Consider the following 60,948-nt stretch of genomic DNA (forward strand, 5'->3'; position numbering starts at 1 on the left):
GCTCGGGGCGTGAGCAAGAGAGTCTGGGGGCTGGATGTGTTTTCACCAGCACTGGATTTAAACCCTGGGGGAGGCGGGGGGGGGTCACTGCTATCCTGTGCCAAGGGAACATGGTGGTTCTGAGATGCATAGTCCTGCTTGGGTAGGATATGATGGGGGGGGGGCGGCTGGTGGGGTGAGGGGAGGTGGGGGTGGGGGGGCTGGTGAGGGTAGGTGGGGGGGGGGGGTTGGTGGTCATTGCTATCCTGTGCCAAGGGAACATTGTGGTTCTGAGATTCATAGTCTTGCTATGAATCTCAGAGAGGCATTGTGTCATTGAGATGGAGCAAAAAAATCTTTGGCGTACCATTTCCTGTTGCCCTTGGATTTACGTATTGAAATTCTCTGCGTATATCGAGCATATCAAGGTGGTGGATTAAGAGCAGGGAAAGCCCACTTTGGGGGGGGGGGGGGGGGGGGGGGGTGGGGGGGCGGGGATTAGCGCGTTTACTCGGGAGAACGCAGAGCGAAGCCGTGACGATCTTCACGGCTGCCAACCCTAACGAGCGCTGTCACCTCTCAGAGCCACGCTGTCACCCCTCAGAGCCGCACGCTGTCACCCCTCAGAGCCGCCCGAGCGCTGTCACCCCTCAGAGCCGCGCGCTGTCACCCCTCAGAGCCGCCCGAGCGCTGTCACCCCTCAGAGCCGAGCGCTGTCACCCCTCAGAGCCGCCCGCTGTCACCTCTCAGAGCCGCGCGCTGTCACCCCTCAGAGCCGCCCGAGCGCTGTCACCCCTCAGAGCCGAGCGCTGTCACCCCTCAGAGCCGCCCGCTGTCACCCCTCAGAGCCGAGCGCTGTCACCCCTCAGAGCCGCCCGCGCGCTGTCACCCCTCAGAGCCGCCCGCGCGCTGTCACCCCTCAGAGCCGCGCGCTGTCACCCCTCACAGCCGCCCGCTGTCACCCCTCAGAGCCGCCCGCGCGCTGTCACCCCTCAGAGCCGCCCGCTGTCACCCCTCAGAGCCGTGCGCTGTCACCCCTCAGAGCCGAGCGCTGTCACCCCTCAGAGCCGAGCGCTGTCACCCCTCAGAGCCGTGCGCTGTCACCCCTCAGAGCCGCGCGCTGTCACCCCTCAGAGCCGCGCGCTGTCACCCCTCACAGCCGCGCGCTGTCACCCCTCAGAGCCGCCCGAGCGCTGTCACCCCTCAGAGCCGCCCGTACGCTGTCACCCCTCAGAGCCGCCCGCTGTCACCCCTCAGACCCGCCCGCTGTCACCCCTCAGAGCCGCGCGCTGTCACCCCTCAGAGCCGAGCGCTGTCCAACTGTCACCCCCCTCCAACTGCAAAGCCTCCCTTTCCGGGGGCTGTCGAGCGGTGAGTCCTCGCTTAGGGGTCTCGTTTTCAGTTCAGTGCCTAGCAGTCTGATATATATATACAGTATATCGCCCATTTCATTGCACAACAGTGACTCCTCTGGTCTGCCCAGCGCCTGCAGTCTGTACATAAAGAGGGAAGCTGGCCGTATGTGCTTTGGAGGAGAGGACCTGCCTCACTGCTCTTTCCTGATTGGTTGAGGACTTCGAAGTAATGACACTGGCCTACGAATACAACTGGGCATTCTAAAATGGGGGAAAAAAGTAACTGCTGAAGAAAACTACCTTAGTGCCATGAAGGTTCATTATTTCAACGGATGCACATACCTTTATTAGATTGAATAAATTCCACAAGGAGCAAGTTAACGTGATGCAACATCCTGGATCCTGGATGACACACACTGTTGAGACTGTCACAGAAAAAGCACCCCTAGCCTGTCTCCTGCTCTGGGAAGGTGTCGTGTTCTTATACAGTAGGTGCCCACAGCTGTGACCAGGGGGGAGAATGCGTCGAACGCGAGCTTTGAGTCCGGCACTTAAGCCGCGAGCTGGACGGAGACAGAGCGCTCTTGCACATCACGTTAATAACAAGGCCAGTTGCTCTGCAAAGCCGCTTAGCAGCGAGCATTGCCAGATGGTGTGATGCGATGTGTGAACGCTGTAATCTCTCTTCAGCTGTCGCCGCACTTCTAAAGATATCGCCCATTAACGAGGAGCGGGCCTCCGCTCTTCACTTCCAAACGCTTCCAGCCCCAAATCTAGCTTGACCATTTTGGAGTCGGTACCTTTCAAATACTATGTTTGTGCAGTTTCTCTCGCCCTCTTGGGTAAATCTATACACTCTGGTTCTTATTGTTTGCTTGCATCTTTTGAGGGAGGGTAAGAAGGCACAGTACAGCTCCATTCAATAATAACTGACAAACATAACGGCTTGCATTTCATTTCAGGGATCTCTAAGCACCTTTCAGTGAAATGGGGGAGCTCATCTCAAACAACACCGGTCTCGTGCCCCCACAGGGGTGGGATGCTCGGCGGCCATTTTGGCAGCTGATCTCTCGCCACATATTAGTTGGGGTGGTGCCCCAATCCCACGTCTCTCCCATGAGCACCAGCCAGTAACCAGCAGCTCTGCACAATAGAAGCCTGGGTATGACATCACACAGCAGTGGTGAGGCTGTCAGGGCAGGTTTGGTTGGGGCGGGAGGGAGGAGGGGGGGGGGGGGGGGCGGCGGGTGGAGTTGGGAGTTGGGGGTGTGTGGGCTTGACAGAGGAGAGAGGCAACCATGAAAAGGGTGCGGGGTGCGTTTGTGGCGTGTACCAGGACAGGTGTACTGCTCTGGGGATCCAGTGGTTCCACCGTGCCCTTCTTCCACCGTGCTGCAGTAATAATTGGGGGGTGAGTCTGCAGGGGGGAAAACCCCCACCCCTGACAAGGGCTCAGTGAGAGCCCGCACAGGACCACCCACACCCAGTGTGAGGGTAAGGTTGGGCTTTTGTCATTATAAAGGATTCTGTAAAGTGTACATTGTGGTCGGGCCTATAACAGAAAAAACAGCAATGCCAACAGAAATCATCTTTTAGTGTTGTCGAAGTAGTATCACGCACTGCCTTTGGCAGGCTGCCCTCTCTATATTAACCCAAAAAATAAGACCCTCCGGGCAAAACCACAACCCGACCTGCGGTTTGAGAGTGTAAAAGTCACCAGGTGATAAGACTGCGTGGAAAGTGCAGGGTTTTATGTCCACATAAAGGACACGGCAGTAAGAGCTTCAGCTCATATTTATGTTTCACTCAAAAGCAATAAAACCAACACAGGAGGTCTAAGTTGTGGAAGAAACTGCCTTTTACATGAATTGTGAAAAGAAAAAAGGTTGGACTCAGTTCGGTTCAACAGTATTGAACAGGCTTTCAAAAAGCTCTTGGAAAGGTGCAATGTTGGCCATACAATACAAGAATGAACAACAGACACAAATAGCTAGCTAATAAAAAAAGTTGATTTCATAGCACATTCACAAACAAAATGGTTGTTTCTCTTATTTGTCGCAGTTGTGTTTACAACTCTTGTCACCTCCGAGCGCACGTAAGAGTTCTGTTTTATTAATAACACGCGCGATGCCTCAGGGCCTTGCCGCTTTCATCCAATGGCTGGACCACCGCACAAGACTGATAAATATTTCACAAGTCAAAGAGATCTCCTCCTCGCTGTACAGACAGCGCATAGATAGAGCATCAATAATGAATCGAGCATTATCTGCATGTCGTTCGTCAGACGCGCGTGCGATATCACAGGCTTATGAAGGGGGGCTTACTCAGCCTCAGCAGGAGTCTGGCTCAGGAGCAGCTGGGATTGCGAACTGATTGCAGATAGCTTCAATCATTCAGGGCACGTCATCGACAGTCTCAGGCCTGCTGACGCGCGTTCAAGATGACGAACGTTCGCGCCGATCTAAGTTCGCGGCGAACGGTTAATGTTGAACGATTTTAAATGAACATTCCATTTCGTTCGCCACCAATGCATTTAAAAAAAAATAAAAATAGAATGCGTCTTAACGGAGGGTCATTTTCGCAGTGGTTTCCACGATATTAGAGTAGACTACTTCACTGATAGCGGTCCTGACATGACAGATATTGCACGAGTATGCTCCGTATTGTCGTGTAGCGCAACTAATGAACAGGTCTGCAGAACTGAGCGATATGCCGAGGAAGTCATCCCTCGATATGATGATTTTACTTTTCGCTCACTTTTCAGGATGAAATGGGCCATCTCTCTGTTTTTCTTGTCAGCAGCAGTCATTGTCTTTTCGCGGGACTGTTCGGTAACATTAGCGAAAAGTTTGAATATGTTTGAGTATGTTTGCGAACGTTAGTCTTGAACGCACTTCTGGACTCAATCAACACCTGTCCTCAGCTCTGGCCTGCAATTAAATAACCGCTTTCCGTCTCTTTCCTTCGCAAGTGCAGTTTGCCACGTTCCGCGTGGACCCATACTACGCCGACAAAAAAAGTCTGCGCTGAAGAAAAAAGTAGCAAGTTCAAAACTGCCAATTAAATGCTGAGTGAATCCAAGACTCGGTCTCTCTGATAGTGTGATGGTCGGGATGTTATGCAAATTTGTGCGTATGAATGCCCTGCCGTGAAAGACAGCTACCCTCGAGCGTGGTTCTGGGTGTTGCCTCTTTTGTGAATTCACAAAGTGATGATGATAATATTAATAATGGATTTCATCTTTGTAGTGCCTCAAAACACATTACAGTGAAGGGGGAAGTTCACCTCAACCACCACAGGTATATAACACCTATCTGGACATAATGCACGGCATGCGTTTTGCACAATTCTCACAATACATTAGCTGGGGTAAAGAGGGAAGAAAATATCCAGCCAATTAAACCCATTTTTGTATTCAGTGTCCATATTGAAGCTGGGTTAGGAATTCAGCCACTGGATTGGGGAACTACTCCTTGCGACACATGCCATGGGATCCATAACAACCACAGTCGGTCACTAAACCTTGGTTTAGTGGTTTCATCTGAAAACGGGAATTGTCCAAGGGGCTGAGAGGTCCCCCACGGCGCCATCTCAGGGTCGATCTCAAAGTTCCACGCACGTCCCACCGGAACGGGAGCGCTGCATAGCGAAGAGGAAACGCAGTCGGGCGTGACGCTGGCTCAGCGTCACGCGCTGTGCCTCAGCAAACCGCCAAACACCCGTCTCCCCCCCGATTTACGGTTGCGCCAGCAGCCACCGCTGGCAACACAATAAATTAGCATCGGTGCTTAAACTGCTCTCACCCATATTACATGCTACCGTACAGTAAAGAAGAGCCATAATTACGACGAGCAGTCTTAGAGGCATTGCCTCTCCTGGCACCTGTCCACCCATCCCGTGTACTGTGAGCGGGCATGCACTTTATGTGGTCAGCAAAACTGTCTCACTCGCATAATTACCAAAGATGCACGTGCTACCCCATTAGCTTAATTGGCCTTAATTACGCTCTGTGTGCACTGTGCGTTTGTGTGTGTTGGGAAGGATGTGCACGTGTGTGTGTATGTGTGTGCGGTTAGGGGGAGGGGTGTGTTTGTGTGTGTGTGTGTGTGTGTGTGCACGCGCGCGATGGGCTTCCTTAAATACCAGGGAACAATGCGTCCCTCTCTCAAAAATTTTAAGCGGATTGTGAGTTATACCCAACCACCCCGAGCTTACGGCACCGAGCAGAGCTCCCTCTGATTTAAACTTCTCAGGTTTAATTTAGACGCTCTCTCCCTCTGTCAGCCCAGGGAAACGGGAACAATCAATATGAGCTGCAGATGCACATGGGGATCGTGCTCCAGCACATTTCAATTCAGGACGGAGGGACAGCCTGAGGGAGGGGGGGGGGGGAGACGGAAATCAGGATGGGGTGTGTATGTTGTTCTCCCAATGGATGCCTCGCGGGTGGGGGGCGGGGGGTGGGGGGGGGGGTTCGGGGGAATGGGGCATGCAAATGCTTTTAGGCACCTGCACTGATGACTAATTTAAAAATTCAGCTATGACTTATATAAAAGGGGGGAGGGGGGAGGGGGGGGGGGCTGGGCTCCAGCACCTGTTACCCATCCACCAACACAAAGACTTCCAACACCACCTCCACATCCTGTAGGTGCTTCACTGTGACTAATTACACTGAACACTCACACACACACACACACACACGCAATGCACGCACACACACACACACACACACACTGAGTCTCCCTGTCTGCCTCCAATAAACTAGAGCCTAGGATTCCTAGTGTCTTCTGCATTGCCTGACGCACACTGCTGTAGCCACCCTTGCAGGGTCAGGTGTTCAGGTGTCAGCAAAGACAGGACAACCCTGCCCGCTGTGTCTGTTTTTTTTTTTTCTCCCAAAGGAGCTAGATTAATGAGTGCAGTGTGAAACAGAGGACGCTCGCCTTGTCTCGAAGTGAAGGTCCTGTCTGCAGCCTTTCCTCAAATAGTCTTTGTTTATCTAAGAACGGGGAGCAACTGAGGCACACCGCTTGCCTGGATTCGCCAATGATGTGTACACCATTGCAATGCCATTTGGTCCACTTCCTACAATGATGGCGTCCCTGCCTTGTTAAAGAGAAGCCTTACTAAGCTCAAGGTTTCCGTGTTACCGGAATTAATTTTGAATTATTAGTTTTTGCGATTCAATCCAACATGTATTTTTTTAAAAATGTTTCTCTATTAGAAAAAGAAGAAGAATAAATAAAGGGCATGGTTACTCAAGGCCAATGGAAGAGTGGGGATTGCTTTTGTGCAGATTGAAAACCCAAGGGCTCTCGCTGTCCTATGCGGGGAACAACATGATCCTCTTTTGCGCTGTACTTTTTAGCTCCAAATCAAGGGCTGCTAATGTAATGGCAGGGCTATATTCATCTACATGATGATTCATCTCTCTTTCTGTCACACACGCACACACGCACACACAGGCACATGCACATACACACACTCACACACAAGCACATACACACACAACACACACACACGCACACACACACACACACAAAACTCACACACACGCACATACACACACATACACACACGCACGCACTCACACACACGCACACACACACGCACACACACACACACACACACACACTCACACACACGCACACACACACACACACATGCATGCACATGCATGCACACGCACACACACGGACACACACGCACACACACACACACACACACACACACATATACACACACGCACACACACGCACGCACACACACTCATACACACAAATGAGCAGGTGTGCTTAGGCTCTTGACTTGATGAGCAGGGAGATTACAGAGGCTCTTCAGTGGCCCAACATGCACTGGGCTTATGACTCAGCTCCCTTGTCTGCACACACAGGAGATGAGATCATTGAGGGTGACCAGCATGCATGTTTTCCCGCCCTCTTCCTGTTTCACCTCACTGAGAGCCATTCAAAAGCAAGCAACACCAAAGCGGTACCTGCATTCATCCTTCCTGTCGGCCATTTTGACTGAGAATGGACAGCCCTGTATGCCAAGGAGCTTGACTAATGTTGCTGCTGAGACAAATCAATTATTCATTTGAGTTTTCTTCATTTGATTCCTTTTTTTTTTTTAACCAAAATTATTTTCACTGTATAACTTACAACATTACTCCACACCATTAGCATTGTAGCCTCCACAACCCCTTATAATTGCAAGTAATGTACATGTCGCCTACACTGCAAAGGGAAAACGGTATATTAACTGCGCTGTTAAACAACTTATTTTTTCCATATAAGTCACATTGTAGTAGAAGAAGTAGTAGTAGTTTATTTAAACAAAAAAAATTTGAGACAAAGTCCCTTTGGGGATAAAATCACAGAAAGGTCACTTTCCACTGTGGAAATATCCCCAATATGCACCCCATAGGTTTAAATTCATGAGGCATATATACCAAGACAGCAGTCTATATATAAATAAATGCATTTATTTTCTTTCTGCGTTACCTGGCTAACCCTGCACTCTCTGTGCCTGATATTCATGAAGGCCTTTGCTGGTGTTTTCCTTATCAATGGCGAGACACAGAGGGGCGAGAACTCCCGCTCTTATGGGAGTTTCCGTCACAATAAAAAAAAAACAAAGGACAGAATGTACGTCTTTATCCGTTTTGATTGTTGTTTTTTATTGCAGAGCCAGAGAACGCGTCTGAAGAAGCAACCTTTAGACCTGAAGCAATAACACAGACTTTTCTGGGAATTGAACATCCGCGTTGGCAGAGAAGGTCACCGCCCGTTTTTTTTAAATCTGTTTTTGTTTTGGTTTTTTGGACCCGAGCGACTCCCATGACCCAACACGCGTTTAATTCAACTTGAAAACTCGGAGGGAAATCGTCTCGCCAGCCGAAATTAAATAGCCTTATAAGCGGAAAGATGGTGTTTCCCCTTTTCTCCCCCCCACAAAACAGCGCTGGCCTCCACGCATTTGCTACCGCCGATCTCCCTTATTGGGGTGACACGGGCCACAACACAAACCTGCTGTTTGTTTGTTTTTGTTTTTTTTTTTTGTTTTTTGCACTGTCGGTTCCAGGGTGAAGAAACTTTTGCATTTCAAGACTCCAGAGCTCTTTGGTTGATATGAATCAGCATCTAAAAATGGTTTTATTTCTCTTATAGATTTCAGCAGTTATGGGGTGGGGGGGGGGGGGGGTTGCCACAGTTCCTTGCTCAAATATGAGACCTATGTGTAAGCAGGGAAGGTTGGGGGATGGGATTTTATTTATTTTTTATTTATTGTAGCAGTGCATGATAACCACATAGTAACCAGAATATTATCCAGAAGGAACACTCGGTTGTATTATTCTGTTTGCCAGGGTAATCATTTGATGACAAGGAAAAAATGGGCAAACCCACGATTTTGCTAGAACACGAGCTGTCTAAGCTCAGGTGGTACCGTTGACAACCATGGAACCAGGACTTCTGCAGACTCTTATCTCAGACCTTAATATCACGAATGCAGTCGAATTAGAGAACAGAAATTCAATAAAGCACACGCCTCCGTGTTCCAACAGGAACGAGAAAATAATGCGAGTACAAAATGGCATACCCAATACTTTCTGTAGAGGTGTACCTATTAGGAAAGGCATTGCCAAAAAAAAAAAAAGGAAAAAAAAAGGAATCCCTCAGTATTTGTGAGATAATTAAATCTGCACTGGGGGAACACAACACGAAAACAAGACTGGAGCCTATTAAAGGAGTCACAGATTCCACAAATTTCCCGCATTCTGTTTCTCCTCCCTCCTTTCCCCTGGGCGGACTGTCAAGCAGGCGATCTCCCATGTTCTCGACGAAAGTAGCGCTAAAATATGCAGCTTGAAGTATGGAGCGAGATCTGCAGCCTAGCTAGATACAGCCAGCGAGAACGGGAACGAGAACGGGGAGCGCTCTCTGGCTCCCCCGGCTGTGGCGGGGGTGGGTACGGAGGCACAGATGGGGCGTTGGGGCAGCCTCGGTTCACCCCCGCGCTGCGTTCGCGTTGTCACCGGCCGGCCGAGCCACAGAACGCGACCGGCGCGGTCGTCCAGATGACGCCGAACAGCTGCCCTGCGTAAGGCCGGCGCTGGGAGGAGCCCGCGAAGGCAGAGGAACAAAAAAAAAAAAACACCCCCCTAGGGGACGTTACAAGATGACACCAGAGAATGAAGAGACATTATTCTCACGTACCGTTTTAAATGCTTCTGGGAATCGGAGAATAAAAACGGGGTATATGCAGAGTTCATATAAATCTTCTCCAATTTTCTAATCCTTTGTTGCAGGCGTTGCCCTACTCCATCTTTAACAGTTTCTTTTTTTTTTTTTTTTTTACTGCTGCATGCTGGGGTTTTTTTCTTGGTTCCAAGGAATTGTACAGAAAATATAATTTTGGCTCATCCCACTGATTCTGACAGAGCTGTTGATTTGAGCTCAAATCAGCCTGAAGATCAGCTTAAGCACCAGAGCCTGAGCAGACCAGATTGGCTGGAATGAGGGGAACGGGTCTGATACACAGATCACTGTAGATCTTGGGACTTGCGGCCTGCAGGCAAACTCTCTCCAAATGTACATGCCTGCCTCCCTCCTCACAGTCAGGCTAAAATCTCTGGCGTCTTTCTTATTTCTTTACCCAGTCGACGCATTTGATGCAAGGGAGCAGAACAGCGGCGAGGTCTGCAGCTTCCTTCTGTCTGAGCGCTCACCGCACTTTCACCGCACGTACAGATCCAGCGAGACCGGGGCACCCTGGCGGGACGGCGGGGGATTGGCTGCTGCTTTCTGGCAGCTCCCCTGACACAGCTCACTACGCCCACCCCGCCACAGCCCCCCCTCCACCCCCCCCACACCAATTCAGAGCCAGTAACGGCTGAGCAAGCTGCACAGTCCGGGAGAGATCCCCCCCCCAGTCTCACTCGTGAGCAGCGTACCGCTCAGACCAGCTGAGGACACGTGCAACAAGCACTCCTCGCCCGCACAGGGGCGGAGGTGGGATTTTGGGGGCGGGAACGAGACGCGACAGGGATGACTCTGCTCACAGCAGATGTGTAAGGGAGCCTAATTATCTTTCTGCTCAAGGCAGTGAGCCCCAACCTCAGCACTTCCAACCCCCCCCCCCCCCCCACCTCCTCCCTTCGGGGCTGCTGGAGAGGTACACAAACGCAGTCAGACGGGAATGCCTTCCTCCGGTCCTAGGTGAACTGCTGACTGGGGCACAAATGCGGGAATACCCTCTGCAGTGGACCCTGGTCACCAGACCCCCCGCCCACCCGCCTGCCTCCCCCATATATAATACATCACATGACCAGAAAGGCCCACTTTCTCACTTCCACAATTGGTGCAATCCCACCCCCCCCCCCCCCGCCCCCCCGACTCCATCTTAAAAACACGGCATGCCATTCTTCCCCGCCATCTATCTCATCACTTAAACGCACAGCTAAACCGCACATTTCAGCACCGTGAGTTGAAGTCCAGTTTACCCAATTTGCCTTTCTTTTACTTAAAAAACAAAAAAAATCTTGTCAATTAAACATCAGTGCATGTACCTTTGAGGATATGCCTGGCCTGAGTCACTGCACAAGCCAGAATTGTGCTATTTTCATTGCCATTGGTGCAACAGCATTTGCATGTGTGGAGAAGGGTGAGAATGTGGGGGTAGGCTGTAAAGACTGTTTAACCCATTGCCGACCAACGTTGTATTGTGAATCTCAAAGAGAGATACATCCTCACTGCGAGAAAGCATTGTTGCTTTTAGATTATTTAGACTGAGCATACCTCAAACTGTATTTGAAACCGATGCAGAATGATGTAAACGCTTGCAATACTATGGCAAAATGTCTTCGAGAGAAACGAGCAGATACAACAGACCTTCTAGTCAATCAAATACATTTCCTTGATACAGTTTCATATAAATTAAAGACTACAAGGAGCAGTGCTTTGCCAGAAGCAAAATGCTAAATTAGAACCATTGCAAAATACAATAATATTAAGAAAGAAGATGAATTATACAATGATGAGGAGAAAGAAATGCTTGCTTGATTTTGCTTGATTTGTTTAAGGGTATTCTTGTAGCACATGACAATCTAATTAAATAATATTTCGGCACCTTTGTTTTAATGCCACAAATGAATAATTATTATCTCATAATTCTGATATTATTGAACCCCTGATAATTTTTGTCAAACTTAAGCCAATGTTGATAATTACCCGATGAAGAGCAGTCTCTATGTGGATCAACCACAGTCAAATGCTCTAGACATATCTACACAACACTAAGTATTTAAAATATCCAGTAGAGAAACCCACAACATTTGAGGAGGCAGCATTCAGCTTCACCAGGCAATTCACAAAGACAATCTATTATTTCTCAAAGTTAGTCATTCACTGAAACTTGATGTCATTTCAAAGGCATCTCTAAATCCTCTGAACTGTGGATATTAAGCATCTATAATCTGGTTCAATCTGCACGGATCTACATGGATATACGTCACATCATAGATACCACATGGGTTATCCTATACAAGCTGATACTCTCTTGTTTTAAATATATAAAATAACAGAAGCATTCGGGAATTGTGATTCCATAACTGTGTGGGCTTTGAGCGAGTTATTTCAAATTCCCTTGGCTCATATGACCGCAATAATAATAATTAAAAAATTATATTATTCTTTTGAAAAATAAAATAATAAATAAATAATCGCATGTGTTATCCGTAATGGAGAACAAATCATTTCAGCACGGAGTAGGAGTGGGCAGGCGAGTAAGAGTGAAACTGTAACGAGCGCGTAAGAGGCAAACCGCGCGTTGGTATGTGTTATCGGGCCAGAAAACCCTCTCCAATCGCCTCCGCCGCTGAATTATGCCAAATTCGTCACGTGAGTCAAAATACGTTTTAACATCACTACGCTGTCGGGCCAGCTGATCACATAGCCTACTACAGACAGTCCTACTTGTACCATATATGGCAGTCAAAAGAACTTTTCACTGGCCTCATAAAAATTAATAGGCTAACTGCAGTAGTTTCTATGGAAACTACAACTCTCGGTGAAGGAGTTTTTCACCTCTTAAGGTTAGTGTCATATTAAGACTGCATTGCCCCGGGGTAGTCATTCAGATTTTTAATAATTCATATTAATTATTAGGTATAATAACATAATTAAATTATAATTTATTCGTGAATTTGTGTTTGGCCGAATCGTTTAGCGTGTAGGTCATTAAATGAACAAAATAAAACAAAAAATATATATTATTACGGGCTACAAAAATGCCTTTAAAATTAATCTTATAGATTCACCCCCAACAGATGTCGATTTTTTTTCCACCTCCAACGGGGGCGAGCTGTGCCGATGGAGGAGGTAGGCTTGAGCAGTTGGACAGGCAGACGAAATAGCTATGAGGTTATCGACTGAAAGCCGTATGCCTAACTCCATGATCTTATGCCTATTCATGTATATTTTTAATAAAACAACGGTAGGCTACTGAATTCGAACACATACTGTACTTGTTACATGTTGGCTACGATAGCCTGTGGATGACTTAATATGGGAAACAATTACACTCACGAGGTTCTAAAAAGGCGCAAATGTTTTAGTGAGGATAATTTTACATCTATTAGGTCACTACCTTATACGTTGAGTGGAAGTGATTTTTTTTTCTTTTTTTTCTCTCGAGTGAACTGGTCTTACCCGAGACAACCTCTACGTTTAGGCTACCGTGCTACAGTGATATAACAGTGCTTGTGATTCACTTACAGAAATCAATGCGGGTTTATATGTAAACGCAAATAACCGACGTTTTTAAATAAACAGGATTATTGTAACAGCTACAGAAATTACAATGCCAATCATCATCACCATCATCCCTTTTAGGAGTATGATAGACTCTTTGATCATAAATTCGAAGCTGTTTCATGACTTAACAGTAGGCTATATTCGTTTACAGTAGAAGCACATGATCCACGGGAAGACTTTGTCCTTTATTGAGACACACGATACAGAGGCTTCATATTATCAAGTCTAAGAGAAACGTTCTGTGTATTTGCTCAAAGCACTTATTTACCTCCGTTGAATCAGATATATGAATAACAGGCTCCTTTTCACAATGCTCTGCACAGTATGCCGTGGTATTGTTATCTATTGCCATCAACTTTGCTCTCAGTAAAAAACATGCGATCCACCTGGTACAATGAAATAAATGGTTCGCATATGTTCCACTCCACACTTGAGTAAATACAAATTCTACTTGAGAAGCTATGAGAGCAAAATCACCTGTTTCCCTCTCACCCAACGCGAAACCCGCGTGTATATATAACCTACATCGCGGTCTTACCTGCCACAGTATATCGGTCCATGTAATTCAGAACGTTTCCAAAACTGAGTATCCCTGCAGCGGCCGCGGGAGACCTGCATCTCAGAAGAGAAGCGCGGAATTTCTGCCCGGGTTTGCACGGGTGGAGATCGGCGGTCGGTTTCAGACCGGGGCTCATTGTGCCAGAGAGCGTGTGGACCAAGTCCGACTTGCCGCAGCTGTCCAGCTCGCATCCATCACCCTCCACACACATCTTCTGGCACGATAGATCCAGCGCAACGAGAATTAACCGCAGAGCCTTGGAACTGCAGTGATCCAGAAAGAGAAAATAACTGTAGAAAACGTAATCGGAACTGAAATGCCGTTCTCTTATGGGTTCGTAGACGCGGAGTTATCCTGGTTCATGTTTTACCAGCAGTGTGGTGACCGTAGCTACCGTTCCGTTACTATCGCCTCGCAATAGAATAGGCTATAACTGGGTGTGGCGGGCGATACAAACTCCTCCCTTACATCGCCAGTGGTACCTGATGTTTCGGGAATGCGGGGGATTGCTACTTCATAAACAACATAGCTTAGTATCGGAGCAAGGAAAGGCAGCAAGTGTCAATTGCTCAGCCATGCCAAACGAATAACAGCGTACTTTGTTTTAAAGCGTTAACTCCACGGAAAATAGGAAAGAGAAGCGGTAGGCTACGCGTTGACACATTGGTATGTTTTACAGGACAGTCCTGCAAAAAAAAAAAAAAAAACCGCTTCACTGAGAAAAATAACATGATTCTGCAATAAATTATAGATATTCCAAATCCCGTCATTGGGCGATATGGCCAGTCTGCCCCCCTCCCCCCCTCCCAAGTTTCTCCCCAAGTTGCACAATTGAACACAACAGCAGTGCGCAGAAACGGTTTTGTTCCCGTATACATGCACGCGAGTCAAAAATGGATCAGGTTGCATCTTAAAAGAAACAACTCCGAAGCATTGTCTAGAATGACGCGGAACGAATGAAATAGTGCTGAAGTAGCCTGTCTATCGCAATTGCACTTATATGGCGCAGTAATATTGATTGGTCTAATGGGTTTTTATCTAACTGCGAGCTATTTTATGTCCATTATTTTGCAACAGCACAATACGCTTTCAGCCGTCCACCATTCAATTAGTCATGTTTTTGGCTGTTGAAGGTCATGTTTTGCTGCGATTGCATCACGACACAATAACCACTATAGCACCGCTGAACAAAACAGGCGATTCTGTTTTATACATAAAAGCAGGAGAAAGTCAGTGGGCTATAGGTATCAGCCCTTCTGGACATTCGAAAAAGCAGGAATGCGATCTTTTGTTCTCCAACATATGTTCAGTGGGGCAACCACGTGGGCCAGTGTGGAGATTATATGCGTGATGCCAAAAAGATACATTCGTTCTCCTAAAATTTCATTTGTAATTCTGTGATACTCTCATCCCTGGATCTTTCATATACCGCACATTACTACTGGTGCACTAACGTTTAATGCGAAATCTTCGGAGTTTATTTTCAAAGTTAAATAACTCTGATAGTTCTGTCCTTGACTATTTAAAATTTTTTTAAAACATATTCACAGGCGGCCAGATGTAACTTACAAACTGGAAGATGGTGTTTCCATTTATCCTGGCAACCCTTTGGCAGACCCACTCTGTCTGTTTCTGCATCATTAACTTGGCAATGAATTAAACACTTCAACTTAAACAGTTCACTTTAGTTTCAACAATAGAGTTAGTTTAACGAAGAAAACTTGTTAGATCCAGCATTGAATGGCGACAGTTTATGTAATACTACAGGTTATTTAAAAATGATCCGAAATGAAATAAGCGGTATTTATAAGCCCGTAAGTACTTACCATCAGTATGAACGAAACATTGACCTATACAGGCCTTGAAGCACCAGACACCAGAGGGAATTTGAATTCGACATTCAGCATCAACGTCTGTATGACGATCGAACGGTTTAGACAGCGTTACACCCACGGAGGTTTCTGATATGTCTATTCAAAAAGATCAACACCATGGTCACTCGACGAAGATCATGTTGGCGAAGACATTGTCCGGAAACCAAAAACAGGAATAGTATGCCACCCACCATACCATTTGTTGATCAATCTGGGTCAAACGGTAAGTTCTTAAGACTAGTACCACACACTATGATCTGTTTTCATCGGCAATCTATCCAACTTTAATACTTCCTGGAACTGTACTCGCCTCACTGCCGTCTTGTCAATTGCATTTCGCGTTTGCAATGTTGGAATAAATATTCAGAACCACGGACAGCTCTCGCGGTGTGAAAAGCGACGGAGGTCGATGCTGGTACAAGATGGGAGGCAAAAAAATAGGTCCTAATTGCCTAATTGTTTGTCGCACTCTGTTGCCCCTGTCACTTGTGGCTGTATGAATGAAAATGATCGGTTAACGATAACCTGCCCAGGCGCATATTGACATACCGTAGTACGTCTCTGGACCGATGTGGACTGTGATTGATCAACAGCCGTCAGCCAAACTGGAGGCATCGCTAGTCCTAGTGCATGAGTGTTATTATAAAACAAAACAAAAAAGACTCACCTTTTACCAAAGAAAGGGAAATGGTAAGTGAGACCAGACAAACGGAGGTCACAGCATTGTTGTGACACACTGTTTCTGTTTTTTGCATCCATGGTGTCTGTTTGGATTAGAAAAATAGTGGGGGTTCTTTTATATAAAAGGAAGAAAAAGTCAGACCTGTGTGAGGCAATGCACTGATCTGATTTAAAGCTCGAATATGTCAGAGAGCTACTTGTTCTACTGCCACTGTATGGCTGCTTGAATTTCTAAACTGTATCTCAAAAAATGTTCTGCAGAAAAAAAACTCCTCTGTTTATGTGAGCATAGCCACATTTTGTGAAGCAGTGTTTGCTGCTCATGTTATTGAATGCTTTAAAAGGCTTAGCTTGCCTTAAACAATGCTGTCCAATAAATTATTAATCAAAACACCTACTATCTGCGGTATACACATTCACTACCAACTGATAAGAATAATACAAGACCTAGGTCACAGAAGGGTTTGTCATTGCCTGAGGAAAAAACTAGATAAATCAGTTGAGTTTAGACTTAATTAGACATTCATATTGTAACTATGCTCACTGCCGTTTCTTTTTGAAGGAAGCTTTGGATGAAAAATCACACTTCTGGTTGGAACCAAAGGAGAAAACAGAGCATGTTCTGGTAAATGATTCACAAAGACAACATGCATGGGATTTCTTTGGAACCCCCTGATGCCAACACCAATCTGGTGCCAAAGGCAGTTATGTACTGTACATGCTAAGGAGTTCCTTCCAGTCCTGTTCTATGATGCAGGCAGAGTTTATAGCAGTCACTCAAATACTTTCATTCTGTGGTCTGTTAGGAGGATCAAATCAAATTGAGGAATTGGGGGTTGGGTGGGGGGGGGGGGGGGGGGGGGGGGGTGTATGATATGATGGCTTTGAGGCATGCAGCTAGGAAAAAGATTCAGATTTTTTCACACTAGGTGAACTCCAGGTACCTGTTTCATATATTTTTTTAAATAAATCTCAATTGGCTCGGCACCCTGCTCTTCTATTGTATATTATTACCAACCGCACAAGGGAAGGATAGTTTACAATGGAAGCATCCAATCTCCTAGAATGGCCTTGGCATGAGGTGGGAGGCCTCGAAAACCCAAAATTAGGTGCCTGAAATATTATATTTATGACACAAGCAGACAGTACATGAAGTATCAGTGTGCCTTTCCCCTGTGAAGGGGACGGTGACTTTGAACAGAATGTTCAGCGCTGACTGGAATTTTGTCACGTCTGGCCCAGCGCCTAGGCTCAACCGAGGGGGGGTGGGGGGGAGGTGGGGGTGTGCGCGGCGAGACAGGTTCAAGTTCACCCCACATGAGCTGAACACATCACAGGGAGTGACATTAACTGGTCCAGGGGACAATGTCCACAGGTAAAATAAAGGTAACCTGGAAACCAAAATAAGCAAAACACAAACCATCTCATCTTAACGTGCAGGTAAGTGACTGCTTTTGGTCTGAATCTTGAGAGAGAACATTTGTGCTTTTCCAATTCACCCTTGCATGCGTGCTGTTTGCGGCTATCCATTGCTATTTAGACCGATGGTATTCTGTTCTGTTTATACAATTCCATTGCTGTCACCTCACAGAAGCACCAAAACTAAAAGTGACTCTGATACTTCTTTACTATCATAAAAATAAAGCTGGAGAGACTTTCTGCACTGCCATTTGCCTGAGCATGCCGTCATATTTTTCACTATGAGCATAATAACCGACTGTAGAGGTATGTAACGGACACCACACGCAAAGGAATTGTTAAATGACAAAATAACAAGTGTATGAATTGTTGCAGCTCATGGAGTTGCCTCTTGTGAGATTTTTCAAACCATGACAAGATATCGATTGCAGTATTTTTCAGTCCCATGCATGTAGAGTTGGAAATGCACGTGCCCAAAGACTCCGTGTCTCAAACCCACAGTTAAACTGGCGAAATTCCAAAGCAATGATCACTGGCACAGTTTCAGAGCCGAGCCAAGGAGCTAAAACAGATAGACTGAACCCATGAAGCAGTTCTGCTTGATTACTTTTAAGTTAATTTCTCCAATGAACACTGCCACCTAGTGGCAGGCTTTATTCCACCCTGCATATTTATTTCATACGTACAAGGCATCCACTGGTACCCATCATGCGGTGAATCTGTTTTCCCTCAAACTTTAAAAAGGATCCCGTACACGTTGCACAAGCAGAGTCGGTAGGTTTTCATAAATATTACCGCCATTCATTAAAAACAAATATATATATACCAGAATGGAAAATAATGAGAGTAAAAGCCATTGGTTTCCAATCAGGTCCAGTGATTGGAAATTCAGTTTAAAGCTTGTACCATAAGTCCCATAAATTATTCATCAGAAATAGGCATCAGTGGGTGTTCTGGGGAAATACAAATTCAATGCGGTTACAAAACTGCTGTTTTGACCTGGATTGAAACATGGATGTGTGGCTCTGCCGTGGTATCTTTAGAAATGGTCATATAGCCTCAGTTGATGGAATATAAATCAAGTGGAATAAAGATTCAACAGAATGTGAAAATTACTTAATAAAAACGTCTGCAGTGAGTGGCTGAGAATTGATGGGGGTTGGGTGGAAAGGATTCGGCTTCAATTTTCAGAAAGCAAAAAGCAACAGAGAGAGCTTTCATGAAACACATGAATTTTTAAACAGGTTTGTTTGAACTAATGAAGGGCTGGTTTTAAAACTCACAAACACCAACTTGAACTGAATATTTTCACACTCATCACAATGGAACAACACTGGATCCATATGATTAGACTAATTGCTAAGCATTTACATTTTAATAAGAAAAACATATGTCCCACTGATTTGTTAACCCTTTCATAGATCTGTGCTACGACTGAGAATACAGCATTTGAAGTGGGTTTGTGTGTTGCAGCTAACAGGCTTTCACAGTTCTACAAGGCTATGGAATTGTTCCGGAAGTCATTTCTGGATCTGGTATCACAGACTGTGACATCACCAGCTGCCATAACTGTCAGATGTAGAATGTGTTGATGTAGCACAGCACCAACTGACACTTGAAAGTGTTCCGCAGATGCAATCACATCAGACGCTTGCAGTGAAAGATGTTACAAGCTGCTTGGTGATAGATTGCTTTGGGTTGGAAAAAGAGGAACACAATATAGCAGCCACTCACGATTCTGAGCAAACCTGGTGTTATGTGAAGGAGAAAATAATCATCTGTAAATAAAGTTCAGTCTATAAGTATTTGGACAGTGACAAAATTGTGTTGTTTTTGGTGCAGTACTCCAGCAAACTGGATTTCAAATAAAACAATGAATATGAGGTTAAAATGCACTGTCAGATTTAATTTGAGGGTATTTACGACCAGATCGGGTGGTCCAGAATTACAGCCCTTTTTTTTACACAGTTCTCCCATTGTAGGGGACCAAAAGTAATTGGGAAAATTAACAAAAAATATTAAATACAGCCGTCATATTTAGAACTTGGCTGCAAATCCTTCGTATTCGATGACTGCAACCCGTCGACATCACCAGATTGCCGTGTGTCTTCCCTGTAGATTCTCTGCCAGGCCTGTACTGCAGTCATCTTCAGCTCCTGTTGGTTTCTGGGGACTATGCTCCTCCATTCTTGCCTTCAGGATGTACAGCTTATTGCCCCGAAAAAAAGAATTGGTTACTTTAGCGGTATATGTGGGGTCATTGTTCCGCTGCAAGGTGGACTGCCGTCCAGTGGGTCAGGGCCGCAGTGTGTCTTGCTCGTGCCCGGGACAAGATGATCTCAAACCCCCCCCCCCCCCAAATGTATTTATTTATTTATATAGCACTTGTCAAGCGTGTCGCATAGTTTCCAAAACAAAGACATAAATTAACGGCCAGGTGACTTACACAAAACCAAACATCAAAAACTCACAGGACTCCAAAAGCAATATGCTCAGTATCAGATCAGAACGTATATAAAATAAAATAGGTATGAAATAAACATAGTACATGCACTCAAAATTGGGACACTTTCAGTTAGATACAACAAACCTTCTTGCCATATATAACAGTCTTCTATAAGCTAATAAACTCATCCACACACTGGTCTAGTTTATTACACCACGTTCCTGACATTAATAGTCATAACGGCACATCCTGTCAATATTTGCGCTGTTTACTTCTGTTTTGTCGCGACATCCGACAGTTTCTGCGCAGCCACGCGCAGTTTTGCACCTTGAATGCCACTGTGCTTCTGGCTGCCCCGTGGGCCATTGTGCGCATGCTCGAATTGACTCAATGTACTAAGCGAAACTGAGGGAAAGAACACCGTGGACTCTGCGGCTCGCTGTTTACTTAACTAGCTAGCAGTAGCTAACGTGTTTCTTACATGCATTGCCGGCCTAGCTGAACAAGACAGTTATTGTTTTTAGACCGAAAAGTAGTCAGCTGTTAAACCATGACGGAGCCACAGTCTGCACTGTTACTTAGGAGACAGCTAGCAGGTAACGTTCATTTCACAACACAAATAACGTTTGCTAACGTTAGCTTTTTTGCGCGGTTCAAAAATGTTTTTAGCTATACTGACTTTACTGCTTGGTGGTTTCGTGGGCAGCTAGTGTAACCGGTCTCTGCGTTGTGTTAGCGTACAAGCAAGTTAGCTTGCTACATGGCCAGAGTGCACTTCTGGTTAGACAGCTTGCTAATCAACAAGGTAGCTAACTATTAAAACGCACTGTTGTTATTTAACTTTAGTTGACGTTTTTGCCACACTGAAAAGCTTGCTGACCCAGTCTAACTTCAGGAGCTCCTTGCAAAGTAGCTCGCCGGCTAACCTTATTGCCGACATTATTTTCACGGGGTATCGTGGCCTGTTTAGTTTGGTTTGCAAACTAGTTATTTGCACTTGGTTAAACTAATTTACACTGTAGTTTAACAAGTAGTTTATTTATATAGCAACAGCACTTGACTGTTTTCTTGTTAGCTTTTACCATGATCCACTGTGTGAGCTGCTTCAGCTATTGTAGCTATTTGACTTGACAGGCTAGTCCTACGTACCTTGCTAGAATGGCTAGAGTTACGTTATGATACCTAGCTAGTTAGTTGGCTCGCTAGCTTCGTTGAGTTACCTGTCTAATTTTGATTAAAATAATAATTTAAAAAATAATAAAAAATATATAACCACGTGAGCCAGCCGGAGCTCGCTTGCAAGTTGTGCAGTGATTGCATTACTCAATTCATGCTGTTTGCTAACATTATTTATGCGATTCCTCACTGTTATTGTTTTATCGTACTTAATGACACATTCAGTCTGTCAAGTTAGACTAGCAACCTAACGTTAAAGTAGGCGAGCTACTGACTTGGTTCTGTTTTGTCTAGCCTAGCTCGCTACGATTGCAGCTGGAAAATCAACCTGCCTTGCATGAGAATGGGAAGGGGGGTTAAGGCGCAAATTCTGTCCCCTGTCATTGCTGTACGTACATTTTACCAGAAACAGAACGTGGGGTCTTTGGGTCCGCAAGACCCTTTTGTTTTGCGCCCCGTTCTTTATGCGACTCGATGCTTTACGACCCAGCTCAGTTCATGTCTGAGACCGCCTGTCCTAACTGCGCATGCGAACACTGACTGCAACCTCGTGTGCTGTGCGGCTTGTACTAATCGATATCCGAGCAACATTTTGTAAACAAGCAACCCAGACGTCTACCAGAGACTGCATAATGTTCAGTCCAAAAATTTTAAGCGAGATGAAATCCATCGGGAAAAGGTAACCTATGGTTGTGGCATTTGTTTCGAGTTTTTTTTGTAGTATTCAAATAATTATACACGCCACATAATTTTGATGATAAAATGGCGAAGAAACTGTAGTTATAGCTTGAAAGGTCCTTTTGTGCTTGGCCACAGTAAGGTACCAATAAAATAGCCAAATGTTGTCCAAGTATTCAATGTATTTTTCAGTTGAGTGTCTTGCAAAAACAGAGCAAATTTCCATATATATATATATATATATATATATATATATCAGTCATTACTTAAACCCTAATGTAATAATATATCAACAATGCTCTGAGATTCTGTCGATACTAGTTTGAGATTGCACTTTAGGCATCATCACTCTATCAGGCAAAATGCATAAATCATTATTTGGGGAATATTTAGGGCAAACATTTGGCCTAGATCTTTGTAGATGTCTTAGAAAGCATTTCAGGTGAAACTAGCAACATGGAAATACGCACAATGCATCTTGTAAAAAGCTAGTAAATAAAAGTGACTAGCAAACAGTTGTTAGACATGTTATCATTTACTGGTATTAATTCCTGTACAGTTGCCACATCACCCTAAAAGTAATCTACCTCAGGTATAGCATTGCCTGTGAATCAGGGCAACCTGCCCCCGAATGACACATTGAGTTAAAACATAAATGTGATTGTGGCAGTTAATGAAAAAACAGCCGTGTCTGAATTGTGGCTTCGAAAGTGGTGGGTGTTTGTGTTTTTTGTCTCACCCTCCCCTTCTTCGGGGGCAGTAAGGAACACCCACAACACCCGTTTCAGGCAGAGACAGGGAGTCCTGCTCTTTCTGATTTTACAGTATTACGCAACTTTGTCAGATTATTCCCCCCACCCCCCACCCCCCACCCCCGCTGGTCCTTGCCAGGTCACGGGTAGCAGAGTGCATTTCACTTTCCGCCGAAGGTCCTACTGCCCTGGTAACATTCCGCTTTGACCCACATTTCAGTTTTCCTCGGTCAGTTTAATGTTGTTGTTTTTGTGTGTGTGTGTGTGTGTGAATAACAGCCTAGGCACAGCTGTGTAGTGTAGCCTTGCTGTGGGGTGGAGTTTGCCTGAACACGCAGAAAGCTGCAGTGTTGTGCTGGTGCTCCTCTCGTGTGGAAGACCGGCCAATTTCTCACAGCTGAGCAGAAGTGCAGCTCCACTCTGTGACCGGGCTGGCCCGCATTCAGACGTCCTCCCTGACTCATGCTTTCTGAGAAGCTAGGATTCCTGGCATTTGTGCTGTGAATCTTGCCTGTTTTTATTTTGGGTCAGACACCTGTGTTGGGGAAAATAGCTATTCGTGTAAAAAAAAAAAAAAAAAAAACAAGTAATAAAAAATAAAAATTTTGCCAACTCTGCAGGTTTAGCTGTCTTTCACCCCCCCTGTGGTGGTGTTGTCTCAAGATTTCTCTGGATTGCAGCTGACCTCTGATCTTACGTTAAGCAAGACTTATCCTACCCGTCTGGATTACAGTTTGTTGGCAATGTGCTATTAATAACTTCTTGTACCGCTTGAGTTTTACGTTCATGGGAGACATGCCTACTTAACCCAAATATTGCTAAAGGCCACTGGGCTTGTTTTAATGTTTTCTGGATTCAGGGGTCAGAGACACACGCGTGTGCGTGCACACTCCCGTACACACACACGTACACACACACACACACACACAAATACACACACACACACAGTATGTGTGTACAGTGCCCTCCAAAACTGTGTTAACGATAGAGTGAAATTTGTTATTTTTGCTATATAGCATTTGGATTTGAGATCAAAAAATGAACATGCAGAGGTCCATGCAGTCTGCTTTTATTTCATGATATTTACATGCATATATGTTTCACCATTTTACAGAAACTTTTTTTTTTTTTAAACATTTTTTACATTTTATGTTTAAGGCAACACGTATAGCATTTAAGGGCTATGCATCCAAATATTAGACTTTGCTTTGGTTTATTTGTAAGTTCATGTGGTAACTTCATTTTGCACAGCTGAAAATGGGACGATTCAACTCAAAAACAGCTGTTTCTGTAAAATGGTAAAACATCTACGCATGTAAATACCATGAAATGAAAGCTGATTGTCTGTACTTTAATATCATTCATCTTTTGATCTCAAATCCAAATGCCTTAAGTAGGTATATAGCAAAAATAACAAGTTTCAGTCCACTGTTAACACTATTTTGGAGTGCACTGCTAATATATACAATGATGTATTGCCACTAGCCTATATCTTGCTAATGGCCATTAAAATAAATGTAAATTTTGAAAATCCTTTGAAGTTTTACATACCCTCTTGGAGCTATGTATTGTTAAAAAAAAACTCAGTACCTTTTAAATTACGTTGTATAACTTTATGTATTTTTGTGCATGAAACTTGAACCATTCATTTTATGTATGCTAAAAGAAGGGTGTTGTGTCTGATTGCAGTATTTTGTTGGAGTATGCATTTGTTTACTTCTAAGATTTGTCTGCATATAGGCTATGCTTTATAAATGTTTCACACGGTGTCAGAATAATGTAGGCCTATTTGAGAACTTACAAAGAAACAGTGGCAAAATGGTGTACAGACATCATCTTAAAATAATTTCCACAGCTAAACTTTCAATAACAGGCTTTTACAAGTAGGATTACAAATTCAAACTGATGCCTTTGTCGAAATCTCGATTGGCTTATTTGTCCCTTCGCCGCGTGCGTGAATGCGGGCAGTAATTTTAACGGAGTCTCAAACCTCTGTCGGGACTCTGTAAGTGGCCTGACCCCTTCTTGTGATGATGATGCGGAGGCTGCATTTGAAATGCAGCTGCGCGGCGTAGTGTCGGGTGAGGACGGGCGCAGGCACGGGCTGACACATTTTTTGTGCGAGTCGTGCGAAGCGCGCTTGTCGGACCTCTTTGAACCCCGGCGTTATTCCAGTCGGTTGCCAGAATAGGGTGCAACTCCGCTGCTTTTCATTTTTTAGCTACCTGGGACATAACGTTCAGTCTCTGATTCAGAAACCTGTTTTTTTTCTTCCCCCCCCCAGAACTGTGCTGTGTGGGCGTATTGGCGAATGCACGCAGGCTTTCAGCTGCTTTTTTTATTTGTCTTGCCCTGCAGCAGTTTCCCTCACAGCTGAAGCCTCGCGGCTGTGCATTATGTGTGTGTTCATTCTTCTTTTCAGAACTGAATAAAAACCCCGTGGAAGGTTTCTCGGCCGGTTTAATAGATGACAATGACCTTTACCGATGGGAAGTACTAATAATTGGTCCTCCTGATACGCTTTAGTAAGTATGGTATTTTTTTCTGCTTTGCTGAGAGCAAAAGGCATTTATCACATTTTGCCTGTGCTGGCTTATGATTCATATTCTAAGGAGAGAGAGAAAAAAAGCTATTTTACCCCCTCTTTCTCTACTAGCATTTGCATAAAGACATTATGATGAAAAATGCCGTTCTGTTTCTGAAGAACTTTATAAATCCAGGAGCCGGTCTGAGGAATTACCTAGTGTCTTTTCTGTCATTTAGTTTGCTTGCTTAATAATAACAGCATTTCTAAGTTGAATAAGATTTATATGTTTAATAAATCTTGATGGCTTTTGTTGTGGGCTGCTCATTTTTCCTGGTGTCGTTGTGTCATTGTTCACAGTGAGGGAGGAGTGTTTAAAGCACATCTCACATTCCCAAAAGATTATCCACTCCGACCCCCAAAAATGAAGTTTATTACGGAAATTTGGCACCCTAATGGTAAGTTTACTCTTCCCCCCCCCCCCCCCCGCCCCCCCCAGACACACGTTGCATTTCTCCCTTTGTGTTAAATTGCAAGTCTTCACCCCCCCGTTTATGTTTTTTTGTCGTTTCAGTTGACAAGAGTGGTGACGTATGTATTTCTATTTTGCACGAGCCCGGAGAGGATAAGTATGGCTATGAGAAGCCCGAGGAACGCTGGCTCCCTATCCATACGGTGGAAACCATCATGATTAGCGTCATTTCCATGTTAGCCGATCCTAACGGAGACTCCCCTGCTAACGTGGATGCAGCAGTAAGCCTCTATTTCTTTTATACTAAAAAATTAAGTATAGTTTTATACTGACATATAATTAATTAATGTTTATGTGCACATAAAAATGTTGTGAGCTACTGTATAGCCTAAATTTTTGGCTGGACCGCAGCAGCGGGGCCAGCCCTATAAATGTGAATGTCTGTGACTGAGTGATGAAGTTTAGTTTAGTTTATTTGACAATTGTTAAAATACATGTTACAGCAAGTCGTGCATCCTAAAATTATCAAGGATAGCACAAAAAAATCACAGACTTATTTCCATTGTGGTCCTTGGTCTCAGCACATAATATATACACCATTGGTCGGACAGTCCAGCCATATACTAGGTTTTGACCTGGTCTTGTTTCATAATTAGTGGCTGGAAGTATAAGCAGAATATGTTATGATTTAACTCCCTCTTTAACAGGAACAGGATGAGTTTTAATGTCATACAGGATGTGTTCAAATTAACATTTAACTTCTGCATGTATTGCTTGTCTTTTGTTATTCGGCAACTGCATAAATAGCTAATTCATATTCTCCTCCTTTGCGGAACAGAAAGAGTGGAGGGAAGACCGAAATGGAGAATTCAAAAGGAAAGTTGCTCGTTGTGTAAGAAGGAGCCAAGAGACTGCGTTTGAGTGACGTTCGTCCAGCGGCTTGTAGCTTCACCTCACTTTTCAGGGTGAGCGATCCTCTGTGTCAGTGATCTGGGCACGGAGCCTGCATCTCTGAGGGTCTGTCGTGGAAATACTTTAAAAGTTTGTTTCGCCCAGTGTTTATGAACAAAGTGCCTTTAATTTTTTTTTTTCCCCCCAGTGGATCTGTTAGTTACAACAAGATCTTGCTGTCAAAACAGTTTTGTGTTTATAGGCGTCTTATTTATGCAAGTGGTTGGCTTATGCTCATTTAGCATAGGCCTACTAGTTATACTGTATTCCTGTGGCAATAACTAGGCTTGGCTAATTTGCAGTGATTCATTTTCATTATTTTTTTTTTGGGAAATGCACCCCTGAGTGGCAGGACCCCTGTCCTGAACCTATTACTTCTGTCCATCCTCGAACTCTACCTTTTCCGAAAAACCTTGCAACCTTCACAAAGAGGGAAGGAAGCCTTGGGGTGGGCCACCGTTCTCCCAGAGAACCAGTCAGATGGCTGCTTAGTGAGGGCGGCGGGTGTGACAGGTGTGCAGTGCAGTCTTAATTACCTGAGTTTGGTTCCGTGTGCCATTAGGACAGGTGATGCTATGTCCCGGGCATGAGGCAGCGTAACCTGACACTGTGCGTCGGCGCCAGAGCTTCTTACTCCCTAGGCGGTTAGAGTTCAGTCCTGAATCTGAGCAGCTAACGAGCTAATTTAGTGAACGTGCACCATTGTACTGAGCAGCTAACGAGCTAATTTAGCGAACGTGCACCATTGTACTACATGAGGGGGTGGGTTTGATTCCCAGCTGGGCTACTGTCGTTGTGCCCTTGACCAAGATTTGTGACCTGCTTCAGTAAAGACGTATTGCACTATGCAAATTGGTTGCATGCAAAAAAAAAAAAAAAAAAAAAGCGTAATTTTTGTAAATTGCTCTCGATAAGAGCACCTGCTAAATACCAGAAAGTAATGATGTGTAATGTTGTCAGGTTTGTATTGGTGAGAGGTTCCTTGTCATTGGTTTCAGTGGTTTTATTGGTTTCATTGGTTTTGTTTGTTTCATTGGTTTTGTTGGTTTTGTTTGTTTCTTTGGTTTTGTTGCTTTCATTGATTGACGGTTTGCCTGTCTGCTACTGGCTTGTAAAATCTGACACTGATCACAAATTAAGTCATTAGATTAGCTTGCCAGCTGGATGAAGTGTTCAGCCTGGTTCTGAGTGCACATCTGGTATGAAACTGTTCCTTTGTTTTAATACTTCAGTGCAACAAAAACGAACGTTAGTTAGATCTGCAGCTGCTCTTATTTTAGCTCTTTTTTTGTAAGAGTCTTATCTTTTTATCTCGAAACTGATGTCAAGGCACGTATACAGTTGTCGCACACACACACCCACACACACACCCACACAGACATCCACGCGTAAAAACGAGAATATATTTTGATTAAAGTCATGTTTGATGTTCTGTGGCGTCCAATAAGCAAGGTCTGTGTGGAACTCCAGTTATTGTGTAAGTAATTACTTGCTGGGAGGAGGTGCACATTCACTCTTGAGCAGTGATTTTGTTTTGTTTTTAAGTTGATAAAAGCCGTTAGATTGTGCCGGGATTTGAGTCTCTCTCTCGTGAATGTGCTGTTGATGAGGGGGGAAATGAATTTGGATCTTATTTATTGTTTTTTTTCATTTCGGTTTTTTTTTTTTGGGGGGGGGGGGGGGGGGGTGGGGGGATAATTAAGAAGGGTTTCTGAATATTTGGTGAGAATAATTGATTAGTGATCTGAGGCAGAAGAGGGAGGCCCGTTGGTGCTTCTGCTGCTCATCTCGCTGCTCGGTCCTCTGGCTGAGGGTTAGCCTTGCGCAGCCTGGCGTCGCTGTGCTGGAGAGCAGCCATGCACGCCGTTAGCATTAGCGTTAGCATTTACCCACACTTCTCCAGGGCCTCATGGGAATCGGAAGGGAAGTAAGGGTTTGTGTCATGTCCCCCGTGCTGTCGCACTGTAGATCCCGTGGAGCAGTGGAAACCATCCCTTAGCTGCTAATCAGTGCAGTCAGGCAAACCTGACTGCACTGATTAGCAGCTAAATGAGATCTCTAGCTGTTGAATGAGGTGTGCTTTGTTAAGGTTGGGGTGAAAACCCACAGGACGGTGGACCTCTAGCTGTTAAATGAGGCGCGCTTGCTTTATTTGGGTTGGAGTGAAACCCTACAGGGACGATGGATCTCCTAGATAGTTTTGGGCAGCCCTGCTCTAGCTGTTGAACGAGGTGCACTCTGTTAGGGTTGGAGTGAGAACCTACAGGGACGGTGGATCTCCAGGAGCAGGGTCGACCAGCACTGCCTTGCAGACTAACAGAGCCGCTCTTCTCGTCCGCAGGTCTCCTGTTGGGAAACGGCACGGCACTCTTTCACTCCACGCTGCTGCTGCCGGTCTGGTCCTCACCGAACACCCGGCGGGCACAGGGCGGCAGAGCAGTCCGCGGTGGATTAATGGCAGTCACGGTCGCTGACAGAGAAACTGAGAAAGTGCCAACCCTTAAAAAAAAAAAAAAAAAAACTGGGAAAAAAAAAAGATTCTGAAGTCTAATGAACTGCTTCAACTTTCAGGAAGAATTGTAAAGACCTGTACATAGCACAAACATTAAACTGGATAATATATAAACCGTTCATATCCATCCTTGAACACACACAGTACCAAATGAGCATTGCTTCTGTAGGTGGAATATGAATCCTGTAAACTCTTGCCCCTGTTTATTTTATTAACCCCCCCCCCCCCCCCCCCCCCCCCCCCCCCCCCCCCCCCCCCTCCCTCCCCCCTCCCCCCGGTTTTCCTTGTGTGCTTTTGCAGGCTCCTTTGAGAGCAGGCCACGGGCGAGGGTGATAGTTGAAACAGGGTCTGGTTTAACTTCAGCGTCTAGCATTTATAACTAATTGGTTACGAAATAACACGAGGTAAAAAAATGCGTCACCTCTCTGGAATTTTAAAATGGCGTCGTTGAGGGTGCAGGCGTCTCAAAGCCGTGCCGTTGTCATGTTGGGTCCCTTCTTGCTTTCACCCCCTCAGGAAGAAAAAAAAAAAAAAAGACCGTAAAACCAGGAAAGTAGACATTTTAAAAATTATTTTGTTTTCTTTACGCAAGGCGGCCATGCTTCGATAGTGTTGTTTTTCCTGCGTACCATGGTGGGTCGTGCTTCGTTTTGTCACTGGGTTGAATTCGCATCATGGATCAAAGTTTCGGCCGAGGGTGTTGCATGTGCAAAAGCGTTTTTTTTTTTTCTCTCTCCTTTTCTTTTTGGTTGAAGACTTGGTTTTACCATTTTTTCAAAAGTGCCTCCTAGTAAATTTTCAGTGGAAGTAAGTACATCCTGCATTACACGAATTCAGGGCAAAAAGAATGGATCGGTTGCTAGGCACCCGTGACATGCCTCTTCCCCCTTATATACCCTTTGTCCAATGATGATAATAAACAGTGCTTATAATATTCATAACAATTTGGTGTAGCAATAACTTTATTTTCCTTTAGTGGATGGTGAACCCTTGGAGGTTTGTTTTCAGTGTTACGGTGAGAATTCTGGCCACCCGAAGCTCACTAATTGACGCAGCTTGTTTTTAAAAGCTTGTTTTGTGGTGTTTTAGGTAGGCCTCATTCAGCATGCTTTACTTGTAGGTCTTCATGTCTCCTGCATTTTGATACTCGTTGAGTTTGTGTTGGCGTGAGTGCTTGTGGGTGTGGTGTGCTTGTGTGTGCGTGCGTGTGTGTGTGCATATGTGTGCGCACCTGTTGTATGTCCCCTGTGTGCAAGTGTGATCTCCCTCCTCTTTTCTTTTTTTTTTGTTTTTTTTTTTTATTTGTTTTATTTTGGCTTGGATGGACGACTGCGGTTTTTCTTGCCTAATGTACAAAGACAAAAATGCTGATGTATATTTTTCATGTAATGGAGATTGTCACCTTCTGTAGTGAGTTCTTCCAAAATATAATTTGTTTTCCAATAATTGTTTTGTATTCTCTTGCATGGATCATGAGCGCTAGCAATGAGGTAGTTAGACCACTGTGTGAATGTAATTGGCCGAGAAGATTATTAGCTTACAATTTTACCCCTTAAGTCTGACAAGTTTTTTTTTTTATTGGACCTAAATTCAATTTTAAGTATCAAAAAGATTAGGATTAACAGCTTTAGGGTTTGCCGAAAACATTTTTTGTTGAATATTTGAAAGAATATAACCCCAAATTCAACAGAGGCTTCGGTAGTTATTGAGTTACTGAACAAATGCGGTCTTGGTTACTTATTCCCAAGAACGCGCGGGTTTGGTTCTGCGCCCTGGTTTTCGCAGTTGTATTTGGCGCTGCTCCTGGACCAAAGCAGTCTGGCATTGCACTGTACACCGCCTGCGGCGTCATCCGCTACGATGGGGGGGAATTAAAGTGAACTCTGGCTGTGTGCGCTTCTGTGCACGTGAAAGATTTTGGACATCGACTGCGGAACAGAAGGATGCAGTGGCCAATTGCGTCTGGACGAAGAATAGCACAGCACTAAAAAAAAAATCGACGTGTAGTTCCAAACTATTTTTTTCCACGCGTAACACAAGCGAGAATCTTGAAACGCCGCGCAGTGTTTTATTAGCGTTCGCTCGTTTTAATTTCGGTCGGTTGTATTAATTGCGTGTAATGGCGTGTGTTTGCTGCTAATGTCGTGAAGCTAATGGCCTTGAGCGGTGTGCGTAGTTTACGCCGGATTGTCGAAAGCCGATTGGGTTTTAATGGGTCGGCCCGAGCCCGCACAATCCTCTGCCTCCTCTGCAGTCGCGTGCTGTAGACTTTCAGGGGTACTGCAGTCTTTCAGGGGTACCGCATTATAATGTCTTCTATATGTGAATGAAGGCAGGAAGGAAAGCAGAGAACCAAGAAGGACCTGCTGAGGTGTGGTGCTGTCCGCATCAGCAATGTGCGTCCTTCCACGGTGAAGCTGCAAAGAAAAATGTACATGAATGACTCCTATATGTGATCAAAGGTGGTTTCTGGAACAGGAGATCCTGTACCAAGAAGATCGGTCCAGCTGTCCTTTTGGCATTATGTTTGGTATTATATCATTTTATTTTTGAAAAGCTTATAAGGTGTCCAGTGCATTTTAGTTAATTGTCTGAACACCTTTTGGCATACCCGCCCCCCCCCAAAAAAAAGAAGAAACAAAAATTCAAGATCAAGGATGCCCGCTGTCCCGGCCTTTGACTTAACCAACAGGTTATCCACTAGTCCTTCAAACAGCTTGAAGATGGACTGATTTTGACAGACGTCTCTACATGAGGGCCTTCTGGACAGGGCCATCTTCATAGAAAAGAGCGAGCGGGAAGATCAACCGAACCAGCAACTGCAGCATCGCGCTGGCGGTGAGGAGGTGGAAGAGTTGGCGGTGTTGTGGTTGTTCAGTTCCAAGTTCAGCCAGACCTTCAGAGCAAAAGATTAGCTCGAGCATAGTAGGTTTCACAAGGTCCAGGGGACCAAACGAGCCACGTTTCACCTGGAGATCTATCGAGGGTGATCGATGATTGGTAACTCCTGGGGACAACTGGCAGTTTTGTCTTGCGATGGCTCTTGAAGATGACCTGTGCGGCGCCAAGCCTAAAAGGAAGACTACGTGATCTGCGCCATTTTCTTTTTAAAGTTGCATTGTGATGCAAACCAGGTTCCATGTGCAACCGAATTAAAGTCTAGTCCTCACAAAAAGCAACTGCTAAAGGCTTTAACATTACAAAAGTTCCCTTTCTCTCTTACCATTCATATAAAATACCTTGATCCTGAAATGCCCTAATGTCTTGGAAGTATTTCAAAGCAGTGAAATGGTGTATTGGTCTGTTGTTTCTTTTTAGAACAATTTAGAACAGCCTGAAAATGACATTTTAAACTTGGTGAGTCATGTTGAAAAAAAAATATACATATTAGTGGCTTTGTACCCTTTAGACCCTCAAGAGAACAAGCACTTTCAATACGAGAACCAAAAAGAACTTCGATCTTTCCACTGTTGTAGTAGCGAAGTCATTAACTTTGCTCGGGAACTCCCAATAACACATGCAAGGAAAAATTGGCTAATTTAGATCAATTAGATATTAATTGCTCTAGCGTGCCATTGGCACGTCGCCTCGATCCATTTCAAGCCAAACGGGCTCTCCAGACACTTATCGAATGTGTGTAAGTAACAAGCCTTGTGAGGCAAGAACTTTAGGCTTCCATCTGGCATCTCGCTCTCCAGAGCTAATTTCAGACTTTTTTTTTTTTTTTTTTTTACAGCCTCTTCCATTAGCGCAGTCTAGCATGCGGGTTTTTGTCGTGTCAAATGTCGAACCAAACTGAAAATAAAAAGTAGAGATTGTTGAAGGAAAACGTGCATATGCCCTCAGCAGGCAAGCTGGAGGCTGCAATGATGGTGAGATCTTCAGTGAAAGCGGATGCAGGTATTTCTTTACACCTACCACTTTTCTCATTACATATGTGTTAATTTCTTCGAATGCGTCCCTCTATAAAAGAAATCTTCACACTTACTGTCTACATAAATATTTGATTTACTGTAAATGTTATTCTATGAGTGAAGGGCAATTTTCAGTTATGTTTTCTGATTTGCCTTGAAAATGCATTTATTCTGGGTGCTCTTCTAAAAATGGTTTTTCATTTATTCAAATTCACATTTCTCATTTTAGGGAAATATTTAATTTGTTTAAGTAGTTAAATAATTTTATTCAGATAGTATATTTATGTATGTGCACACAGTAACATGTTAGGCAGGAAAGTAATCATGAATGACTAATGCCAGTATATTATTATTGAGGAGATCTATATGGTTTGTTCTTGGACATTCATCCATATATTACATGGTAATATATAACAGGTGCTGACAACCACAACAGTTTTACATCCCAACATGAATGTTATTTCACAAAATGGAGAGAATGTCCCCTTTATAATTTAATGAGAACTGTCAATATGTTTGACCTGAGGATGTTCCTTTAAAATGGGTCTTTTGCTTTTGGATCCTTGTATCTGTAGCCTTAGTGGCTATACTAGTGGGGACAGCCCAAGATTTTGGCTTTATGTGTGATCTCAGATCATATTGACTCAAGGCCCACATGTCATCTCTTGGGATGAATGCATCGTTATGGTTTATGATTTGTTGCTACTTTTTGATCGTTAAAAACAGGTAACATTTAAAATTTTGAGAATGAGTGGTGGGCATAGATTCACGCTGAACTGTGAATTGCATTTGAAAAGCAGGCACTAATTTCACTCCTCCTCTCGCTAATTCAGTGACAGAAGGCAATATATCCCCAGGACCTGAACCCATCCAGGGTCGCCCTGGCAACCCCACAGACCTGCAGGCACTACCCTGAGGTGAAGGATGAAAAGGCTTTATTTGCTTCTGAGCTACTGGCTGTCTGCTTAGTGAAAAGAAGAGGGAAAAAAAAAAAAGAGTGCCTTCAACTTTGTCATTGTGACAGTTGACTCAAAAATGATATTTAAGCTTGATATTTAAACCGGATTTATAAATAAGGAACTTACTGTGCAAAGCTGCTTTGTTATCCCTATATGGTATATGGGGATCTTATTTATTGAACAGTTGTATTTAGATTAATATTTAATTATTCATTATCATTATGAACTGCCATTTTCTGTAATTATTTTGTATGATGTTAACTGCCTTGTGAATAGTCTCTCAACCCCCTTCTTCTCTCACTCTATCTCGCTTTCCCTCTCAGACATTTGAGGGCCATGCTTATTTTATTTTATTGATATTTATACTTAAGTTTATACTCACAGTCCTGGAAATTCACATCTTAATTGAATAGTAGGCACTTCATTTTGTGAAATACGTGTGTGCTTGTTAAATCTTTTATTTTGTAGCTTTCCTTCAAAAAAAAAAAAAAAACTGGTAGTCAGATTTAAAAAATCTGATTCTGAAGTCTGCGTGTGTGTCTGTTTGTGTGTGTGCGTGTGTGTGTTTGTATGATGCTTAAAAAATCCTTTAGTCCTCATCTATTGTGAATTTTCATGAAAACCAGCCACCAGAGTGCGCCCTGCCACCATTTTGTACTGTGGTTGAAGCCTCAGACGCCTGTTTTGATTAAATGCACTGGTTTCCCATCACTCAAACTATGAGCCTGTAAGTTCCAGTCACTCAAGCTCCAATGAGCCTATATTGGTGTTTGATTTGTTTTTGTTGTGCACTGTAATGACCAGTTTTTCTAGTGTTTGCAGCAGGCAGAACTGCAGTGGACATATTACCCATTTATTTTTACTGTTTTCAAAAATTACGACTGAAAGAGCAGCGATTATATCAGGGTTTCATGGCTACTCATAGAAACTGAAAGAGTACAGTTACGAGAGTAATCCCACCCCTCCATATTTCATGGAACATCTTTAACAGGGTACAGAAGTCCCTCTCTGGGAAATATTTAGGTCATAGTGAAGAGCGTAGGTTAGAATATTACAATGGTGCGGTTCGGAATTGAATGGGGTTTATAACACAGCACTTTCACAGTGTAACGTGTCCTCTTGGGATTACAGGGATGGGTGTAAGACCGTCTTAACCACTATAATTATTTAACCGCATATTAGTTATGGAAGCATGTTTAAATTGGGAGATCATGTGATAAATATGTATATCAGACATGGATGCCCTGCAATAGATAAACAAGATAATCTTCTCTGAAAATACGCATGCTCATGCAGCATATCATTTTCATAGAATAGGTAAGTTCATAATATTGGAAGAGGATTTATTTATTTATTTATTTTGCTGCAAAACATCTGGATCCCCTTTGCAGATTCCCAGAGGACCCCAGACCCCAGTTTGGGAATGCATGTGAACCAGAATAAATGAACAGGATCTCGGTGTCCATTTTTCTTCTTTGGCCAGATGACATTGTTTGCATGTCTCCCTAGGCCCAGGGGACGCTCTGACATGATGACATTTCTCACCATCTTTATTTATTTATTTATTTATTTGGTAAGAGCTGCTGTGTGTAAAAAAAAAAAAAAATACTGAGTCTGCTGCAGACATACAGCAAGAAGGCTGTAGGTCTGTGAGGTATGCGATCATGGTTTCCTGTGGGTGTCCATGCCAAAGCTAGCTTTCTCATAGAGAAATCGAAGCTGATAAGCCTTCGTCAAGGTCAACGGCAAACTGTTCTCTGAGGAGCAGGCTGCATCTGGAACAGCCTACAGACCCGTGATTGCGCTGGAGGGGTTATGTGTGTTTGGGGGTTGTGTGTTAGCGGGTGTGTACCGCAGTGGTTCTGCTTGGCTCTATGTTGCAGTAGTTCTGTGTGGTTATAAGTCTCAGCAGGTTTGTGTTTCACTGGGTGGGTGTACTGTGACAATGTTCTTTCCAGCGTCTATGGCAGCAGCAAACCACACAACAAAGAAAAAACCGGAAACCAAGAGAGTGACCCCTCCATTTGGGTATTTCATGTTTTGCTGATGTGTGCTGACAGCCACTAGGCAAGGTCCAATAGAATACGTTCCACACACACACACACCCGCACACACACACACACACACAAACACACACACACACTCCTCAGCCAGTTGCACACACACATACACACACACACACACTCCCCAGCCTCTCTGTTTGGTGGAGGGAGGTCCCAGAACACTGGGCTCAGCTGCGATGTGCGCACCAGGAAGGAAGCAGCCCTTGTTAATTCTGGTATGCGTGCGATAGTTCGATCCGCGGGGAACAAATAATGTGTGCTGCGGTCTATGCTGTACGCTTGTCTCTCAGCCCAACAGTGAACTAATTAAAGCAGACTGCATAGTTATAACAAATGGGATTTAGGCTGTATCAGTGAATGTGGCGTAGATAACATATGTACTTTCTTTATTCTGTTTTATTGGAATGTATTACTTATAGGGAGAGCTTTAAAAATGCACAGCAAATTAGTTTATTGTAGAGCATAACCACGGAAAATAGGCATCCCAGCTTCTCTATTGTTTGGCTAGATCTCAGCTAACGGTAAAGCCGGGAAAATGCTTTGAGAATAAATAAGCATGTAGTGCCGGATGTGTTTCCCCTAAACTCATTTGGAAAAATATCAATGTGTCATAAATCATCCTAGACCAAGAATAACCCTGTGCTCATTCAGAATTTGGTAAAGAATAAAGGATTCTGTCAACAAATCACTCTACTCCATTGTTAACAATAAATATGCATATTAAAACTATTTTTTCCCCAAAATATTTTTGTCAAGGACAACACAGTCAATATTAGACATAAAAAAGAATTAGACGGATTTTAGGACCCAGCGTATAGAGTAGAAATGTTTACGTATCAACGAATTGAAGGGGTAAAGATTGGATAATCCTCCCGTAGCCTGTTGTTATGCGCCGCGTTTAGGTAGTATGTCGCGTGAACATCGTGTAAGTGTCGTCAGGTGCGAATACAATGCTGTTGCACCGCGCTGAGGGTAGACGAATGTAGTCGCGATATCTTCCGTGCGCACGCTTGATCAAGCATACTTTAGTGCATATATTCGTGTTCAAGTTGTCCTATTTTAAGTTTCAAGTAGAGTCATGTAAATAATGTCTTTGAAATAGATGGATTCCGCGTGGTATTTTGTGCTGGGTGTCCGGATGTGCAGCTTTACGATCAAGCTCAGAAATATCCTCCGGTAACATTCTCAGGTGAGGTGAAACTTTATTTAAAAACGCATGCTGATTTGTTTCATATATAAAGTCATTTTGCGAAATGTTTACTGAAATTTCTTCGCCCGTTGCTTTTCGGCGTTTCTCGAAAACGTGTGAAACAATTAGAATATAAGAAACATTTCAGTGTAATAATAATGTTAAGTCAATGTAGCAACAGTGTATTTAACGTACTGACATTTGATCACTGCAACTTACAGGACTGCTCGGCATTTTCATAAACACAAAACCCACTCATTGTATTAGTGCCAACCCCGGCTCAGATGCAGCGATGGGTTTTGAGGGAAGCTGGAGGAGGGACAAGGATGAAAAGTTAAGGATGAATGTAATGTGTGTAATGGCATAGATGCTTGATCAGACAATAGAACTCTGGTCACTAGCTTACTGTAAATTACACAGAGGTGCCTGTGTTCAAGTTTTCTATGTCAGAAGTCTACAGATAAAAACTGTCATTTAGAAAGAAGGATTTTAACAAACTTGTATTAAACACATTTTAAGGGCATGTATTTTTGAGAAAATTGCTATATTCAAACATGGGTTGTAGTCAAATCTAACCGTGGCACTTGTATCGATTCAACTGTGTATTTGATGGGTGTAAAAACAGTACACTGCACGGTTCCTACTCAGTTCTTCATTTCTTTAATTAGATTTGTCAGAGAGTGAGAGGGATTCCTGCAGCTTGTTGGTCAGAGATTGTGCAGCCTTTGACAGGTTTTCGTGTTTGTGTGCTTTTGTTGTGTACGGCTGAGTGATAGGGAAAGGAGTCATGGGGTTTTTAGGGACGCTTTGCTGGCTTCCCACACACATTCCGAAGTTCTGACATGAAGCACTTGGAAAGCGCAAGTTTTGCGTGTATTGTTGTATTTATTTTAGGGCTTTCAGATATAACTGGTCTCCTCACCTGCAGTTTAATAAAGTTTAGTTTTGTTGATGCTGAGAGCTTCTTTGTACTTCTGTTTGTTTGTTTTTTGTTTTTTGTTGTTGTTGTTTTTTTATTTATTTTTTTTTAGCTCTGTGAATGTTGGCAGTCTGTGAAAATATTAGAGATATACTAGTCTAGTGGTTTCCACAGTTCTTAATCCACCATTTAAAATTTTAATTTTCAGCTGTTTGGAATGCCTAATTGTTTGTGTGGGTCTGTTCCGTGACTGCATGGTCCCCTTGCCTGGTCACTCTAGCACAGACAAGCGCATGTTCTCCTTCGAAGTTCGTGCTGCTAGCCAGTGCTTCTCTTAACCTGGTAACCCACCAAGTCTTCTCTTAACCTGGCAACCCACCGTGCTTTCTCTTAACCTGGCAACCCACCAAGTCTTCTCTTAACATGGAAACCCACCAAGTCTTCTCTTAACCTGGCAACCCACCAATTCTTCTCTTAACCTGGCAACCCACCAAGCCTTCTCTTAACTTGGCAACCCACCAAGCCTTCTCTTAACCTGGCAACCCACCAAGTCTTCTCTTAACCTGGCAACCCGCCTAGTCTTCTCTTAACCTGGCAACCCACCAAGCCTTGGCTCTGCAGCTGTAGGCAGTCAGGCAGGCCGAGTGCAGAGGTCGGATCAATCCCCGCAGTTGCTCTTGATTGATTATGTGGGGCTGGTTCCATTTACTGAAACTCTCCTTTCCTGTGAGATGCTACTGCCAATTATGCGCTGTCCTTCAGGGTTGCTATGGCACTGGCTGAGTTAGGGTTGGTACCACACCTTAGTGCCTTCCATGCGCATTTCATATACTGAGAAAAGTGAGTGTGTTAACCAGAGAGAGAAGTACAAGGATTAGCCACCATAGTAAAATTGGTTTCAGTTAACCGGGAACTGTGGTACTTCCTGTACAGCTTGGAGTCCAGTGGATATGAGTTTTGGTTGCAGGTTTGGTCCGGCAATCCCACGTGTGACACTGGGTAAGTACGGTCTGCTCAGGAGCCAGATGGCACATGGTTTTCTTCTCCAGTTTGCTCATCCGAATTGCTGCTGTGCCACAGAAAGTCTGACTGGCTCTGACCTTTATACTGGGGAGAGAGACCAAAGCAGCGTGCCATGTCTGTATGTTGTTTGGATCATCTGTCTGTCGATTGAGGTGCAACTGGAATTTGATCCAGTTACTTTACACAGTGAGAGGATCTTTACAGGAGAGTATCTTTACACCGTGTTAAAGTGCAGCTTTTCAGTTTGACCGCATTGGAGAGTGGATGTCAGCATTGTGCTGCCTGCCAGCCGCATTTTTAGAGGGGGTATGTTTGATCCCGTGACACTAAATCCAAATTCTGTTTCACGAATGAAGAGCGGGTTGCCTCTTTCGTGCAGAAACCGGGGGGGGTGGGGGGGGGGGGGGGGGGGGGCGAGGAAATACACTGATTATCATTAAAGTCATGTTCCTGTGGTCTTACTGCAGTAATCTCTTTAAGATGAAAAGAGCAGAAGCTGGCTTCGCGCGCTGCTGTGTGTGAGAGCCTACAGTCCAGCCTCAGTGACTCAAGCCCAGCAGGGGCGGTTCTAGCCCTCGCTCACTCGCAACCAGCGTGGCTATAGATTAGTTACAAACACCCAGAATGCAATGCGTTCACATCATTAGTACACAATGTTATTGCTTGCCGAAGCTGAGAAGAGTGTGTGTGTGTGCGCGTGTGTGTGCATGCGTGTGTGTGTGTGTGTGCATGCATGCATGTGTGCATGCGTGTGCGTGTGTGTGTGCGCGTGCATGTCTGTGTTTGTGTGTGTGTGTGTGTGCATGTGCGTGTGTGCGTGTGGGTGTGTGTGCGCGTGTATGTGTGTGTGTGTTCACGTGTGTGTGTAACCAGTGTGTTTATTAATTCTTAAAATCAGAACAGTTACATCTATATTTGTCATCAGTACTGGTGCATTAGCTTTCATATGTGGGAGTTTATCCAGGAGAATAACTGGTTAATGGAGACGCTGTTTGATCAGAAGCATTCATACTGATGCTGTTGCTTCTATCCACTGTCTCCTAAAGATATTGCAATATATATTTAAATTGTCCTTTTTAAGTTCATATCTTTATACCGCCCATCCAGAGCTAGCTGACAGGTTGACTAGGTAAAAGCTTTTCTATATTTTTTGCTCAAATGCGTAGCAAAATCCGACCAGCAAAAAATGCACCATGTTGGCGTATAGCAAACAGCTGGGAACAGAGCCCAGAGATGTTTTTGTGCTTTTCCGAGCGAGGTACAGCATTAGAGCTTTTGTACAAGCCGTTCTGACAGAGGTTACACTCCCTTCTGTGCTGCTCATGCCCCCAGCAGCAGCCGCTGGTCGGGGTTCATCGGGGATGCGGACTTCTGCTCCTTCTCTCTTTCCCTCCCGTGCTGCACACGCAGCGCCTCTCCTCTCCTCTCCTCTCCTCTCCTCTCCTGTCTTCCGTAATTGGATTTGCCCGGTGATGCACTTACGTAAGATGAGTCGAGCGGAATCCGTGGGGTACGCTGGAAACACGTAATGTCTTTGACTGATGTGAACATTTCTCCCCAGGACGGCTCTTAGCCATAATAACATTACAGGTTTTTGGTGACACAATCACATATTATTAAAACAAATATATATATATGAAATATTTCATGATTTTAAAAAATTAATTAAATTTTTTTTTTAAATGAGTGGTGTTGATTAGGCAAAAGTGTGTAGGGCACAATGATTCCTCCCAGAGCCCTCAGATGGGAAGCACAAGGAAAGCAGGTTGTCAGTTGGGCTTCAGTGGAGGTTAGCAAGCGTGCGATATGAGCGCGCCCCCCTCCTTTGTTTTTGTCACTAAGTGGACCGCCAGCAGTGACCTGCTCTGAGCGTGCGAACAGCGTGTGCTGCACCATGTCAGACCGCAGCATCGCCGTGCAACTCCTTTAGCCGCTTGGTGCAGAGATTATAAAAATATACTTATCAGCACCGCAAGACGCTCCCACAAATGACAAATTCTCCCAGCCCCCTGGACCCACTACCCACCCAGTTACCAGTAGTGATTGTTACATCAGCATTAAACTGTTCAGTTTAGAACATTCTAATCACATACGTGTGATTAAAAAAAAAAAAAAACAACCCAACCTGAGCACTATTGAAGGTGTGTGACTTAGCCCTGGCACCATCATGGGGAAGAGAGCTTGGCTCTACTGGGAACCTCCCCAGGCATGTTCTGTCACACCACCGGCACCTCTGCCTGGCCTCCTCTGCCCTGCTGTACAGAGCACTGCGCTTGTCCACGTAAACACTTTCACTCTCTGCGGATAAACGCTCGGAGGGCTGGCTAAATGCGGCCTGGCTAATCCCCCCCCCCCCAACCCCCCTGACCCCCCCAGGTCTCTGTGATGTCAGCATGCTTTGGCTCAGGGGGAGAGAGCCCTGATGTGAGCCGCCACTCATTCAGGGCTGTGCCGGCGGGATCATGCTCCGAACCATAGAACCCCCGCCATGTAGGATCTGTCTGCTAAGAGTAAGTCAAACTCGGAGTGCCGTAGACCTTTGTTGAGATGGATGGGTGGTTTGCCAGTGTCTTGGGTGTGCCGGTTAGTTGGTATGGTTTGCGTGCGATTGCTCAGAGTTCTATTCCTGATGAGCAACATGTAAATCCTTTAGCTGAAACATGGATTACAGGATGACTGGCTTGTACATTTGTGCGCTATAAGTATTATGCATGCGTGTGAGTGCCTTGTGCCTGGAAGTGACATTTCCAATTTGTTTTTTTTCCCTGCAAAGTTACTGTGAATTTATCTGAATTCATTAAGTGGGATTGCACACATGGGAGTAATCTTTTTGCTCATTTTGAATTTATGATGGAAGATGTAATGTTTCTCCTTGCTGATTGGATAGCATTATGAACGAAAGATAGTATGTTTGTTTTTTTTTGTGTGATGGATTTCATATTTGTTTTGTAAAATGTACCCCATTAAAATATTGTAATAGATTAATTTCAGAACTCTGCAACTGACAGTTTTGAACTGCCAAAGGCATGTGCCGTTTTATTCTTTGTTAGATCAGTCTCGGTGGCTTTGTCATGGATCACCATTTTGGACCTTCTGTGGCTGACATCAGATACTGTCTGCCGAACGTGACTGTGCAGTTTGACCTGTCGCGGTTGTGTAGAGGCGTTCAGAGAGATGAGAGCATCAGGGTGTGGCTGATCAGAGGAGGGCCTCAGGGTGTGCCCATGCGTCACAAATCCTATATTGGTTTTTCGTAGGAACATTTTTGGGAACAAATTAGGAACAAAAGTCAACAAAATTCGCCATGCTGGCTAAACTGGCGCATTTACAGAAATGTTCATTAATGTGCACTGTCCCTGTAAAAATAAACTGAGTGTAAAGTAAAGTAAAGTAAAGGAAAGTTTTGTGAACGAGGCCCATTCATTTACAGATAATTTACAAAGAAGATGGGTTCATCAGAAAAAAAAGATAGGATAGGGAGTTGTGTCCTTTGTCTGTTGTGGAAGGGCTGGTCGTGTGGCTGGATGGTGTCCATTGGCTGCTCACAGGTTCACAAGCTCTTCCACCTGGTCTTCTCTCCCACAAAGCCAGCCAACTGATTTGATTTTTTCCCCCAAACCAGCACATCAATCTCAGGCTCTCACTTAAAATCTTTTGCTGCTGGTAATGGAGCAAAGAGATTTCAGAGAGAGAGATTTTCTGTGCTGGAGAATGTCAGCCTGCTGGATAATACCTTATGATGTACAGTTTATCTCAAGAGCAAGGCCTGGCTTTTTCTAGCAGGAACAGTAGAGCTGCACGGCTCAAAAGCAAACTCGCACAACACAAGCTTTTCCAAGCTTTTCCGTGTGCTGGGACACTATATCCCACTGATCCGTAGCTAGTGATTGGCTCAGTGTGAATTCTTTCTTTCCACCTTCCCTTCAAAGCTGTTGATCAACTCTTCTGTCATTCATGCAGGGTTGTCTGGATTGCTTAGCTGGGTGCTGGTTCCACTTCTTTTGCACTTTTTGGTGGGGTAGTTTGCCTTCTATAATGGTCACCAAAAGTAAACAAAAGTAAATCTAAAAGTAACCATTGCAAAAATTAATCAAGTAATGAACTCCCCCCCCCCCCCCCCCAATGCTGATGGCTGAGACAGTTCTTCCCTTTGAAAATAGGGGGGGGGGGGGGGGGGGAGGGGGAATATAGAATGTTCAGAACTATGCTATTTATGTGTTCAGAGAATATGACCGAAAAAGAGATTTGGTGCGTTGAGTGCATCCCCATCCTTCCCCTGTTAACCATTTCAAGACCACCCTGAGGAGGACGTGTGACACTCGTGTGGCATGTCATACTTCAGGTTCAGTAAGTAGATGCGCCTCAGACCATTAAGGACACTTTTTATTTCCCTCTCGTCTTGGATTTGCACAAGTTTCTTTTTTCAAATGGTTGCCAAGGAAACGACAAATGCACACGCGCGGTTTAACTGACCATTCGTCTCCAGTGAAACATTAGCATGTTGTGCCAGGCTAAGGCACACTCTGTGACTCATGTGGCCCGTGGAGAGAATGTTTCTCCCTGTACAGTATAGAGTTGTGCCAGTCTGTTCCTTTTTAATTGTCTGGTCAAGCCGCTAATTTGTTGATCAGCGCTGAAAGACAACACAAAAAAGTGTGATCTGAGTGTCCCACATCGCCAGGCAGGAAACCGGTCTGGTCTGGTTCGGGTGGCCTGCGTCATGCCAGGTGTGCGGCTGATGATAGGTTATGCCCTGAAGATGCTGGATTATTTCCTGTTGGCTTCTCCTGAGGCACCTGCTCCCTGCGGAGAGGAAATACGGAGGAGTATCTCAGGAAATTAACCACAGAGGGGGTGATTACTGAGGTCGCCGGATTGGAAATTTGAGGGGGGTGGCGCTGCTTTGAGGAGTGATCTTTACTGACCACGGTGACTCACAGCCTTGGTTTAAAAGCACAACCTATGGCACAGTGGCCCTGACCCCTTAACTGGCCCTTTGAATGTTTACTTAATCCACTGGGAGAAGGGTCCACCTACTGTGCACCATGTCCCACTGCAGTCTGGTGTAGAGTGACTGTAATATATATCCTAGTCTGTGTTGGATTTTCAGAACAATTTATGCATATTTAAAGTTTGAAAAGGGATATGTTATTTTAAATGTTCTTTAAATGATAGCTTGTTTTGCTCACCGAAAGCAGGTTTTTTGGCCTTTATCGATGTGGTGCCGTCTTCAGGCAGAAATGCACTGATCAAGCCTCGTCCTAAAGGCTGAGCCTGGAAACATCATGGAGCCCCTTTCACTAATGGGCCAGACTGGCTCTTCACAGCTTGCTCCTGATTGGATAATACAGAAAGGAGGTCTTTAACCTTCCACATGAGGAGGAAGATGTGTGCAAGCTTGGTCCTTTGAAGAAGAAACTTTTCCATGAATTTTCGGTGAATTTTCAGCTGCGTATTTCCATTGCCATGCGTGTTTTTTGGCTCTGTACTGGGGACTGTGCTCAGGTGTCTTCTTTAAAATAGATTGACTAATTAAAAAAAAAAAATTATGCTTTGGCCTGTTTAAAGAGGTTATTTTTATTTTGTGCTCTTTAGTTGTGTTCTTCACTATTTTTTACGGCTGTTGTATGACGTCCTTCTCGTCGCCCTCTGCCCCGGCAGCTCTGTGGAGTGCGTCCCAATCCCAGGAGCGAGCGGGGGAGCGCCGCGACGTTGATGCGTTCTCCCAGAAGCCCCGGCTCCCTGGAGCGATGAGCGCAGGCCCCGGGTTGGAGGCGGAGCCGGATTCCGAGCACGGCTCCGAGCTGGAGGACATGGTGTCGGCCATCGCCGTGTCGGCCGGCCGGGGGGCGGCGCCGACGGGGGCGAAGAACGGAGCGCCCCGGCGGCTCCGCCTCACCGACAGGACGCTGTCCCTGCAGGAGCGCGAGGCCTACCAGGGCTCCTCCAGGCTGGCCCGCAGGCCCACCGTCGAGTCCAAGCACGTGTCCGTCTCGGACGCCCCGGTGACTGCCGCCATTTTACTTATGCTTCATGCGCCATTGCCGCTGCATTGTGGGAACAGGGCGCTGTTATTATATTCACGGCTCCACCCAACATTTCACACGAAGCTACTTGTTTTTTTGTTGTACGTGTTGTATTGACTTTTTTCCCCAATGTGTCCTTTCCTTACAGGACTGCGTCCAGCTGAACCAGTACAAGCTGAAGAGCGAGATAGGAAAGGTGGGGGATGTGTGTGCGGGAATACGCCTCGTGACTTTACCGCCATTTCAGACCGCTAAAAGGGACACGTGAAACGTTCACTACACAACTGTATAACCCGCCCCCCAGATCATATGCCTTAAATTAATTGAGTTCGTTAATATTCTTAAGTGTTACGCTTATGAAGCACATTCGTAATTCCAGCTTCATCATTGGAAATATTTAGCGGGAAATTTGGCTCATACTATAATTTCTAATCATGTCATCACCTTTTTTAAAATTACAGTCATCTTCAGGAGTGTTGAGTACTACACAATAATAACAGTAATAATAATAATAATAAACTACTTGCTCCTGGTACACATTGTGATTGAGTAGCTAGGTCTGTTTGACCGTGGCTAATATACCAAAAAAAAAATTGATTTAAACACCAACCAAAAAATTATAGTGTATGAATTCAGCCTTTGTGATTAAGTGCATCAGTGTGGATTTGAACTGTATATTTTCCCAAATATGTACACAGCAGCTGTTAGTTTACCCCATTGCCTGTTCCTTCTTATTTGTGATACACATTTGATTCTGTTGCCTTGGGAATGTATGTTGATTAGTCCCTTCACATACAAGATTTAAATGGATTAGTGTAATCTGTTCATAAATAATCTGTTTTAGCCCTTTAGCAAAAATGTGTTGGTGTGTTGGATTCTGTTGGTGGAAAAAATGTGTCCTTTTTTGCCAATGGCGTCGTAAAAAGACTTTACAGAACATGAATTTTGTTCGTTGTTGGTTGTACCTTCGGATGGGAAGAACAGAGCCCTCAGTCCTGTCTTTAATTTGTGTAGTGCATGGTTGATATGATGATATGACACCAGGGGCCTGTTTCACCAAGCAGGATTACTGAGCTAGCTGGATAGCTGCACTGAGTAAAACCCGGAACTTTCCCAAATCTGGAACACGGACTGAAGTAAATATGAGTCGTTCCGGGTTTTACTCAGCGCAGTTATCCAGGTAACTCAGTAGATCCTGCTTTGTGAAATACCTCGCTGAAGTGGCTCCAGCTGCTAAGGATTGTGGGTGCTGGCTCTGTGCAGTTCGGACCCACGTCTGTACCAGTTTCACCGGCCTCCTTCTGAACTTCCTGTGGTCTCCTCTTGTTTCCTCTTACTACAGGGTTCATATGGGGTGGTGAAGCTGGCCTACAATGAAGATGATGACAAGTATTATGTAAGGATTTCTGAAGGCAGTTTGCTCTGCCCCATCTCACACTCCACAGAGCCGCCCCCCGCCCCCGCCTCCCTCCCCCCCCCCACCCCACCCCCGGCCTGCCTTCCTTACGTCTCTGTCCGCACGCGTGTCTGCAGCTTGTCTTCAGCCTCCATGGCGAACACGTACACCTTTCTGCCGTGTGCTTTTTTGCTGTTACCCGCCAGGGCCGACAGATGCAATAGATCTATATTTATTCTTGTGCGATGCATCGCATTAGCACTTATATTGTACTTTGTATCATTATCTTGATGCTGTAGCTCATCGTGCCTCTGAGTTTGACTTAGCATAGGTTAGGTCAGAGTAATGTGTGAAATGGTCTTAATTTGTTCATGGCTGTGAATAACTGTTACAAAATTAATATTGTACCTTATCCAGACCTGTGTTTTGTAGTTGTTCCAGTGTCCTTCGGTAAGCATTTATTGTACGTTGCTTTGTATGATTGTCGCGTCTGCAAAATAAATGTTACGCAATTTCATGTAATGCATCGAAAGCATTTTGGCTCCTCTCTCAATTTATATTATCAAGCATAGATGTCTGTAAAGCAATTTAATAAACATTGTTTTTAGACTATCAAGTAAAACATGTAATAGCCTCCTGAGTTTATTTTAGTTTATTTCAGTCGCTCTCCTGTTTTTAATGGCTTCCTCTCAAACTGAGGCAGTTTCAGTGAGATACAGCTGTAGAGATTTGCAATTCACCTAGATTCATTAATGAATCGTAACAGTTTATTTCTCTTTTTCAGGCAATGAAAGTTGTTTCGAAGAAGAAGCTGATGAAACAGTACGGATTTCCACGTACGTGCTGTTTCTACTATGCCATTTCTAAATGGAATTTAGATTGCAGCTACCCTACTGGGTTAGACTCTTAAATGCCATCCCACTGACAGGGCACCTGGCTGATGGGGCTCTGTGTGTTACGGTTTGTCAAGATGCCCTTGTTCCAAGGAGTGTACAAGTTGTGCTCTTTCAGAGCTGAATCAGAATTCACTTGAAGGGCTCATCAATTGAGGACTGTACAGTATGTTATAATTTGTTATGATGCTTGTATCGTATATAACATTAAATGCACTCTGCCAGATCTGAACTGGGGTTGTCAGTTAAATCCCCATTGATAAAATTTTGTACTTGTGATGCGCACATTTGCTTATATTTAAATGTGCGGGGGGGTCCTCAGGTCGTCCCCCGCCTCGTGGGGCCCAGACTGCTCAGGGGGATCGGGCCAAGGTTCTGGGTCCTCTGGACAGGGTCTACCAAGAGATCGCCATCTTGAAGAAACTGGACCACCTCAACATTGTCAGGCTTGTGGAGGTACGGCTGAGGCAGAGGCTGTTCGGTGTCTGCTGCCTGCACCCAAAGGGGAATGTTTCAAAGAGAAATGGGAAACACACAGGAGGACTTGGACTGAACAAGGGAGAGAGAGTCTTTTTTTTTTTTTACATCAAGTGTTGTACCCCAATGTACAAACTGTTGTATATTATGTTCATCTGTGTTCTGTATGTGATGTAACATCATGCAACAATATTTGAAATCTTTTTTTTTCTTTGTTTAAAAGGGAAAGTGAAAATGTGTGAGTTAGTGCGCTGTGTGAGCAATGGGTTTTTCAGCACGTTACTGGCGCTTTTTGATATTGTTCCTGTTGAAGATGCGGTGTTTGCACAGGCTGGCGGTTTCTCCTGAGAACTGTGGGACGGTCGGCTGACAGACGGGTCTCGCTGACACGGCTCGTTCCGCACCGCTGAGACCGCGGCGCTAGGTGGCTTCGCTCGATGTTATATCGAAACACGTCAAAAAAGGAATCGCTGTGAAGTTGGCAGAAAGCAGTCTCCCCCCCCCCCCCCCTTCCCCTCCTGACTGCGGGGCACATCTCCGAGTGGCTCCAAGTTGTGATGGCTAATCCGTTTCCCTTCCAAGCGCAGAGTTTCTGGACTGTGAGGGAATACGTGTCCATCTGTCATGTTAGTGTTCCTAGTTCTGTCTCACACAACAAACTTGTCTTGGGAAATGAAAGAATCCATGTTTGCCCCCCTAATACTTGGACTGCCTGTAACAGTGTGGCTTCAGTCACAAGTGAAGATATTTTACTGCATTGATTTTAATTTAATTGTTTCAATTTGGTGCAAAAATGGCTATCGTGCATCTCCCAGGTGGGTGCTACGCATTGGTGGTGGGTGAGGTAGAGTTTCCACTCATCACTGTAAAAAGTGTTCGGTAGAGTGCTATACAAATGCAACGATTCATTCAAACTCAGTGATTCATTCATTCATAATAATGGCAGTGCTGGCAGTGAGGTGTGTGCAGGGTCTCTTGGGTGGAAGAATGTTTTAGATTAAGCTCGTTATAGGTGATTTATCTGATGACCGTCTAATCAGAAAGTGGTAATTCTCTAATTGCAGTTGCTGGTTTGCACTACGGTACGTGGCGTCTCTGATTATCGCTTGATTGCTTTAGACCTGACAGGGGTTTTATCTGCCTGTTCAGGAAGGGCTGTTTGTGTGAAACACACCGGCATTTGTTCTGCTCTTCTGTACCTTTAAGGAGCTTTGGTGTTGAATTGCTAATGGCTGTGAATTGAACTGTAAAGTTCAAATGACGCCAAATGGTTTCAGTGCCTGAATTTGGGCTTTATGGGTGAATTTTGGCTTGATCGGGCAAGCAATGGATGGACAGTCCACTCGCTGGCATACTCTGTGGGAAGACGATGTTTGACCTTTGTAAATCTGACTGTTCCAATGCTTTATGTTTTGAATGAAATGAGATGTGCTGAATGTTTAGATAACATAATGAATTATGGTTTATGGTTATGGTTTTATTATGAACTATGTTGAAGACATTACTTCTGTGTTTTTTATGTTCTTGAAGGTTCTGGATGATCCTGCTGGTGATAACCTTCACATGGGTAGGTCTCTTCTGTTTATCTTTATCTTTACCATATAACCATTCAGTCCATTGCTGACATTTTGGCTCGCAGTTTTGAAGGAATGAATTGATGGCGCTAACGACTGATTAACTTAGCGCAAGGTTTCTTTACGTCTCTAGAATAGTACATACACAGTAGCTTCACAGCTCTGTGTGAGAACTGATGTCTCTGTTTCTATGACCTATGACCTTTTTTTTTTAACTTGTCCTGCACATGTGATATTCCAGGCATATCAAATCCAGCGCTCATGTGGACTTTGTGCTTAGTTCAGGAGCAATCGCTCCAGCGATCTGTCTGTATTCCCAAATGTGCCCACATGAGATCTGCAAACAGGTGAAAACCCGGCCTAGGTGTCTATGACACTGCAGAGTTTGTTTCCCAGGCCTGGTTCTGCAATCAGGGCAGGTTGTGTAATGTGCTGGTTTTTGTCCCGACTCATTTTGTTGCTTGTTGCCTAGATTAGATTAAACTCGGCTGTTACTTTAATACTGCTCTGCATGGCCTATTTTGCTTGTACCTGACCTGTTCAACAACACTGAAATTTTAACAAACCCCATTAACTGCAGACACAAGGCAGATGAGGTCAAACAGAGCTGATTATGAACTGAGCTGGTAAGATAAGTAGACATACACAGTAATTTCTTAGGCTAGGAAATGCAGTGCCGCAGCATTCTACATCACTGAGTACTCCATTCAATGGACAGCTCAGGGAAACAGCCTTCTTTCTTTATAGGTCTTTTATCATTTATATGAAAATATAATTCTCAGTGAGATTTAATTCTTCTTACCTTCTCTCTTTTTTGACAGCATTTGAATTGATGCAGAAAGGGTGAGTACGTGGCCAAGTTGTAAAATAGTATGAGGCACAGATTGAATTTTTGGTTATTTGTGTTGCACGTGCTTAGACTGGTGTGTTGTGACCTTTTGACCTTTCGGCCTGCGTGTCAGCCCGGTGATGGAGGTTCCCTCCGAAAATCCTTTCACCGAGGAGCAGACCCGCCTCTACTTCAGAGACATTGTCCTGGGCATTGAGTACTGTGAGTCTGTCCTCTGTCCGTTCCCTTTGCATAAAGAGAGAGAGAGAGAGAGAGAGAGAGATAAAAACTTTAAGCACCGGTTAAAGATGATTTGGATTTAGTCGCGGCCAATGGGTGTCGAAGAGAGCTGATGTACACGAGTGACATTTCCCAGCATTCCATTGAGTGAGTGCGCTGGTGCCGCCTCTGCCTGTGGGGGTGTTAATGGGGAATCCCCCCCCCTCCCCTCCCCCCTCAGTGCACTATCAGAAGATCATCCACCGGGACATCAAGCCCTCCAACCTGCTGCTGGGAGACGACGGGCGGGTCAAGATCGCCGACTTCGGGGTCAGCAACGTGTTCGAGGGGAGCGACGCGCTCCTGAGCAGCACGGTCGGGACGCCCGCCTTCATGGCGCCGGAGACACTCAGCGACGACTACAAGATCTTCAGCGGGAAGGTGGGCATCGCCCGGCAACTGCCGTTCTTCAACTGCCGTTCTTTAACTGCCGTTCTTTTAACTGCCGTTCTTCAACTGCCGTTCTTTTAACTGCCGTTCTTCAACTGCCGTTCTTCAACTGCCGTTCTTTTAACTGCCGTTCTTCAACTGCCGTTCTTCAACTGCCGTTCTTTTAACTGCCGTTCTTCAACTGCCATTCTTCAACTGCCGTTCTTTTAACTGCCGTTCTTCAACTGCCGTTCTTTAACTGCCGTTCTTCAACTGCCGTTCTTTTAACTGCCGTTCTTCAACTGCCGTTCTTTAACTGCCGTTCTTCAACTGCCATTCTTTTAACTGCCGTTCTTCAACTGCCGTTCTTCAACTGCCGTTCTTTAACTGCCGTTCTTCAACTGCCGTTCTTTTAACTGCCGTTCTTCAACTGCCGTTCTTTAACTGCCGTTCTTCAACTGCCATTCTTTTAACTGCCGTTCTTCAACTGCCGTTCTTTTAACTGCCGGTCTGTCACCGCTCTGCCGTTCGTCTTCTCTTAACTGCCGGTAATTTCCTCTCAGGAAGGAATTATTCACAGTTTTATCATGTAATATTCGAATCGTTAGCTGCTTAAATATGCGTTAACCTCAAAACCATTCAATTGATGCATTGTTATATAAATACTGCTTCATCGGTTTAATATGCTGTTCTTGTTTAATCTGGACATTTGTCATCTGAAAAGCTAACAAATGATTTTTATGAACAGTGATAATACTAATAATGAACAATAATGAAGAGTTATGTACTACTGGATAGAGGAGGAACATTTCTTATTAATCAGAACCTAATATCTCCAGATGATTCGGCTCAGTGTTGAAACCAAAAGGGGGGCATCCTAATTTCCAGCCGTCCTCACATCTCATCCCTCTCCCCGCAATCATCAGCACCTCAGATGATCACCTCTCAGTATTCGGCAGCACTCCTGTCTGGAATGACCTACACAGATTGCACTTTTACATACAGTCCCATTTATATGGCCTGGATATTGTAATTAGAGCAATTGGGGGGTGCTATTCAAGCTGAATGGGTTTGTATTTGCATGAGAAAGGCAGCTTTTCATACTGCAGATCAGTGCTGCCCCGACCCTGTTCCCAGAGATCTACCGCCCAGTAGGTTTTCACTCCAGCCCTAACAAACACACCTCATTCAACAGGGAGAGATCACGTTGAGCTGCTAATTAGCAGAATTAGGTGTGCCAAATTAGGGTTGAAATGAAAAACCGACAGGAAGGTACAATTTTGGGTTTCTCTCTTTAAATTGGGTGGAGCCACTAAATATGGGGTGGGGCCAGTAAATATGGGGCGGGGCCACTGGTGACTGTTTGGAAGAGAGCGCTTTCGACAGTGCGAGCATGGTCACGCACACGACGTCCAATATTTTTTGTCTTTCAGGCCCTGGACGTCTGGGCGATGGGAGTCACGCTGTACTGTTTCGTGTTTGGAAAGGCAAGTTTAGGTTTCATCCTCCTTGTCACATGACCTCCTGTGACCGTGTTTATTTAGTGCCTCATTGTTTAGTGTCTCATTCCAGTGTCTTATTCCTTATTGTACTTTGTATTATTGTCCTAATGTTGTGGTTTGTACTGCCCCCTAGTTTCACTTGGCATAGGTTAGGTCAGAATAATGTTCACTGTGTGAACGGGACTTTGTGTTCTTGGCTATGAATAGCTGTACAAAATGAGTATTGCACTTTATCGAACCTGTGTTTTGTAGTTGTTCCAGTGACCTTGATATGCACTTTTATACGTCGCTTTGGATAAATGCAATGTAATGGTGTGGAAGGGGAACTGTGTAATTTTGTTAGTTCAGTGTGGCCTCTGGCATTGCTGGTTGGTTGCCTGTAGTACCATGGCAAATCCAATGTGTGCAAGCGGTTTTCTACACAAGTATTTATTGTGTTTGTTTTCCCTGGAGGGAGGTGGTGCATGGAAATGATATGTCATTTCTCACTTGTGCTTATTAGCCATGACAGATCCGGTGTCACACACACTAATGAGAATGTGCAGCATGCTATACTGCAGTGGTACTGGTAAAAAAATAATTGGGCAACCCGCTTGTGTGTTATTGACATGTACGTTACGGGTGTGCTGCCGCCATTGTACTTATTACATTTTTTATTTTTATTTTTTGCATCCTGTGTGCTTATAATGCGCTTCATCCTGCGTCTGTCTCTCTTTCGGCAGTGCCCTTTTATCGATGAGTACATCCTGGCTCTGCACAATAAGATCAGGAGCGAGCCCGTGGAGCTTCCCGAGACGTGAGTGCCTTTGAACGCCGCGTTAGCCCCCGACGCTCCCCGCGGCGACCGCGGCGATTAGCGCTCAGCGGTGACGCCGCGCGCGGCGGGGAGGTTCGTCACACGCGGCCGAGCCCGCAGCCGGAGCACGGCCGGCGCCTTGCCGTGCGAGAGAAGGAGGTGCATCCGGTAAATAAAAATAGGACGTGGCCAGGAAAGGAGCACCTCGGCTGAATAATGCATTTGCAGGGATTTGTTTTTTTTTTTTTTTTTTTGCACTGATGGGGAAACTGATGGGCTGCTCTAGAAACGAGGGGGGGAAACGCGGAGAGAAAAAAAAGGATTTGTGGAGCGTTTGTGTAGACGGGAGGAGTATGCTTGCCATTGCATTTCCTGAGCAGCTGTAGCAACCTGCTCTGTTGTTCTGCTGGCTTTCTCCTGTCTTGTGCCCAGAACCGATGTTGCATACATTTATTGTTATTGTTTTGTTGTGAAAAATATTTTTCTGTGATGTGGGGAAAAATCAGTGATCATTTCTTGCTAATCAGTGGATGATTTAAATGCATTAGTCCCTTGGTCCGAAAGGTATTGCAGTGTTTGTGATCACTTCATTTCCCCCAGATGCAGTTCTTGCACACAGAATTATTTTGTTGAAATATTCAGACTTCCAGGAAGTGCTGGCCTGGTCAGGCTTTGTACACACTCTGCCCCATGTGACTGACCAACGGAAGGGCTGCCACACCACATCACAACCTGTGTTTGTGTGTGCATGTGTGTGTGAGTGTGTGTTTGTGTGCGTGTGTGTGTGTGCGCGTGCATGTGCGTGTGTGTATGTGTGTGTGTGTGTGTGTGTGTGTGAGTGAGAGAGTATGTATGTGCTGGCAACCCTGTATGTGTGTCGTGTGTAGGCCCCTGTGTGTGCATGTGTGTGTGTGAGTGTGTGTTTGTCTGCGTGCGTGCATGTGCGTGTGTGTATGTGTGTGTGTGTGTGTGTGAGTGAGAGAGTATGTATGTGCTGGCAACGCTGTATGTGTGTCGTGTGTAGGCCCCTGTGTGTGCATGCGTGCGTTCTCTGGTGTGAAAAAGTCTCTGGTCACCTGACCCAGTCCCTGCTATGACAGGCCAGCCATCAGTGAAGACCTGCATGAGCTCATCCTGAGAATGCTGGAGAAGGACCCGGCCTTGAGGATCACCATTCCTGAGATCAAGGTGGGCGAGGGAAATCAGGGGAGTTATTTTGGGGCGGGGGGTTTTAGACACATTTACAGACTTCTACTGAGAGTCTTCAAAACATTTGTCTGTTTCTTAAAGAAGGAAAAATGGGTTGTACTATCACTTTCGTGCATCAGACCCTGATTTGGCACAGGACGGGCTTTTGATGCCGAAATTTGCAATGCCCTAGAGACACAGCGCATTTATTCACTGAATTACGCACAACGTGCCATTTAGAATCATGTGAATTGCATTGGAATTGAAATGTGTCGAATGTGTGGCACAAGGTGTACACTCCCTCAAGAAGCAAAGCTGTCCCCCTTTGTGGACCCTTCTGTGGAGCTTCTTAACCTGACCTGTTGTCCGGGCAGTGGATTGTGGCCAGTGGCTGGGTGGATTTGGTGGAACGGTTGAGTCCCATGACATCATCTGGTGCTGATAGGAAATCCTGAGGGGGGGGGGGGAATGAATTTATGTCCGAGGATGTGATTAAGACACACCAGCTCTCCTACGCACGCCATCGCCCCCCCCCCCCCCCCCCCCCGCTGTGGTATGCCATCGAAATAGAGCTCTGCCTAATCCCCCCTGCCTTTTTAAAACCCCCTCTGTGTGTGGCTGTCCAACCGGAGCACGGCTGAGCTTGATTTCCGCCATTGAGCCCGGTCTAAGAGAACTGGGCCGGCCAGTCAGGGCCTAGCGCTGAACGCTGAAGTCGCTGACGCGGCGTCCTGTCGTACCCTCGGGCCCCTCTCCGAAATCACACGCGCACGTCTCGGATGAGAGGTGTGAGGGAAGCAGACATGTTGGTGGAATGTGACTCACGGCACGCTCTCTCTGTGCCTGTGGCAGATGCCACATTGGCACGGTATGGGCTGGCAGGGGAGGTGGGGGTGGGGGTGGAGTGGGGGGGGGGTAGTCTGTGGGTGGAGGACGGTCTCAGATGTCACATTGGCACGGTCTGGGCTGGCAGGGGAGGTGGGGGTGGAGTGGGGCGGGTAGTCTGTGGGTGGAGGACGGTCTCAGATGTCACATTGGCATGGTATTGCCTGGCAGGCGGGTGGGGGTGGGGGGGGGGGGGTGTGGTGCGTGGGTGGAGGAGGGTCTCGATGTGCCAGCACACTGTGCTCTGACCCGGCAGGTCCATCCGTGGGTGACCCAGGGCGGCTCCGACCCCCTGCCCCTGGAGGAGGAGCACTGCACCGTGGTGGAGGTGACGGAGGAGGAGGTGCAGAATTCCGTCAAGCTGGTTCCCAGCCTGTCTGCGGTGGTGAGCAGCATGAAAGGCACATATGCACACACACACACACACACAGACAGACACATGCGCACACACACACACACACATACACACACACACACACACACACACACAGACATAGACACACACACACATACACACACACACATGCACATGCGCACACACACACAGACAGACAGACATAGACACACACACATGCGCACAGACATAGACACAGTCACACACAAACATGCACATGCGCACACACACACACACCCACACACACAAACACACACACAGACAGACGCAAACACAGACACACACACACACACACACACACATCCATGCGCATACACAGACACACACACAGACATACAGACACATACATGTGCATACACAGACACGTGAGCACACACTCAGTGGGATGCACACACACACACGCAGGCACACACACACACAGACTCACAGATACAGACACACAGTCACACAGGCACGCCAGTGTCCATCTCTGATGAAGACCTGCAGTCTGGTCTGCATGTAGTTGCTGATTAAATAAACCTCAGAAGAGTTTCAGACACTGAACATTTACAGCATAGTAACAGACAAGGAGCAGCCCCTGTGGTGAGATATTAATTTAAAGTCAAAATGTGGTCTGCGAGAGACTGCCGGTTGAAATACAGTGCGGCACACGTTTTAGACTTCTCACTGTCTGTGTTCATTTTACCCAGTGATATGAACTCCCCTCTGCTGCAGATCCTGGTGAAGTCCATGCTCAGGAAGCGTTCCTTTGGCAACCCTTTTGAGTGTCCTGGAAAGACGGAGAGGTCCATGTCTGCCCCAGGAAGTCTCCTTATGTAAGTGTAGAGCACACTGTCATACCACTGATACCACCTGTTTTTGTTTGTGGAATTTAACAGACTAAAAAAAACTGTCTGTAAATGTGGCACGTCCAGCACTATCCACGCCAACACCGAGTCTATAAGTTTCCCTACGGCCATTCAACAGTGCAGAGTTTTGTTCAAGAGAAAGATAAGTTGATGATTTATTTTGCTACTTATTCTCTTATGACAAAGAGTGTTCTGACGGGTGGAACACTCGCTGTGGGTCAGGAGAGCCACAGTTCCAACGGCGTTATCTCTCTTTAGATGGGCTGTATAAGTGCAGCGATGGGTCGTTTTTTTTTCCCCCGCTGACTTCCCCTGTCTCCTTCTCCGTCCGTGTCCCGCTAAGGGGTCAGATCGTTAGCGTTAGCCTCGTTAGCATCGCTGACACTCTCCTCTCTCACCACAGGGACTCGCGACTCCTGCGATCCTCGCTAAGGTAACCGTGACGTGCAGGTCCACAGTCGAACCCCTGTTCACCTCTGTCCTGTAAACCCCTAGGGCGAATGTGTGTGTGTGTGTGTGTGTGAGAGAGTGTGTGTGTGTGTAAGGTATGTGTGTGTGTGTGTGTGTGTGTGTGAGAGGTTAATCAGTTTAACCTTCAGGGTCCAAGTTGAACTATGCGGTTGTTCCCTGCACTTGGAACGGTACTTCTCTCTAGGGTTTTCGACATACTTGTTCCTGGTTATGGTTATACACTTTGTTGTACGTCACTCTGGATAAGAGCGTTTGCCAAATGCCTGTAATGTAATGTGTAAGGTATGTGTGTGTGTGAGAGTGTGTAAGGTATGTGTGTGTGTGTGTGTGTGTGTGTATGTTTGTGTGTTTGTGTGTGTGTTTGTCTTCATATGTGTCAGAGTGTGTTTTTGTATGTGTGTATGCGTATGTAAGGTGTGTGTGTGTGTGTGTGTTTGTTTGTATGTGCGTGTCATTGAGTGTGTTTTTGTATGCGTTTATGTTTGTTTGCTTGCTTGTGTGTGTGTGTGTTTGCATATGCGTGCGAGTGTGTTTTGTATGTGTGTGTGTATGTAAGGTGTGTGTGCATTGGGTGCTCATATGTCCTGGAGGTAGAAGTCTTGCAGTGTCACCCATGGTTCCTGTAATCTGCGTAGTTGTCTGTTTGATGTTATTGAACCCAATATCTTACATTTTCCACATCGATAACTCTCCTAATTCCACCTCATTCACTGCAAGTTCAAACAACGTGGAGTTCACAAGCACAATGGAGACACACATCTATTTGACATGTATCTATTTGAGATTTTACAAATAATTATATTTTAATACATCAATAAGGGTAACCATTTTTTCTAAAATATGATCCACAGTTAATTGAAATGTGTTATGACTGATGTCCTTGTGGGGTCTCCTTAGGAACTGGATGGTGCATTCCACACAGACCGATTCAATATGTCCTACACAGTTTGTCATTTATCCATACGTGCAAACAACAATCGTCATCTTGAAAAAATCTACTCTAATATTTTTCTACAAAGACAACACAGGGAATGTTGTGTTGAAACATCATATCTAAAAGTATTTCTTCCTGACATGGTGGATATCTTGGATAATGCAAGTCGTATTGCTGCAAACAATTATTATCATTATTTTGAATAACCTTTGATTTATTTTATTTTACTTTTTTGCTTAGGTGATATAACTGCAATTTTTGTATGTGTAGGCTACCTTCCGCATCTTAAAATTAGTTGATGTGTGTAATGTGAGACGTGTGGAAATAGCATATTTTTATAATGTGCTATTTCCACACGTTACTGGTTCTTCTAACCGTGCCACACATGACAGTGTGGAAATACTCCTCATTAAGTGCCAACTGACTCATCAAGGTGGATGACTGGGTAGGTGTAATGTGATAATTGTCTAACAGGTGTGATCAAAGAAGGCTGTCTTTACCTCACCCTGAGGAATGTCAGAAGCGCAGATGAGAAAAATGTGCTTTGGAAAATGGTTCCCATGATAACAACAACAACAACGTTATACTTTTGTACGTTTAATTGTTCTTTCGCTGTATTTAGTTTGGGAAAGGCGATGTGGGACAGGTGCTCAGATTGTTCTGTTAATATTGCCTGCTGCTGTAGTTTTAATTTAGCATGGAGATTATAGCTGTGCGCTGACACAATAAGAGCCTCAGACAATGAGATTATCCGCTGAGTACACCATGCTGTTGCAGCCGTGTGTGGTGAGAGGAATATTAGAAGTTCTTCCAAAAAAATTGGACCAAATTTCTGCTTATTAGAAACTGCGGTTTTAAAAGTGGCATGACAATATTGACAGAGGATGCTCATCGAATCTATATATGCCTTTGCAGTGACAATACATGCGTCTATTTTGGATGTTTTATGAATCCTCTGATAAGTCCTCTGAAAGTTAGTCTTCTTATAGGATTAGTTGGTTTCCCTTGCATAACATTTTTTATTTTATTTTATTTTTTTGCAGAAGTTTTTTTTTGTTGCAGTTTTGTATTCCTCTGTGTTCTAAAATTACAAGCAGCATTTCAGAATGAATTAAGATTTATATCAGAACAGAAAACAATTGCATTCTCCTAATATATCTTGCTCTCTGTGCTTGTCAGGTGCATCACATGACATCATGCCAGCGAGAGTCAGCGAGTGTCTATAATAGACCTAATTATTGGTTTGTTGTAGATCTCTTGAAGCAGCTAATTGCTTCCCTTAATGAGCTCTCAAGGCATGACTGCTATTGGCTTAGACACATTATGTGTCTACTGTCATATTTTTTTATATTAAAATACAATGAGGTCACATGACTTGACATTAACTAATGTAGTTGATAACATGAATTAATAATGTACAAATGCATTAAGTAATTAATTCTGCCCTCGTCAATGCAAAATAAGCAGCACAGCGTTTCCATTTTCAGCTATGGGTGTGAACGTGGCAGTGGTGGGATTTACCATACTTTGATTCACAATTCACAAGTTTTTTATTTTTTATCTTCAGCAACACAAGTTAAGCAATCAAATAAATTAAATCATACTGTTGGTAAAAATAAAAAAAATAAAAAACATCTTTAACGTTTATTTTTAAGTCAACGTTTAAGGACAAATGTTGTTTTAATCCAAGCCAGCGTGGTCCTGCCCATGCTCTGTGTTCTGAAGAATCTTGCTCTGTCCTCCTCTTCCTTCCCAGGAAAAACAGCAGTGGGGATGGGAGCAGAGAGGGAGAGCTGGAGGACCTGCAGGAAGACGAGCCTTTGCCCTGAGCGTGCCAGGAAGCCCCGCCCCCTCCCCTTGGGGTACCCCCCTCTCCCCCGGCCCTCCCCTTGGGGTACCCCCCTCCCCCCCTGCCCTCCCCTTGGGGTACCCCCCTCCAGCACCATTCCAGACACAGCATTTTTGCTCACAGAAACACTTAGAAAGTTCCGGTTTGCTTTAATAATGCATTTACACAGACTATGATTTTTTTTATATTTTTGAAATGGCTTGAAATAGATACGACTCAACTCCCTACTGGCAAAACAGGCACCAAATTCTTAAAAGCTTGGTGATGACCCACGCAGTCTGACTATGGAAATGTCAGAATTCTGCTTTTTTCAATGTGTTTGGTACTCTATTTCCCCAGAGGTATATTTGGGGGGTGGGGGTATGGGGGGGAGGGGGGGTAGGGGGTGTGGCTTTTCACTGCAATGATGTTTGTGCTCAATACGCTCACGAGACAGATATCTGTATTTTAAAAGCTAAAATGTGCAATTGATATGATAAGCACTATTAAATTGGGAGGCTGCTCGGTGCCTGATTGCTTCCATTCTCTGTGCCTGAAAGGCATTTCCTCTGTGACAAAAGAAGGATTTATTTGGTTGGAGTGCAGCGATCGCGAGGATCACAGTGTAATCAAATGGAGCGGCTTGCAGGGTACTACAACATGTTCTGTACAAATGGTGATTTTTGAGCGGGCTGAGTTGAGACTTCATTGCAGCTAATTGCCAGTGATTGCGTATTGTGCCAAAAAATGAAAGTTTATGAAGAAAAAAAAACAATCGATCGTGTGTAGCTTTGGAATATTAGAAGGCAGGAGAATTGTTAGAATTTTGTAATAGAGCTTTGGGGGGAGGGGGGGTGGGGTGGAATACCAGTAACTTTTCTGCCTTCCAACGGGATTAGGAGGAGCTTTGAAATACTTTATATTTTCTTTACCTTGTCCCACCAGTCTAAAATTGGGAGAAAAAAAAAGTCCTGATGTTTTGTATTTGACTTGATTTTTTG

The 60,948-nt window shown here is 44.8% G+C and overlaps 3 protein-coding genes across 7 annotated transcripts in view; 2 read left to right on the forward strand and 1 right to left on the reverse strand.

Moving 5' to 3' along the window:
* LOC118210448 (protein spinster homolog 2-like) overlaps positions 1-16,015 on the reverse strand; it is a 64,076-nt gene extending 48,061 nt beyond the window's left edge. The window contains exons 1-3 of one of the 2 annotated variants that reach the window (XM_035386659.1): positions 15,772-16,014; positions 15,533-15,676; positions 13,686-13,969 (exon numbers count right to left, since the gene is read on the reverse strand). In XM_035386659.1, the coding sequence (XP_035242550.1) occupies positions 13,686-13,917 (232 nt within the window). In that variant the 5' untranslated portion in view covers positions 13,918-13,969; positions 15,533-15,676; positions 15,772-16,014. Of the gene's footprint in view, positions 1-13,685; positions 13,970-15,532 lie in introns of both variants that reach the window. The other variant, XM_035386660.1, reaches the window with a different exon arrangement.
* A 4,496-nt stretch (positions 16,016-20,511) lies between these two features.
* Positions 20,512-29,305, forward strand: LOC118210248 (ubiquitin-conjugating enzyme E2 G1). The gene is made up of 6 exons (XM_035386271.1): positions 20,512-20,722; positions 25,155-25,257; positions 25,617-25,714; positions 25,831-26,009; positions 26,567-26,693; positions 29,021-29,305. Exons 1-5 carry the CDS (start codon positions 20,677-20,679, stop codon positions 26,651-26,653), a joined length of 513 nt encoding a protein of 170 aa, XP_035242162.1. The 5' UTR covers positions 20,512-20,676; the 3' UTR covers positions 26,654-26,693; positions 29,021-29,305.
* A 7,677-nt stretch (positions 29,306-36,982) lies between these two features.
* Positions 36,983-60,323, forward strand: LOC118209824 (calcium/calmodulin-dependent protein kinase kinase 1-like). 4 transcript variants are annotated; one of them, XM_035385507.1, is made up of 18 exons: positions 36,983-37,316; positions 44,920-45,263; positions 45,433-45,480; positions 46,627-46,680; positions 47,465-47,516; positions 47,896-48,029; positions 49,581-49,617; positions 50,446-50,467; positions 50,587-50,675; positions 50,914-51,113; positions 52,535-52,588; positions 53,326-53,399; positions 54,500-54,587; positions 55,729-55,857; positions 56,581-56,681; positions 57,118-57,147; positions 59,876-59,981; positions 60,046-60,323. In XM_035385507.1, exons 2-17 carry the CDS (start codon positions 45,009-45,011, stop codon positions 59,946-59,948), a joined length of 1,440 nt encoding a protein of 479 aa, XP_035241398.1. In that variant the 5' UTR covers positions 36,983-37,316; positions 44,920-45,008; the 3' UTR covers positions 59,949-59,981; positions 60,046-60,323. The 4 variants fall into 4 exon arrangements, with proteins under 4 accessions (XP_035241398.1, XP_035241396.1, XP_035241400.1 ...); XM_035385505.1 differs by lacking the exon at positions 60,046-60,323 and having other exon boundaries at positions 59,876-60,011; XM_035385509.1 differs by lacking the exon at positions 57,118-57,147 and having other exon boundaries at positions 36,984-37,316.
* The last annotated feature ends 625 nt before the right edge of the window (positions 60,324-60,948 follow it).

The sequence above is a fragment of the Anguilla anguilla genome, chromosome 12, assembly GCF_013347855.1.
Source record: "Anguilla anguilla isolate fAngAng1 chromosome 12, fAngAng1.pri, whole genome shotgun sequence".
NCBI classification, from domain to species: domain Eukaryota; kingdom Metazoa; phylum Chordata; class Actinopteri; order Anguilliformes; family Anguillidae; genus Anguilla; species Anguilla anguilla.

Excerpts from the sequence above, each read along its gene's own strand:
- LOC118210248 (XM_035386271.1), top strand. The coding sequence starts at position 20,677 with ATGACGGAGCCACAGTCTGCACTGTTACTTAGGAGACAGCTAGCAG. Across the intron at positions 25,258-25,616 it reads GGTCCTCCTGATACGCTTTA|TGAGGGAGGAGTGTTTAAAG; the intron begins GTAAGTATGGTA and ends CATTGTTCACAG. Across the intron at positions 25,715-25,830 it reads GGAAATTTGGCACCCTAATG|TTGACAAGAGTGGTGACGTA; the intron begins GTAAGTTTACTC and ends TTGTCGTTTCAG.
- LOC118209824 (XM_035385507.1), top strand. The coding sequence starts at position 45,009 with ATGAGCGCAGGCCCCGGGTTGGAGGCGGAGCCGGATTCCGAGCACGGC. Across the intron at positions 46,681-47,464 it reads AAGATGATGACAAGTATTAT|GCAATGAAAGTTGTTTCGAA; the intron begins GTAAGGATTTCT and ends TCTCTTTTTCAG. Across the intron at positions 53,400-54,499 it reads CCCGTGGAGCTTCCCGAGAC|GCCAGCCATCAGTGAAGACC; the intron begins GTGAGTGCCTTT and ends CTGCTATGACAG.